The sequence below is a fragment of the Nomascus leucogenys genome, chromosome 10, assembly GCF_006542625.1.
Source record: "Nomascus leucogenys isolate Asia chromosome 10, Asia_NLE_v1, whole genome shotgun sequence".
NCBI lineage: Eukaryota > Metazoa > Chordata > Mammalia > Primates > Hylobatidae > Nomascus > Nomascus leucogenys.
In genome coordinates this window covers 1,032,401-1,102,625 of record NC_044390.1, presented here as the reverse complement: position 1 = coordinate 1,102,625, position 70,225 = coordinate 1,032,401, and the positions used below count along the sequence as shown (strand labels likewise).

At 44.2% G+C, this 70,225-nt stretch overlaps 4 protein-coding genes across 9 annotated transcripts; all 4 read left to right on the top strand.

Annotated features, from left to right (window-relative positions):
* Positions 1-8,560: 8,560 nt before the first annotated feature.
* Positions 8,561-16,196, top strand: ZIK1 (zinc finger protein interacting with K protein 1). 2 transcript variants are annotated; one of them, XM_030819501.1, is made up of 4 exons: positions 8,607-8,810; positions 9,376-9,414; positions 12,954-13,080; positions 14,379-16,196. In XM_030819501.1, the coding sequence occupies exons 1-4, from the start codon at positions 8,778-8,780 to the stop codon at positions 15,641-15,643; spliced, it is 1,464 nt and encodes a 487-aa protein (XP_030675361.1). In that variant the 5' UTR covers positions 8,607-8,777; the 3' UTR covers positions 15,644-16,196. The 2 variants fall into 2 exon arrangements, with proteins under 2 accessions (XP_030675360.1, XP_030675361.1); XM_030819500.1 differs by lacking the exon at positions 9,376-9,414 and having other exon boundaries at positions 8,561-8,810.
* An 8,755-nt stretch (positions 16,197-24,951) lies between these two features.
* ZNF530 (zinc finger protein 530) lies at positions 24,952-38,305 on the top strand. 3 transcript variants are annotated; one of them, XR_004031896.1, is made up of 4 exons: positions 24,952-25,201; positions 29,628-29,757; positions 31,040-33,185; positions 38,086-38,305. XR_004031896.1 is itself a non-coding variant. In XM_030819495.1 (4 exons), the coding sequence occupies exons 3-4, from the start codon at positions 29,697-29,699 to the stop codon at positions 32,677-32,679; spliced, it is 1,701 nt and encodes a 566-aa protein (XP_030675355.1). In that variant the 5' UTR covers positions 24,952-25,201; positions 25,794-25,845; positions 29,628-29,696; the 3' UTR covers positions 32,680-35,466. The 3 variants fall into 3 exon arrangements, 2 of the variants coding, with proteins under 2 accessions (XP_030675355.1, XP_003277313.2); XM_030819495.1 differs by lacking the exon at positions 38,086-38,305 and adding an exon at positions 25,794-25,845 and having other exon boundaries at positions 31,040-35,466; XM_003277265.4 differs by lacking the exon at positions 38,086-38,305 and having other exon boundaries at positions 31,040-33,623.
* Positions 38,306-39,796: 1,491 nt separating this feature from the next.
* ZNF134 (zinc finger protein 134) lies at positions 39,797-50,297 on the top strand. Its single transcript, XM_003277282.4, has 3 exons — positions 39,797-40,081; positions 45,006-45,102; positions 45,754-50,297. The coding sequence occupies exons 2-3, from the start codon at positions 45,063-45,065 to the stop codon at positions 46,995-46,997; spliced, it is 1,284 nt and encodes a 427-aa protein (XP_003277330.1). The 5' UTR covers positions 39,797-40,081; positions 45,006-45,062; the 3' UTR covers positions 46,998-50,297.
* Positions 50,298-58,813: 8,516 nt separating this feature from the next.
* Positions 58,814-68,420, top strand: ZNF211 (zinc finger protein 211). 3 transcript variants are annotated; one of them, XM_030819498.1, is made up of 4 exons: positions 58,848-59,078; positions 59,666-59,704; positions 60,272-60,398; positions 66,359-68,420. In XM_030819498.1, exons 3-4 carry the CDS (start codon positions 60,365-60,367, stop codon positions 67,834-67,836), a joined length of 1,512 nt encoding a protein of 503 aa, XP_030675358.1. In that variant the 5' UTR covers positions 58,848-59,078; positions 59,666-59,704; positions 60,272-60,364; the 3' UTR covers positions 67,837-68,420. The 3 variants fall into 3 exon arrangements, with proteins under 3 accessions (XP_030675356.1, XP_030675358.1, XP_030675359.1); XM_030819499.1 differs by lacking the exon at positions 59,666-59,704 and adding an exon at positions 65,568-65,723 and having other exon boundaries at positions 58,928-59,078; XM_030819496.1 differs by lacking the exon at positions 59,666-59,704 and having other exon boundaries at positions 58,814-59,078.
* The last annotated feature ends 1,805 nt before the right edge of the window (positions 68,421-70,225 follow it).

Genomic DNA, 70,225 nt, shown 5'->3' with positions numbered 1-70,225 from the left:
GGGCACTGTCAAAGGACCTCTCCAAGTTTTCCCATCCCCAGGAAAGGGTCTTGCAATATGTAGATGACATATTGCTCTGTGCCCCAACTGAGGAAGCTTCTCAGGAGGGCACTGAAGCTCTACTCTTTCTTTTTCTTTTTTCTTTTTTTTTTTTTTTTTTTTTTGAGATGGAGTCTCACTCTGTCACCCGGGCTGGAGTGTAGTGGCACTATCTCAGCTCACTGCAACCTCTGCCACCCAGGTTCAAGTGATTCTCCTGCCTCAGCCTCCTGAGTAGCTGGGATTACAGGTGCCCACCACCACACCTGGATAATTTTTGTAGTTTTTAATAGAGATGGGGTTTCACCATCTTGGCCAGGCTGGTCTTGAACTCCTGACCTTGTGATCCACCTGCCTCAGCCTCCCAAAATGCTGAGATTACAGGTGTGAGCCACCATGCCTGGACAGCTCTTCTTAATTTCTTAGCTGACAGAGGATATAAATTTCAAAATCTAAAGCCCAGCTTTGGCAAACCTCAGTGAAGTATCTGGGTTTAGTGTTGTCTGAAGTGACCAGAGCATTAGGGGAAGAAAGAATTAAGCTGTTTCTTCCTTCCCTCCCATCCCAAACCCTCAAGCAACTAAGAGGATTTGCTGGCATTACAGGATTTTGCCAACTATGGATACCTGGGTATGGTAAGATAGCTCATTCTTTATGTCACCTCATAAAAGAAACGCAAGCAGCTAAAACTCATTGCCTGACCTGGGAACCTGAAGATCAGAAGGCCTTTAGCCAGCTAAAACAAGTCTTACTTAAGACTCCAGCTCTCAGCCTTCCCATAGGAAGAGTCTTGAATCTTTATATATCAGAAAGGAAGATAATGGCCCTGGGAGTTTTAACTCAAGCCTGAGGACCAGCTCGACAGCCAGTGGGCTACCTGAATAAGAAACTTGATTTGCTGCCTAAAAGATGGCCAGCATGCTTCTGAGCCATTGCTGTCATGGCTCTACTGGTACCAGAGGCCACAAAATTAACCCTGGAAAATGACTTAACTGTTTATACTCCACATAATGTAGCAGGATTGCTGTCTTCTAAGGGGAGCCTTTGGCTAACAGACAGCTGGCTCCTTAAATATCAAGCTCTACTGTTAGAAGTTTCTACAATTCAATTGAAAACTTTTTCTCACCTAAACCCAGCCACTTTCCTCCCCAAGGAAACTGGGGAAGCTGAACATGACTATGAGAAAGTTGTGGTATGGACAGCCAGGGAGGATCTCAGGGAAACTCTCCTAGACAATCCAGACAGGACCCATTTCATGGATGGAAGTTCCTTTGTAGAGCAAGGAGTCTGTAAGGTGGGATATGCTGTAGTCACTTTGAATGATGTTATTGAATGTGCTCCTCTCTCTCCAGGCACAAGTGCCCAACTAGGTGAACTGATAGCTCTTACAAGAGCATGTGAATTAAGCAAGGGAAAGATGGCTGACATTTATCTTGACTTCAAGCATGCTTTCTTAGTCCTTTATGCTCACGCTGCCATCTGGAAGGAAAGACACTTTCTTACTACTAATGGATTCCCTATAAAATACCCCAGGAAATTGATAGGTTATAACCCTCAGTTTTCCTTTCATAAGAGGTAGCAGTGATGCATTGTAAGGGACATCAGAAGGGAACAGATAAAATAGCCAAAGAAAACAAGTTAGCTAATCAGGCAGCCAAGTCAGCAGCAGGAAAGCCTCAGGGTGTCAACACGTTTGAAGCCCCTCTAATCTGGGAGGGCTCCACAAGAAAAATTTAGCCTCAGTACTCCCCTGCAGAGATAGAATGGGCTATCTCTTGAGGATACACTTTCCAGCCCTCAGGATGGCTACAGTCAGAGGCAAGCTCCACTTGCCAGCCTCCAGCCAATGGAAAGCTCTTAAGATCCTCCACCATACTTTTCACTTGGGAAAGGACAACGCTCATCAGTGTGCCCAGAGATTGTCTTTGGGAGATAACTTATTAAAAACAGTGAAATAGGTTGTTAATACTTGTGAATCCTGTCTTAAAAGTAATTTTCTCAACAGACAGCTCCTTCCTCCTCAAACTCAAAGGATGGGAAGTTATCCAGGAAAGGACTGGCATATAGACTTCACCCACATGCCAAAGACAAAGGGCATCCAATACCTCCTGGTATGGATACTTTCACTAACTGGGTAGATGCATTTCCATGCTGTACAGAAAAGGCCTCTGAGGTAATAAAAGTGTTAGGCCAGGCGTGGTGGCTCACACCTGTAATCCCAGCACTTTGGGAGGCCCAAGGTGGGTGGATCACCTGAGGTCAGGAGTTTGAGACCAGTCTGGCCAACATGGTAAAACCCTGTCTTTACTAAAAATACAAAAAAATTAGCCAGGTGTGGTGGCGTGCGCCTGTAAACCCAGCTGTTTGGGAGGCTGAGCCAGGGGAATTGCTTAAACAAGGGAGATGGAGGTTGCAGTGAGCCAAGATCATGCCACTGCACTCCAGCCTGGGCAACAGCGAGACTTGAGACTCTCGAAAAAAAAAAGTGTTAGTTAATGAAATAACTCCCTGCTTTTCTCTACCTAAGTACCTCCAAATTGACAACAGACCCTCGTTTAAGGCAGCTGTCACATAGGGGGTCTCAAAGGCACTAGGCATACAGTGTCATCTCTATTAACACTGCTTTTTTCTTTCTTTTGCCTATTAAACCTCTGCTCTTAGTCTCACTCCTTGTGTTTCTGCATCCTTTATTTCCTTGGCATGAGACAACAAACCTCAGATATTTACCCCAGACAATGACACCACCTCACTTGCACCAGTGTGCCATCGATGCAGGACATAGAGTCAAAGATTATTTTGGAGCTTTAAGGTTAAATTTCTGCCCTGCTGGGTTTCAGACTTGTGTGGGGCCTATTGTCCCTTTCTTTCTGGCTGATTTCTCCTTTTCGGAATGGGAATATTTACCCACTGCCTGTGCAACTATTGTATCTTGGAAGTAAATGGTTTTTTAATTTTACAGGTTAATAGGTGGAAGGAATGTGGCTGGAGTCTCAGATAAGACCATGGACTTTTGAATGGTGCTGGAGTGAATTAAGACTTTTGAGGACTATTGGGATGATTGTATTTTGCAATGTGGGAAGGACATGAGATTTTGGGAGCCATGGGCAAAATGATATAGTTTGGATGTTTTGTCCCCTCCAAATATCATGCCAAAATGTGATCTTCAATGTTAAAGGTGGGCCTAGTTTGTGTTTGGGTCAGGGGAGTGGATCCCTCATGAATGGCCTGGTGCTATCCTTGCAGTAATGAGTAGGTCCTCATTCTATGAGTTCACATGAGATCTTGTTGTTTAAAGAGCCCGGCACCTCCCCCATCTCTCTCTCTTGCTCCTGCTCTTACCAGGTAGCAAGCCAGCCTGAGTGGAAACAGCTTGAGGCCCTCACCAGAAGCAGATGCTGGCACCATGCTTCTTGTAGAGCTTGCACAACCATGAGAGGTGGGGAGTGGAGGGGGGCTTCTAGGTCATAGGCAGATGCAAAGATTTTCTGATTCGCAGTTGATCGAAAGAGTTTATCTAAAGACCTGGAACCCATTGAAGGGAGTGTCTGGGTTAAGATAAGAGGTTGTAGAGACCAAGGTTCTTATTAAGCAGATGAAGCTTTCACGTAGCAGGCTTCAGAGGGAATAGATTGTAAATGTTTCTTATCAGACTTTGAAAGGTGCCAGACTCTTTGTTAATTCTTTCCTGGATCATGAAAATAAAAAAAGCCCTGGAGAGGAAAGAGGATTCTCTGCAGAATGCAGACTCCACAAGAGACACCTTTGCAGGGCCTCTTCAAAATATGTCAAATAAATAAAGTTTAGAGTAAAATACTTCAATTCCTTTCAGGGCCTGCTATCTGTCATGTGATGCTCTACTACAATCAGGCTGGAATTCACTGTCTTATTGCTACAAAAAGTCTTACAATCTCTGTTTTAATGTTAATGCTGGTCAGTTGTGCCTGAATTCCAAGGGGAGGAGGGCAAGTCTGACCCTCACTTCCCGTCATGTCCTGAACTAGTTTTTCAGATTAACTTTGGAATGCCCTTGGCCAAAAGAAAGGATGCATTCAGATGGTTGGGGTACTGGGAATTTTATTTTTGGTTTACACTTCTCATGCCTCTTGGAATCTCTGAACCATATACAACAGCCATTTGTTGAGTAAAAGCTTCCGATGCAGGAAACTGTATCTTTCAGCCTCATGCTATACACCATTAAAACAGTAATTACTGGCAATAAGACTGGGCTTTCTTAAACATACAGGATCTCACAGACCATAAGCCTATGATCCTTCATACCAGCTGCCCATAATACTTTTGGTTTTAGAAGCAGCACCCCATAACCTCAGCATTGCTACCAAGGCCTCTTTAAGACAGGGTAAAATGAGTAAGATCTAGCATTTGATAGCACAGCAGGGAGACTACAGTCAACAGTAATTTATTGTACATTAAAAATAACTAAAAGAGTATTATAACTAGAATGTTTGTAACACAAAGAAATGATAAATCCTTGTGTACCCTGATATGATTATTACACATTGTATGCCTGTATCACAATATCTCATGTATCCCATAAATATACATACATACTATGTACTCATAAGATTAAAAATTTTAAAAGACAGATAAATGGCAAGCAGGTAGATGAAAACGTGCTTAACATCATTGATCACTAGAAAAATACAAATCAAAACCACAATGAGATATCATCTCATTTTAACTAGAAATGACTTTTATGCAAAAGACAGGCAATAATGAATGCTGGCCAGGACAGAGAGGAAAGGGAACCTTCATACGCTGTTGGTGGGAGTGTAAATTGGTAAAGCCACTATGGAGAAGAGTTTGGAGGTTCCCCACAAAAGTAAAAATAGAATTACCATATGATACAGTTTATACCCCCCAGAAAAGAAATCAGTATATCTAATAGAGATCTGGACTCCCATGTTTATTGCATCATTATTCACAACAGCCAAGATTTGGAAGCTACCTAACTGTCCATAGATAAATGGATAAAGAAAATGTGGTGCATATACACAATGGAGTAGTATTTAGCCATAAAAAAGAATGAGATCCCATCATTTGCAAGAAGATGGGTGAAATTGGAGGAAATTATGTTAAGTGAAATAAGCCAGGCACAGAAAGACAAACTCACATGTTCTCACTTATTTGTGGGAGCTAAAAATGTAAACAATTGAACTCACGGAGATTGAGCTTAGAAAGATGGCTGCCAGAGGCTGAGAAGGGTAGCAGAAATGGAAGGGAAAGTGGGGATAGTTAATAGGTGCAAAAATATAGTCAGATAGAAGGAATAAGACATAGTATTTGATAGCACAACAAGGTGACTACAATCAACAATAATCTATTGTAGAATTAAACATAACTCACCAGGCATGGTGGCTCACGCCTGTAATCCCAGCATCAGGGCTTTTTTTGGGAGGACTTTGGGAGGCTGAGGCAGGCAGATCACAAGGTCAGGAGATCGAGACCATCCTGGCTAACACGGTGAAACCCCATCTCTACTAAAAATACAAAAAATTAGCCGGGCGTGCTGGCGGGAGCCTGTAGTTCCAGCTACTAAGGAGGATGAGGCAGGAGAATGGCGTTAACCTGGGAGGCGGAGCTTGCAGAGAACCAAGATCGCGCCACTGCACTCCAGCCTGGGCAACAGATTAAGACTCTGTCTCAAAAAAAAAAAAAAAAAAAGAATTAAACATAACTAAGAGTATAACTGGAATGCTTATAACATAAAGAAATGATAAATGCTTGAGGTGATGGATACGATTTATCCCAATGTGATTATTACACACTGTGTGCCTGTATCAACTATGCCATGTAACTCATAAATATATACACCTACTATGTACCCCTAAAGACTAAAGATAAGAAATCAGAAAAATAAAGACAGGATGGAGCTAAACCTGGGCCCTCTGGAATGTTCTACCTGCAGATGGAGCTGGCCTCCACTATCTTCAGTCCCTTGCTAGATGTCATGGTCCTTGAGGTCAACACTCCCCCACACCATTTGGTACCTGCAGAATCCCTTGGGATTAACTGGGTGAACAGTAATAGAAGTTAGTGGACTATACGAATGATGTTGCCAAGCTCTACTTGAATAGCTGTGACAAATAGACAAACACAGAAAGAAAACACAAAATGACCCATCCACATCCTAAGGGCTTCACACTTTCTTGCACTCTATCTTCAATGGTTTTTCAGCTTTCTCTTTAGGTACTTATTGACTGTTGGTCTCACACAGGTTTAGCCATAGATGGAATTTATTACTGCTTTGTGACAACTGGCAGCCTCCCTTATCTCTGGCTGGGCTTCTCCCTGAAGGACTGGGCCTCAGGAATAGGTGGGTCATTTTTCCCCTGGGCATGCCACACACAGAAGGTTTTCTGAGCTAGGCTATCCCTCCTCCCCAAGTTATTCAGGCAGTTCCGCTAGTTCTATGCCTAGATGAACACACATGCTTGAAGTTTGGGGAGCCATGTTTGATCTGATGTGGCAACTCTGAGAGGACAGTGAGGGTGAGGGCAGGTGTTAGGTGGCCATTGTGGGGGCTGCTGGCCTCTGGGACCATAGGGTAGTGAGGTGCAGAACTGTGGCACCTAGAAGGTGCCAGTGTTACTAAGGAAAAGGGTTGCTGTCCGATGCACACAGAAGCCAATACCATGGCACCAGGTTTTTGAGAGAAGCAAACCTTTATTGCAAGTCGACAAACAAGACAGGAGTCCAGCTTAAATCTGTTTCCCCAGTATGTGGTTTGGGGCAGCTTTTCAGCATTAGGAAGGACAGGTTGGTAAGCACTGGAAGGGTGGATTTTGATTGGAAGGACTTCAAACAAATCTACTGATGGCAAGGCGGGGATGGGGGTGTTATCACCCAACATTCAGAGACAACAGACCCCTTGCTTTTGGAAGTGTTTCAGCACTTGGGTTCCGGCCACAGCCCGATATTTTGGTTTCCTGTGGTGACAGGGTGGAGTCTGGTAGGTGAGACTTCAGCTCTGAGTGTTGGGTCAATGTTTTCTTTTCTTTTCTCATTTCTTATTTATTTATTTATTTATTTATTTATTTATTTATTTATTGAGACAGGGTGTGGCTCTGTTGCCCAGGCTGGAGTGCAGTGGCATAATCATAACTCACTGTAACCGCGATCTCCTGGGCTCAAGCAATCCTCCCACCTCAGCATCCTGAGTAGCTAGGATTACAGGTGCACCACCATACCCGAGTAATTTTTTAGTTTTTATAGAGACGGGGTCTGGCTATGTTGCCTAAGTGAGCCTTCCACCTCAGCCTCCCAATGTGCTTGCATTACAGGTGTGAGCCACCGTGCTGGGCCTGACATTTTCTTTTCTGCACATTCTCTAGCTGTGTAACTTGCAACTCTTTAGCTCTGTGCCTGCAAAATAACTGGACATTATGTTACCAACAGAGGATGAACAGATGAGACTGGTCCAGTGGTTAAACCTGCACCTTCGTGGAGGCCATTATGAGTATCCCTATAGGCCGAGTCTCAGGGTGCCCCCAGAAGCCCATACCAGCCGCTGTATGGCAGAGCATGGACTTCCCCTCGGGGACTAAATCCCATTCTTGGGCTCCAGAGGTCTCGATTCTACCACGGTACGCCACCGCGTGGGGTGCCCTGGGAACGCGCCTACCTCCCTACTGCCCTGAGGGCGGTTGGAGATGGTCCCAGCAGGTGTGGGAGACGAGGTAGAAGACTATCTTCAACGGGGTCCAAGGCTCATCTGGACCCAGTTCTCAGCCGAGGGGCGGTGGAGAGGGCGTCAGAAAACGCAGGAGCAGCTCCCAGACCCAGGAGGGGACTCAGGGAAGCAGAGGCGCTTTCCTTGGCGGCTCTGGGGCCTTCCCAGTTCGCCCGGCCCCCCTGGAGGAGACGCCCCCGGGGTGGAGCTGCCCAGGACCCCTTCCCATGGGACGTCTCGGCCCCGCCTCCCGTATCTGGGGATAGTCAAAGGGCTCAGGTCAGAGCAGGAGCAGCCGGGGGCGCGGCCCCCACGTGGCCTCCGGGAACACCTGCCCACAGCGCGACACCTACGTAGCTCCTGTCTTTCACAGAACAGCCTTGGCCCCGGCACGGCCTGGAACGCCTTGACCCCGCAGGGGAGGGGGACGAGGCTCCTTCGCTCCCGAAGGAGCGTCGAATACGTGTGGAATACGCGTCGGTGTGGATCTGGCCTCAGCTTCCTGAGCCTGAATCAATGCCTCTAATCACGTGGGCGCTCAGCCGCGACGGGACCACAGAAATCGACCAGCGGCCCGTTTAAGGAGCGACAAGGCCCAGCCCTCTCCTGCACTGTGGCGACGCCATTTCCCTGCGCCCCCAGCGCGGCCGCTTGGCTTTTGTTTGAGGTGACACTGGGCCACAGCATCCTTCCCTGAGCACTGGGTACCAGCGGGGACTACAGTACCCAGAAGGTTTTGCCTCCGGCCGCAGGGATGCTGAGCCAATTCGCGCTGAGAAAAGGGTCATTTCCGCTTTGGGACCAATGAGTCGGGGAGGGACTTCCGGTATCACTTCAGTGGCGGTCATTTTTGCAGCGCTTGGGTGCATCCAGACCGTCAGAGCTTTGGGAGCGCTTTGTTTGGCGAGAGTCGGAAGGCGCGAGGGGAGGGGTCCTCCCACTGAACAGTGGGGGGTCTAAGGGTCGGCGGCGGCGGGGTTGACGGCTTTGCCTAGGTCCCCTCGCCCGTAGCTGTCGGGTCCCGGCCCCGCTCTGCCCACAGACTCCGATGGCTGCGGCCGCGCTGAGGGCCCCGACTCAGGTGAGCGCTGCCTCTACTGGGCCTCACCCTCCTTCATCCCCAAATTAGTGCCTTCTTGGGTCGCTACGGTCGAGATCCTCATGTCCAGTACAGTGGGGGCTCGTTGGTGGGGTCCCTATTTCCAGAACTTGGGTGATGAGGCACGGAAAAGGGTGACAGGCAAAGGGACCAGCGTTTCTAAACTCTTGGAGATAGAGTGAAGAAGGTTCGTACCTGGAGTGCCAAGGTGAGGAGTTTTCCCTCAATTCTTAGGATGCTAGGAGCCGTGGAGGGTTGTGTACAGAAGTGGCATATGGTTTGAGTTAGGTCTTTCGAAGTTTTCCAAAAACCTCGTGGAGTTAGACTAGAATAGAATGGAATAACACAGAGGCACAGGGAGGTTGAGTTCTTGTGCAAGGTCCCACAGTTGCTAAGAGTTAGCACTGAGGACTGGAACGCTGAGGCTCAGAAATAATGCAGGCATCCTCAGTCCACCTGGCTCTGGCCTGGACAGGAATCCAGGGAAGCCTGAATAGGTAGCGCCCTGTATGGTCACCTGCCTTTCATGATCTTTGGCTTTCCACAGGTTACTGTGTCTCCAGAAACACATATGGACCTCACAAAGGTGAGTGGAGGGTGTCCCAGGCCCTCACTGGTCCTGGCCCCATCCTGGGGTTTTTTCATGGATCTTTTTTACCACCATCCAGTTCTTTGACCTAAGGACTCTTCACAAACCCCAAGCTTGGCATCCTGATTCTAGACTGGTGGTTATTTGTAGAAGTTCTTACTGCTGGCAGACAATGGAATGAGGTGTGAAAGGTTGCCCCGCCTACGTACAATAATGTATAAGGTTGGCAGTGAAGCTGAGCTGGTTCAGGGAAACCCAACTCTCCTTTCTTTCTCATGGGAACTCAGAGCAGCAGGGCAGGACTCAGGCCTGGAATGGCTCTGAGAAATTGGGTGTTTTTTCTGGAGGTGATGGAAACAATGGGAGGTTTAGAGAAGAGAAGGGAGGTTATCTGACACTGGTCTCATCAGGTTCACTGTTAATGCAGCATAGAGAATACTCTGTGGGTGTGATGGAGGTGATAGAAAGACCAGGGAGGAGGCTACTGCGGTGGCCAAGGTGAGTTTTGATACTGGCTTCACCAGTGTGGTGGCTGTGAAGGTAGAAGAACTGGCTGGATTCTGGGTCAGATTTTTAATTAGGCCTGCTTGCATTTTAAGATTTTGAGGGTAAGAGATAGTGATCAAGCATTACTCCAGGCATTCTGAGTTTAGCATCTGAAAGGATGGAAGTTCCATCAAATAGCATGTAATAGGATTGATTTTATTTTTATTTTATTTATTTATTTATCTATTTTTAGACAGAGTCTCACTCTGTCACTCAGGCTGGAGTGCAGTGGCTCGATCTCGGCTCATTGCAGCCTCCACCTCCCGGGTTCAAGCGATCCTCCTGCCTCAGCCACCTGAGTAGTTGGGACTACAGGCACATGCCACCATGCCCAGCTAATTTTTTTTTTTTCTGTATTTTTAGTAGAGACAGGGTTTCACCATGTTGGCCAGGCCGGTCTCAAACTCCTGACCTCAGGTGATCCACCTGTCTTGGCCTCCCAAAGTGCTGGGATTACAGGCGTGAGCCACCATGCCCCCAGCCAATTAATTTTCATTAAGGATAACAGGAGTTTTGTCTTTAGCTATTATCATAGTCTGAGATATTCCAAAGAATGATATATGGAGACATGAAGTGAGTAGCTGTCCATGTACATCTAGAATTCTGGAAGTGGTTTAAGATGGAGACATCTAAAAGGTGGTGACCAGTGTTTGGCCCAGAGTAGCTATGGGTCACGATTAGGAGTGGGTAATCCTGGTCGTGAAGATAATGCTATTTATAACGCAGGACAGGGCTGGGCGTAGTGGCTTACACCTGTAATCCCAGCACTTTGGGAGGCCGAGGCAGGTGGATCACTTGAAGTCAGGAGTTCTAGACCAGCTTGGCCAACATGGTGAAACTCCGTCTCCACTAAAAATACAAAAATTAGCCAGGTGTGGTGGCAGGCACCTGTAATCCCAGCTACTAGGGAGGCTGAGGCAGGAGAATTGCTTGAGCCCAGGAGGCGGAGGTTGCAGTGAGCCAAAATCACGCCACTGCACTCCAGCCTGGGTGACAGAGTGAGACTCCATCTCAAAACCAAAACAAAACAAAAAGACAGAAAAGAAAAGGTTGGGGCCATGACTGTGTCTTGTGCTTGGACGTGGTAGGGGTGGTGAGCATTACAAACAGTTGTGAGAGAAAAGTGGTCATGGGAAGATTGTAGGAAAGAGGATGATCTGGTATATTAGTCTGTTTTCACACTGCTGATAAAGACAGCAAGTCTCTAGGAAGTTCCAGACTTTCCCATATTTTCATGTCTTCTTCTGAGCTCTCCAAACTGTTCCAACCTCTGCCTGTTCCCCAGTTCCAAAATTGCTTCCACATTTTCAGTTATCTTTACAGCAGAGCCCCACTTTACTCACACTGATTTACTGTATTAGTCCATTTTCACGCTGCTGATAAAGATGTGCTTGAGACTAGGTAATTTGTAAGGAAAAAGAGGTTTAATGGACTCACAATTCCACGTGGCTGGGGAGGCCTCACAATTATGGTGGAGGGTGAAAGGCATGTCTTGCATGGCAGCAGACAAGAGAGACCTTGTTCAGGGGAACTCTCCCCTTATAAAACCATCAAATCTTGTGAGACTTATTTACTATCATGAGAACAGCATGGGAACAGCATGGGAAACAGCATGCCCCCATGATTCGATCACCTCCCACCAGGTCCCTCCCATGACATGGGAATTGTGGGAACTACAATTTAAGATGAGATTTGGGTGGGGACACAGCCAAATCATATCATCTGATAAGTGGTCAAGGCTTCCAAGGCATTAGGGACATAAGACAGACATGGAGATTAAGAAATAATTGGTAGAAGATGACACTGAGGCCAGGTACAGTGGACTGTGTCCCTGTAAAATTCATATGCTTAAACCCTAATTCCAGTGTGATGGTATTTGGAGGTTGGGCCTTTGGGAGATAATTAGGTCATGAGGGTGGAGCCCTAATGAATGGGATTAGTGAGTGCTCTTAAACAAAGAGGCCAGAGAGGTACTACCTAGTACTCTTTCCAACAAGTGAGGATACAAGAAGTCAGCAGTCTGCAACCTGGAAAGAGCCCCTACCGGAACCTGACCATGCTGGCACTCTGATCTCAGGCTTCCTGCCTGCAGATCTGTGAGAAATAAATTTCTGTTGTTGATAAGCCACCCAGTTTGTGGTATTATGCTAGCAGCCCAAACTGACTAAAACACTAGGACTAGTGCTTATTCACCATGGTAAAAACTCGCCAGGAATTTGTTGTGACCCTTGGTGAGTCTGGGGAGGGTGTCAGTCAAGCAGTTGAATAAGTTTAGGCATACAAATGTTCATTAGGTTGGAGGTAGAGAGCCACTGAGAGTCTGTGCCACTGAGGCCACTGATTTTGAATGAGGGTTAAGAGGTGAGAGGAAGATTGTTGATTGAAGAGGGGACATCAAGTGCAGCACAAGTGGAGGACGGCCATCAGTATCTGACATCAGGTGATTCTTGGTGGCTGAGGTTGAAGCAGGGAACAGAGTCAGGAAGATAGCCCTTCAGAGCAGGATGGGGGCTGTCTATGGCAGTAGGAACCATCAGAGGTCTGTGTAGCACTGATGCTGTCTCAGTTTGGCAGACAGAGGGGTGGAGGTGGCCGTGGGAGTGAGACTGAGTGAGTATGGTTCAAAGAATGATGTGCACATGGAGAGGGAGTGTGAACTGAAGGACCCAGGCCCTTGGCATTGAGGACTTAAGGGTCAAAGGTGAACCCACATTTGATTGTGTCTAGGAGGCACTATCTGAAAGACTCCTGGGGAACTGCCTGGCAAGAAGGGATACACCCCTACATACTGGGCCCAAAGTTTAGATGTGGTGCATCCTGCCCACCTCCTGGTTGGTGCTGTAGAAGGATACAGTGATCACTGGGACCATGAAGAGAGAGTGGGCATCTGTGTCACCAGGGCCTGTATTTCCTTAAGGTGGGGATGATTGCGTGGGTGGATGAACTTGTGGAGGCGTTGATTGTGGAGTGACCTGTCCCCATCATGACAGGGCTGTGTGAACTTTGAGGACATCGCCATTTACTTCTCACAGGACGAGTGGGGACTTCTTGATGAGGCTCAGAGACTCCTGTACCTTGAAGTGATGCTGGAGAACTTTGCCCTTGTAGCCTCACTGGGTAAGGCCCTAATACCAACTCCAGTGTCCTGGTCTGTCTATGGTCTTTTGCTGACTTCCCCACTTTCTTGGGATATGTGCTATGGGAGCGAGCACTGTGCACTGCCTGAGCAGCCCTAATACCTGCTGCCCAGTGGTCTGGGAAGCAGGTGTTCTTCAGTCAGCCAAATGGATCTCTGTTGCTTGCTCTCTTCTTGGCTGGGTGTCTGTGTTCAGATCCATGACACCTTGTGTCCCAAGTTCCCTGCACCCCCATCTGCTAGCTGACATTTTCTTGTGGCTACCTGTGTCATGATTGTAGTCATTGTCATGGTCTATACTTATGGGGACAATGGGCTCTTCTTACTCCTTGTAGTTTGTTTGTTTGTTTGTTTGTTTAATGATACTAACTTTCTTGCCCATGGGCTGTTGTGTGCTGAGTCGTTCTGCATCAGTGCTGATCACTCACATGTTCTGTCTTTCTGATAGGACTTGGCTTCATGAAGGTCCCACATAGCTAGACAACTGAGGGTGTGTGGAGAAACCTGGTTGCTTTATAGGGTGAACATGGTCTCAGAGAAGGCCTGGGCTTGTTGAGTGGCAACTGGTTGGGGGCATGATATCTGGGCTGTTTTCAGATCACATAAGGAGCCTGTCCTGTCTTCACCACTGTTTGGGTGCACATGCCACTTGGCCAAACCTCATTTCTATATTTTCTTCCCAGTACTTGACATTTGTCTGTCTTATTATTTTTATCTATGACTTCTAGCACCTGGCTGCCTCCACCTTTCTGATCTTCATGCATCATCTGCTTCTCTGCACTGCTCCCTCTGCAATGTTTTCCAACATTGACACACACATAATGTCTCATGAAGTATGTATAGATGATCACATGATATGTGATCATATCACTTGCTACTCAGTTTCAATTGTATTTTTCTGGGCTTGGGCACAGTCAACCTTCTGCATAGCATGCAGGTGTCACCAGCAGACAAGGTCCTCCTGAAGACTATGTGGTGAGTTTTAGGAATTGGAAGGCTACTCAAGGATAACTTTTGAGGCTGTTGGTAGAGGAATGGTTTGAAGACAATGCCATTCCCTGTCCTTCATCCCATCCTTGTGTCCTTTATTTGGTGAGGCCTCTCTCATTCTGTGATCTTTAGAGATCCAGTATTGCAAAGCAACCCCTTCCTCAACTTGCCCCCAGCTCCATTATCCTCAAAACAAACCTGGCAAATCATTCGTTTAGTATGTGTGTAATGGGGCTTCTTTCTCTCAGCATAGTCAATGTATATTTCATCAGCAGTTCTCTGCTTTCAGGTTGTGGCCATGGAACAGAGGATGAAGAGACACCTTCTGACCAGAATGTTTCTGTAGGAGTGTCACAGTCAAAGGCAGGTTCATCCACACAGAAGACTCAATCCTGTGAGATGTGTGTCCCAGTCCTGAAAGATATTCTGCATCTAGCTGATCTCCCTGGGCAGAAACCATACTTGGTTGGAGAATGTACAAACCATCACCAGCACCAGAAGCATCACAGTGCAAAGAAATCCTTGAAGAGGGACATGGACAGAGCCTCATATGTGAAGTGCTGCCTATTCCGTATGTCATTGAAGCCCTTTCGCAAATGGGAGGTTGGAAAGGACCTCCCAGCCACGTTGGGGCTTCTGAAGTCCCTGGTCTTTCCTGGAGGCAAGAAACCCAGCACAATTACTGAATGTGGGGAGGACATTCGCAGTCAAAAAAGTCATTACGAGTCAGATGAATGTGGGAAGGCGTCCAGACATAAACACACTCCTGTTCACCATCCAAGAGTCTACACTGGAAAAAAGCTTTATGAGTGTAGCAAATGTGGGAAAGCCTTCCGTGGCAAGTACTCACTTGTTCAGCACCAGAGAGTCCATACTGGAGAAAGGCCTTGGGAGTGCAATGAATGTGGAAAATTCTTTAGCCAAACCTCCCACCTGAATGACCATCGGAGAATCCACACCGGAGAAAGGCCTTATGAGTGCAGCGAATGTGGAAAATTATTTAGACAAAACTCCAGCCTTGTTGACCACCAGAAAATACACACTGGAGCAAGGCCTTATGAGTGTAGCCAGTGTGGGAAATCCTTTAGCCAAAAAGCCACCCTTGTTAAACACCAAAGAGTTCACACTGGAGAAAGGCCTTATAAGTGTGGTGAATGTGGGAATTCCTTTAGTCAAAGTGCCATTCTTAATCAACACCGAAGAATTCACACTGGTGCAAAGCCTTATGAGTGTGGCCAGTGTGGGAAATCCTTTAGTCAAAAAGCTACCCTCATTAAACACCAGAGAGTTCACACTGGAGAAAGGCCTTATAAGTGTGGTGACTGTGGGAAATCCTTTAGTCAAAGCTCCATCCTTATTCAACACCGGAGAATTCATACTGGAGCAAGGCCTTATGAGTGTGGCCAGTGTGGAAAGTCCTTTAGCCAAAAGTCTGGCCTCATTCAACACCAAGTGGTTCACACTGGAGAAAGGCCTTATGAGTGTGACAAATGTGGGAATTCCTTTAGCCAATGCTCCAGCCTCATACATCACCAAAAATGTCATAACACATAGAGGCCTCATGAATGCAGCAAATGTGGAAGCGCCTTCAACTCAAGATCTATCATCATTTAGCTCCTGAAAGTCCACACTTAAGTAGAGCCTTAGACCTACAGGGAATGTGCTGTCTGTAGTATTGTAGCAGTTGAGAACCTTTGTGAGGGAGCCATCTGCCTGAAGTTGAACCTCATTCTTCCTTGTTACTCTGGTAGAAACCATCTATCCTCTACCACCTTGAACAGTGGGCATTGGTCACCCCTATGTGCTAAGACAAGGCAGACATCTGTGTGTTCTCTTAAGTCTTTGGAGGAAATCTTGAGCAATCTAAGCCTTTAGAGAAAATTCATTCTTTTTTCTGACTGATCACAGCATACATGTGACCCAGTTTTGGTCAGGAGGGCCCAGCCTTGGTTCTGCTGGATACTAATGTGCAGGGATTCCCTTCATGTAAATTCTTGGTCTCATATGACACTTGGTCATTCTTCCAGCCTCCAAGTCACCACGTGGTGAATGGCTGCCTCACATTGCTCCAGTTTGTGCACTAATAAAAGCCTTATATTTGAATCTACCTGTAGTCTTGGGGTTTTGTTTACTGTGTGGGGTGGCTGGGAAACAGACTTCAACTCTATATGAAGGAATGGATGGCTTTTGTAGGCCTCTGCAGGAAAAGTAAGATGACAGAGTAATTCTAATTCTGGTTTTGGTCATACTTGCTTTGCTACCTAAAATCTCCTAGGAAACAATGCAAGGTTTTGGTTATTCTAATTTGTGGCCTGGATCCCTATTCTTTCTGTGAGACTAGAGGTCATCCTGAGGAGAGGCCAGCTGTTATGACACGTATGTTTGCTTCAGGGAATAGGACAATTTTATTCCATTGTTTCCAGAGGATGTCATATGATGCCCAGTGCTGCTGAGAAGCTTTTCATGGGGTTCTATAAGGAGACACACCCTGATTCAAACATTCCATAGGCTGATGTTACGCAGAAGACAATGGGAGTCAAATGTGAACTGTAATTGGTACCCAGGTATTTCTGTACTGTGTGTACTGTAGCAAACTAGTTGGAATGTGCCTCTTATAAAAGTACATTTACAAATCTTCCCATGACCGTGGCTTTGAGCAGTCATAGGACCTAGAAATCTGTGTATGTCCAATAGCTGAGGTTATTGTCAGCAAAAATAATTAAAGGTTTTTTTTTTTTTAATTCTTGTTGGCTTTCTAGGTTGTTAACTTCAAGTTCATTGCTGTAGAGGCAGAAAAAGGAGGATAAAGATCATAGAAGTCCTGTAGGCCAGGGATGTATTGATAGCTTTTGTGATTTCCACCAGTGTTGCTGTTGTCTCAAATTGCCACAGCCTTCATTGCTTGCCAACATTTCCTGCATGGAGGGACGCATGGTTGCCCTTCCCCAGGCCTGAAGAGAGAGTGCAGTCAACATGAGATTGCCAGGCATTCTGGTTTCTGAAAGGTGGGTGATCAGATACTTTATTTTGAAACATGTTTTACAAACTTTCTTGATGTATAAGTGACATGCCATAGTTTACATCCATTTATGGTGTATAATTTGAAGAGTTTGTCATATAAGCCTGTGAAACCATCATAATCATGATCATGAACATATTCATGATTCACCTCTTGCTGTTTTACAATCTCTGCATGCACTTTTCAGGCCTTCAGGAGTTCCGTCATTTACTTTCCCTACAGGAGAATAGTTTGTGTTTTCTAGGATTTTATGTGAATTGAATCGTAAAATACTTACTCCATTTTTCCTGATGATGCACAATTTTTTTTTTTTTTTTTTTTTTTTTTTTTTTTTTTTTGAGATGGAGTCTCACTCTGTCACCAGGCTGGAGTGCAGTGGCGTGATCTTGGCTCACTCCAACCTCCTCCTTTTGGGTTCCAGCGATTCTCCTGCCTCAGCCTCCTGAGAAGCTAGGACTACAGGCACGCGCTACCACGCCCAACTAATTTTTGTATTTTTAGTAGAGATGTGGTTTTACCATGTTTGCCAGGATGGTCTTGATCTCTTGACCTCATGATCCGCCCACCTTGGCCTCCCAAAGTGCTGGGATTACAGGCATAAGCCACCGCACCAGCCGGTGCACAATTATTTTTAAGATTTGTCAATATTGCTTATGTGAATAGTTCATTTGTATTGCTGAGAAATAGTCTGTGGATATGTCACAATTTGGATAAACAGTTGGATGCTTTCCAGTTTTGGGCTGTTACAAATAATGCTTCTATGAACATAGGCATATAACTCTTAATATGCAGAAATGCTTTATTTCTCCTGTGTTAGTAGTACAGTGTACGTGAATGCTTCACTTTTAAAGATACGGCCAGACTATAACCTAACTGTACCATTTGCGTTCTCATGAACAGTATGTGAACCTTCTTGTTTCTCTTGCCTTACTTGGTATGGTTAGTCTTTTTAATTTTAGCTGTTTTAATAGCTGTATAATAGCATCTGTCTGTGATTTTATTGAATTTTTTAACCCTCATTCAAAATCAGTGGCAAACATGGTAAAACCACGTCTCTACTAAAAATACAAATGATGTTATGGTATTGAACATTTGAACACCTTGTATCTAGTTGCCACCTGTATATCCTCTTTAGAAGAATGTTTATTAATATCTTTTGCTTATTTTTAAATGGATGTTGGTGATATTTTCTTTTTCATTAATAAATAGACATGTATAACAAAGACTTATGTTGGAAATTTACTCATTCTTCAGTAATGTGATGCACTCCTTTGCTAAATGATAAAATTGTTTTCAAATACCGGGAAAATATTTTCTCAATTTTTTGGTCTATTCACAGTATAACAACTACAGACACTATATACCTGAAACACTACCTTCATTGACAAATTCTCCATCACTTTCTTAGGTCTAACCATTCATGAAATAAATAAGCCCTGGTTTTTAATATTTGCCAATTTCCCTGGTAAAATACTCCCACCATGGCCGATTACAAGTTGTCAAAATAATGTCATTGAACATGAACTGAGAAGAAGTGGGTAGCATCTCACCATTGTATTCTACTTTCACCATGCCAATACAGTAGCCACAGATAACCTCAAGAACATGTATATAGGAACCATACAGCCTGTGGTGTGGCAAGACTGATGCCATCTTGAAGTGAAGCTGTCATGGTCACCTATGTTCTGAGGCAGTAGCATAGATATCATCAAAATGCTTCTCTCCCCCAGTGGTCACAAATCTTGGCAAGAAAGTCTGAAGACGTGAACAGCTGCACATGTTTTACCCTAAAAACTCCAGGCCGGGCGTGTTGGCTCATGCCTGTAATCCCAACACTTTGGGAGGCCAAGGTGGGCAGATCACGAGATCAGGAGATGGAGACCATCCTGGCTAACATGGCGAAACCCCATCTCTACTAAAAATAGAAAAATTAGCCAGTTGTGGTAGCCCATGGCTGCCTGTAATCCCAGCTACTTGGGAGGCTGAGGCAGGAGAATCACTTGAACCCAGGAGGTGGAGGTTGCAGTGAGCCGAGATCATGCCATTGCACTCCACCCTGGCAACAGAGCGAGACTCCGTCTCAAAAAAACAACAAAGAAAACCTCCAGCCTTGTTGACCACTACAAAAAGGGTCCTGTAAAGGATGTAAAGGAAACTGCCTTCTGGAGGGCAGATACAGGGATCCATTTTCTCACAGCTGCACAAGACATCAGTTCTGTTCATGAGTCCCTATGAAATGTTTCTGAAAACAATTTGGCCTTTCTCCTTCTTTGGCCTTTCAGCTTCATTGGCCTTTGGGATAGATTTTCATACACCTACTCACTATAGAACAATGTATATATAAGAGTAAAACAGTAAAATGATTAAGAAGTGACAACTTTTGAGTATTTATTACTTGTGTTTTTAAAAGTGGCTTAAGTGAAATCTAGTTGTCTTAAATTCTGCATATTTAAAGTATACAATTTCTATTTTAATATATAAACCCCTGAAACCACAAGTTTCCACCTGCCCTTTTTAGTCCATCCCTCTTAACAAGTAATGGGTACAAAAACACATTTTTCCTCTTCTAATGGATATTTTTAAGTACATACACAAATGGAAAGGACTGTGTTCAGAAGCACTATGAAACCTTCCTAAATCTTCCATTATTATCATTTAGTAGCCGTTCCTGTTTCAACTCTTTTCACACATAATTATTTTACTTACAATCCTCACATCTTGCCATTCAATGCTGCATCTCTTCAGAATGCGTTTCCAAGCATAAGAGCTCTTTCATAATTCCTATAACTTTATCAATCATTATTTAAGGCATCATAAAATATATCGTCAGTGCTCAGGCACCTCGAATTGTCTCCAAAATTGATTTTTAAGACAAATTTATTGCAATCAGATCCAAAATGAATCTATATGGCTATTAGTAGTTTCATCTGGTGAGTCTATAATAATACACAGCTACCAGTTTTTATTATTATTCTTGAAGTTGATGAGACATTTGTCCAGAATTTGCCACATTCTGGAATGCTGTGTGTTTTAGTTTTGTGTCAATCTGATGTCATTTAACATGCTGACACTTTCTCCATATTCCTGTGCACTAGATATTAAGGAAATGGGTAATTGAACTCTGGTCCTGCAGATAGGTGTGCAATAGTAACACACTTATGTGGTGTGACCGTGTTGTGTGTATGTGTATGTCTATTCAAAGGGTGACATTCACGGACATCTGGAAGCTCAGAGATTATTGAAAAAGGAGGCTGGGCGCGGTGGCTCACGCTTGTAATCCCAGCACTTTGGGAGGCCGAGGCGGGCAGATCACGAGGTCAGGAGATCGAGACCACGGTGAAACCCCGTCTCTACTAAAAAATACAAAAAATTAGCCGGGCGTGGTGGCGGACGCCTGTAGTCCCAGCTACTCGGAGAGGCTGAGGCAGGAGAATGGCGTGAACCCGGGAGGTGGAGCTTGCAGTGAGCCGAGATTGCGCCACTGCACTCCAGCCTGGGCGACAGAGCGAGACTCCGTCTCAAAAAAAAAAAAAAAAAAAAAAGAAAAAGGAAAAAAGGAAGAAGCACTTTGTTTTTGCTTCCTCTAAGATACCTGAGAAGGTTTCTCAACTGATTTGAAATGTGAAAAAATGCCAAAACAATTACCATAGATCCAGTAATACTGCTTCTTGGTTTTACTCAAATGAGTTAAACATTTAGGTCCACACAAAATCTTGTACATGAATATAGCATCTTTGTTCATAATTGGCAAAATTTGGTAGCAACCAAAATGTCCTTCAGTAAGTGAATAGATAAGTGTGGTACATCTAGAAAGTGGTATATTTATCCACATTAAAATAAATAATAAAAGATATGGAAGAACCTTAAATACATATTTCTTTTTTTTTTTTTTTTTTTTTTTTTTGAGACGGAGTCTCGCTCTGTCGCCCAGGCTGGAGTGCAGTGGCGCAATCTCGGCTCACTGCAAGCTCCGCCTCCCGGGTTCACGCCATTCTCCTGCCTCAGCCTCTCCGAGTAGCTGGGACTACAGGCGCCCGCCACCACGCCCGGCTAATTTTTTGTATTTTTAGTAGAGACGGGGTTTCACCGTGGTCTCGATCTCCTGACCTCGTAATCCGCCCGCCTCGGCCTCCCAAAGTGCTGGGATTACAAGCGTGAGCCACCGCGCCCGGCCTAAATACATATTTCTAAGTGAAAGGATCTGATATGGTTTGGCTGTGTCCCCATTCAAATCTCATCTTGAATTATAAGTCCTACATGTCATGGGAGGAACCCAGTGGGAGGTGACTGAATTATAGGGGTGGGTTTTTCCCACGCTGTTCTCATGACAGTAAATTAGTATCACGAGATCTGATGGCTTTAAAATCAGGAGTTTACCTGCACAAGCTTATTCTCTTTGCCTGCTGCCATCCACCTAGGATGTGACTTGCTCCTCCTTGCCTTCTGCGATAATTGTGAGGCTTCCCCCGCCACGTGGAGCTGTGAGTTCTCCATTAAACCTCTTTCCTTTGTAAATTGCCCAGTCTTGGGTATCTTTATCAGCAGCGCGAAAACGGACTATTACAGGATCCAAACTAAAAGGACTACATACTGTGATTTGAACTATATGACATTCCAGGAAAAGCAAAACTATAGAGACAGTAAAAAATGAGTGGTTGCCAGGGGTTTGGGAGAAGGGAGGAAGGGATGAACAGGTGGAGCACAGAGGACTTTCAGGGCAGTGAAACTACTCTGTGATACTACCATGGTGTGTATACAGGTCACTATACCTTTGTCAAAACCCATATAACGTCCAGCTAGAGTAAATCCTAATGTGAACTATGGATTTGGGATGATAATGATATGCCAACGTACCATCAATTGTAACAAATATACTATTATAGTGGGGAATGTTTATAGTGGAGTGGCTGTACATGCATGGGGCAAGGGATATGTGGAAGCTCCATAATTTTTTGCTCAATTTTCCTATGAACCAAAACTGCTCTAAAAAATAATCTATTAAAACTTTATCAGCCTGAGCAACATGGTGAGACCCCATCCCTACAAAAAATCAAAAAATTATCGGGGCATAGTGGTGCAGGTGCACGCCTGTGTTTCCAGCTACTCTGGAGGCTGAGGTGGGAGGATTGCTTGAGCCCAGGAATTCAAAGCTACAGTGAGCTCTGATTGTGCCACTGCACTCCAGCCTGGATGACAGTGAGACCCTGTCTCTAAAAAAATTAAAATTAACTAATTTGTAAATTACCTTAAAATATGTATTTTGCAATGTTTGTGCTGTGTATGTATTTGTATAACTCAAGGGAGATTAATTTTAACAAATTGAATTTGGCAAGCCAGTTATTTCCATGAGCAGCCTAGTTAATTTATCTACTTAAACAACAAAAACAAGTAGATATACAGATTTTCTGGCACTTTCCAAGCTTACTATTTCCCTATTTCAACTATTAGCCTAAGAAATTGCCATAAGAGCTGTGTGTACCTGTAGCCCCAGCTACTTGGGAGGCTGAGGCGGGAGGATCACTTGAGACCAGGAGTTTTAAACCAGCCTGGGCAACAGAGCAAGAACCCTGTCTGTAAAAAATATATATATATATATATTTTTTTTTAAAAATTAGCTGGGCACAGTAGTGAGTGCCTGCAATCCCATATACTCAGGAAGCTGACACAGAAATGTCGCTGAAGCCCAAGAGTTTGAGGCTGCAGTAATCTATGATCCTGCCACTGCACTCCAGCCTGGGCAACAGAGCAAGACTCTTCCTCAAAAAAAAAAAAATTACCATTAGACACTCAAATATGCAGGCAAAATGAGTCCTTTGTGGAGTCACTCAGAAGGGCTCCCCACTTACTTTCTATATGAAATCATGCTAGAGCCAGACCCTCTCCCTTTCCTTTTCATACAAGACTTAAATTCAGTAACTGAAGAGCTATCTGCTCTATGTGTCTTCAGGGTAAACTTTTCCAGAGTCAAGCCAAATGTACTTATAGACTGATATATGAGTGCACTAAAAAAAGCAAAGTAAGTCTATGTTCAGTTCAATTAATTATGTTCAATATTCTTTTTCTTTTTTTCTCTTCTGAGACGGAGTCTCACTCTGTCACCAGGCTGGAGTGCAGTGGTGTGATCTCGGCTCACTGCAACCTCCACCTCCTGGGTTCAAGCGATTCTCCTGCCTCTGCCTCCCAAGTAGCTGGGACTACAGGCGCATGCCACCACACCCAGCTAATTTTTGTATTTTTAGTACAGACAGGGCTTCACCATGTTGGCCAGGCTGGTCTTGATCTCTTGACCTCATGATCCGCCTGCCTCGGCCTCCTAAAGTGCTGGGATTACAGGCATGAGCCACCGCGCCTGGCCTAGCCACAAGATTATTAATAGTTGTGACGTATAACGTTTTGTGTCAACTTGCCTGCATTAAGGGCTACCCAAATAGTTGGGAAAACCTTAGTGCAGGATATGTCTGTGAGAATGTTTATGGAAGATATTAGCATTTGAGTCTGTAGGCAATGTAAAGGAGATCTGGCCTCATCAGTGTTAGGGGCCAACATCCAATGCTTTGAGAGCCAAGATAGAACAAAAAGGCAGAGAAAGAGCAAGTTACTCTCTTCTTGCCCTGGATCATCCACCTTCTTCTGTTTTCCAACATTAAAGTTCTTGGATCTTGGGCCTTTGGACTCTGGAACATACAAGAATGACCCTCACCCAGTTCTCAGGCCTTCAGCCTCCAACTGGGAATTTCACCATAGGCTCCCTTGGTTTTCAGACCTTCAGATGCAGACTGAATGATACCACCCACCTTCGTGTTTTACCAGGTTGCAAAAGGCATATCCTGGGACTTCTTAGCCTCCATAACTGGATGAGCCAATTCCCATAATAAATCCCCTCTTGTACATCTGTGTACCCTATTGGTTCTGTGTTTCTCTGGAGAATCCTGACTAATACAATGGCTTTCAGTAATTTTCATTTCACAACCGTTTTTCTGAGATGATCTCAACTCCCCATGCAGGCACTGTCCCTGCAGTAACAGTATCAATGATCAAAATTTCCCATCAAGGAGGTGAAAGCTAGGTGTCCCAAACCTTTATTCTGGTATTCTGGTGTCCCCTTTGCACAAGTGCTCTGACTCTGAACACTACAGACACTGTTCTACTTTAAAATGGCATATGCTAAGTGACTCTTCTGTTTAGAAAGTTGCTACAATCCTAAAAGAAGCATATCTAAGAATATGGAGGAAGAAATATTATATGAACACAACACTGTTCCTTACAGGGCTAGACACACTCACTAATTACACACACAGGCAGGAGAGGCATTTTCTGTGAGACAGAATTCCTCTTTTCGTCCCAGCTTCGGTGCCATCTAACGGATGTTTTATCATTCCTGTCATGGCTCTATGTAAACTCTATTTCCCTTATTCCTTACTGAGCATAATGAAACTCACAAAGCTGACTCTAATGTTCTACTCTACATAAATGTGTGGAGAAAGAAGGTAATGTTTACTAGGTTCTCGCCAAGGGTAGAGGCATTTTGTATCTGAATAACTCTGACTACCTAGGTGACTAGTTGTACACAATACCCTCCAAAAATCTCTGTATGGTACCTTAAAAAAGCAGCGAAGCTCCTCCCTGGTCCAAGGAGGCTGGAGACACCACCTCTCAGGCTTCGCCTCCACTTTTCTCCATAGCTCGGGGCCATTCCTCCCTGAGGTCCAGGAGAAGGGCGACCTCTGCCAGCCCAGGAAGCGGTGAGAACTACATTACCCAGAGGCCCGTGCGCCAGGCGCTTGGCGTGGAGCCAATGAGGCCCAGGGGAGGGACATTTCCGCTCTGCCCAACTTGTCGGGGCGGGACTTCCGGCGTCCTCCCTGTGGCGGGCACTTTGGCTTGTGTCAGTTCCATCCGCGGGTGCCGGATCTGGATCTAGGTGCTGACAGCGAGAAGGCGCGAGGAGAGTCGTTTTCTCAGCTGCACAGCTGGGGCCTGACGGTCGCCGGCGGTGGTGACAGCTTTGTTCGTGTCTCCGCCCGGATCGTCCACCGCTCCCGGCCCGCTCCGCCCAGAGTCCGATGGCGGCGGCACTGAGGGCCCTGACCCAGGTGAGCGCTGCGTCCTCCCGGCCTCCTCTGCCCTCCCCACCCGAAAATGAGGGGCGCGTGAAGGGTTTTCTGCAGCCAGGACCGCACTGTCCAGCACAGTGAGGCGCTGGTGCTGGGTCTCGTTTCTGGTAGTGTGGCATGGAGCGGGAGAGCGACACGGTCAGGGGGCTGCGCGGGCAACGGCTTGGAGCTGCGCCTGAGCTGGGAGGCGGGGAGACCCAGGCCGGCCTCACGCGTGCAGGGAGCAGAGGGTGGGGCAGCGCTGCGCTGCATTGGCCCCACTGAGTTTCACCAGCACACTGAGGGCCACAGCGCGTAGGACAGAAGAGGGGCACGGCCCCAGTCACGCTTCTGAAAGTTTCACAAAAGCTGTTCAGAGGAACGCGCTGGAAGGGCAGTGATGATAGCAGGCATGGAGGGACCTAGTCTTTTTACGAGGTCACAAAGCTGGTAAAAGTCAGCACCAAGGACTGACACCCAGATATAAAGCAGTCATCCCAGGACACCTGGCTCTGGTGTTGCACATTGGAACCAGAAGTCCATGGAACCACACTTTGGTCACCTGCCTCTCAGAACATGTTTCCTCCCACAGATTGCCACTAGTACTTATAAGTCCATAAGAAGCACTTGAAGACCCTACAAGGGTAAGTGGAGGAAATCCAGAAGCTCACCGATTCCAGCAATGGGATCTCTAGGATTGGGACTGTGGTGACCTGGGATTCTTTACTTATCACTTTTCCAGGCTTTGAGCCTAGGGACTCTGAACAAAAATATGTTCAGGGTGGGTATTATATGAGGTGGTGTCTGTTGCTGGCAAATAATAGGATGAATGTGGAAGTTTGTCCCAGAGATAAGTACAGGTGTTTGGAGCTGCTTGGAGGTGAGGCTGAGCTGGTTAAGAGAACCTCAAGTCTCATTTCCTTCTCATGGGAACAGAGAGCAGAGGTACAGGAGTTAGAAACTAAATGGCTGTCTCAGATGTCTTTGTTCTGGAAATGATGGCAGCAATGAAGATTTGGAGCAGAAGAGGGAGGTGATCTTCCCCAGGCCTCATGAGGCTCCTGTGGCTGAGCACAGACAACAGACTATGGGTTTAAGGGAGTTGGTAGCAATACCAAAGAGGAAAGAGGAGACTACTGCAATAGTCCAGGTGAGTGTAGATGATGTGGGCCAGAGTAGTGGCCACAGTGTGGCAGAAATGGTTGAATTTTGGATTGTAGGCCGGCTCTGATTTTCTGGTATTGGGACTGAGAGATAAGAAGGGATGACTCAAGGCTTTTTGAGTTTAGCAGCTGGAAGCATAGAAGCTCCATCTACTGGGAGAGCCAAGTAGATAGTAGGATTATTTTTCACTCAGGACATCAGGAATGTGTTTTGTCCATGTTAAAAATATGAGATGTTTTAGAGAATAAGTAAGTAGCTATATCAAGTGGCTAGGTGGACACACAGGTCTTGGACTCTGAGGAGGGGTGCAGGATAGAGACTTCTACAAAGAGTGGAGGATAGTATTGAACTAGGATGGAGCCCTATGTCTGTTAGGCCATTTGCATTACTATAAAGAAATACCTAAGGCTGGGTAGTTTATAAAGAAACAAGGTTTATTACAGCTTATAGTTCTGCAGGCTGTACAGGAAGCTTAGCGCTAGTCTCCACTTCTGGTGAGGGCGTCAGGAAGCTTCCAGTCATTGCAGAAGGCAAAAAGGGAGCCAGCAAGACAGGAGGGAGGCACCAGTCTCTTTTTAGCAACCAGGTCTCTTGTGAACTTATTACTGTGGGAAGGATACTATGCCATTCATGAGGGATCCACCTCCATGACCCAGATAACCTCCCACTAGGCCCCACTTCCAACACTGGGGATCACATTTCCAGGTGAGATTTGAAGGGGACAAATATCCAGGCTATATCAGTGTCTTACCTTGGGTTGATAATGAAATAGCCTATATTGGTGGCTTAAACAACAAAAATTTGTGTCTCACCGTTCTGCAGGCTAGGAAATTCTACATCAGGGTGCCTCTAGATTGACTTATTTGTGATGGGCTGCTTCTTGACTTGCAGTGGCTGCCCTCTTGCTTTGTCCTCACATGGCCTTTCCTGGGAGGGAGTATGTAAAGAAAGCAAGGAATCTCTTTCTTTCTATTCTTACAAAAGCATTAATTCCATCATGAGGGCCCCACTCTTTTGACCAGATCTAAATCTAATTACCACCCAAAGATTCCATCTCCGGATACTACCACATTGTATTAGGCTTCATTGTGTTAGTGCTTCAACATAAGCATTTTGTGGGTGGGCATGGGACAGAAACATTGAGCCCGGCCGGGCGCGGTGGCTCACGCTTGTAATCCCAGCACTTTGGGAGGCCAAGGCGGGCGGATCACGAGGTCAGGAGATCGAGACCACGGTGAAACCCCGTCTCTACTAAAAATACAAAAAATTAACCGGGCGCGGTGGCGGGCGCCTGTAGTCCCAGCTACTCGGAGAGGCTGAGGCAGGAGAATGGCGTGAACCTGGGAGGCGGAGCTTGCAGTGAGCCGAGATTGCGCCACTGCACTCCAGCCTGGGCGACAGAGCGAGACTCCGTCTCAAAAAAAAAAAAAAAACAAAAAAAAAAACATTGAGCCCATAACATCATAGATCCCATTTAGTAGTGGGATTCCTGGTCATGATGATAATATTAATAGCAGGCCAGGAAGGGGAAGGGTGGGAGCCACAAGAGGGTACCATACTTGGGTATCTGGATGGATGTTGTGGAAATCACAAATACAGGTTATAGAGGGAAGTGGCCCTAGGAATAATATAGAGAGGGTACCACCTTGGCAGGTGGCCAAGGGTTATGAAGGATGAGTGAATATAACATGGATGTGGAGCCTGCATTAGTCCATTTTCATGCTGCTGATAAAGACATACTTGAGACTGGGAAGAAGAGGATTAATGGACTTGCAGTTCCACATGGCTGGGGAGGCCTCACAATCATGGTGGAAGGCAAGGAGGAGCAAGTCACATCTTCCACATGGATGGCAGCAGGCAAAAAGAGAGTTTGTGCAGGGGAACTCCTCTTTTTAAAACCATCAGTTCTTCTTTTTTTGAGATGGAGTCTTGCTCTGTTCCCCAGGCTGGAGGGCAGTGGTGAGATCTCAGCTCCCTACAGCCTCCACCTCCCGGACTCAAGGGATTCTCCTGTCTTAGCCTCCCAAGTAGATGGGATTACAGGCGTCCGCCACCACACCCAGCTAATTTTCGTATTTTTAGTAGAGATGGGGTTTCACCACATTGGCCAGGCTGGTCTCAAACTCCTGATCAAGTGATCTGCCCGCCTTGGCCTTCCAAAGTGCTGGGATTAGAGGCCTGAGCCACTGCAACTGGCCTTAAAACCATCAGTTCTCGTGAGACTTATTCACTATTGCGAGAACAGCACAAGAAAGACCCGCCCCCATGATTCAGTTACCTCCTACTAGATCCCTCCCATGACACATGGGGATTGTGGGAGTTACAATTCAAGATGAGATTTGGGTGGAGACACAGCCAAACCATATTAGAGACCTAGTGGGATTTCAGACAAGATGAGGTTAAAGCCAGACCTAATGCTTTACTGCTGTATGGCCTCACCAGGATCTTATGACTGGCTCCTATGCCTAGGGAGTTTCATGCAGGCTGGTGGATCAGTTTAGGGGCAGAAGTAGTCATCTGGGAGCATCACTTAACCTTGGGTGGAGGGCCACTAGGCAAGGTTTTGAATGAAGGGTAGCAAGACAGGAAGGCAGTTACTGTTTAGTGCAGAACAAGTTGGAAAGAGCCATGTGTATCTGAGATATGTATGTGGTTCTGGGTGGCTGAGGTTGATGAAAGGAATAGACTCAGGTAGGGAGGGCTTCAGAGCAGGATATGGGGCTGCCTGTGGCAGTAGGACCATCATAGGTCTGGGCAGTCCTGGAACTTGTTTGAATTTGCAAGCACTTTCTAGATGTCTTGTGCTGAGTAACATAGGAAGGCAGGAGAGATGCCTGTGTTGTGGGATCGGGGTGGAGGTGGCTGAGGGAGTGAGTTGGGTGAGAGAGGTGTGGTGGAAAGAGTGATGCACATATGAAGGTGGAGTGTGAGCTTTTGTTTCATGAGTCTGGACATTGAGGACATGAGGGTGAAATGTGAACCCAGACCTTCAGTTGTGTTTGGGAGCCATGGTCTGAGGGATTCCAGGAGAATTTATAGACACAAGAATGTGTCTGTCGGTCCACCTGCCTGTTGTTGCTGTGGGAGAACACAGTGACCAATGAGACCATGAGGAGAGAGTGGGCATCAGTGGCATCAGGGCCTGTTGTATTCGCTGAGGTGGGGAGATGGGGAGGAGGGTGAGCCAGGGATGGATGTTTGGGGAATCAACTTGGGGTCCTAGGAAAGATGCTGATCATGGAATGAACTGTCCCCATCATAGCAGGGTTTTGTAGCCTTTGAGGATGTGGCCATTTACTTCTCCCAGGAGGAGTGGGAGCTCCTTGATGAGATGCAGAGGCTCCTGTACCGCGATGTGATGCTGGAGAACTTTGCAGTTATGGCATCCCTAGGTAAGGCCCTCCTATTCCTCCTAGTGTCCTTTGTGGGTCTCTCCTTTTCCCCTGTCCCTGAGGCAGCTCTGTCATTTCTTCAGTTAGACCCTGAGCTCTACAGACCTTCCCACTTTCTTGGCATATGTATTCTGAGGGACATCACCAAGCAAGGCACTCTCAGACTGTCCTAACACCTGTTGCCTCTAGGCATGCAGTGAAGGGTCTGGGAGACAGGATCTTTCTTTCAACCTAAAGGATTTGTCCTTGCCTTCTCCATGACAGGATGGCTTTGTCCACTTCTAGGATGCTGTTTGTTCCATGTTCTGCCTTTTGCTTCTAACTAAAATCTCAAGCTGCCTGTTTCGGGAATTGCAGGCATCATCGTGGTAACTACTTAATTGGTCCATATGCTTTTCATAAAGATCCACCTGAAAGATTTTCTTGTAACATTATTTTTCACTGCTGTAGTTTGTCATGTGCTGAGTTGCTCTGTGCCAGTGCTGGCTGTGCACCTCTCTGGTCTTCCCTTTAGGGCTTGCATCTTATAGGTCCGGTATAGTTGCACAACTGGGATTGGGGGATATCTCTGGTTGCTTTACAGGGTGCAAAGAGCAAGATAGTCTCAGAGGAGGCTGGCCCTAATGAGTGACAACTAAGGGAGGGCAAGACACTAGGGCTGTCTCTAATCACACCATAAACCTGTCCTGAGTTCTCAGTGATTGGGTGCCGATTCCATAGGACATATATCATTTCTATCTTTTTTTTCTTTTCTACATATGTTCTGATTTTTATTTCATCCATGACTTCCAGCCCTTAGCTGCTCCCAATTTCTTGCCTCCATGTGTCACCTGTTCCTTTCCAGTGCAACTTCTAGAGTGTTCTTTAACACTGACTGACCCACATGTAATATGTTGTCAGATGTGCACATGTTTTTAAATAGTCCTTCCACACCTAGTATTCAGTTCCCATGGGTTTCTACTGGGCCTGGACACCAATAATCTTCTGTGCAGTGTACCGAAGCCCTCTCTTCTCATCAGGGGAGGAGGTCCTGATAAAAGCTTTTGGCAGAATAGTGAGTCAGAGACCCTACCTCTTCTTTCTGAGTTGTGCCCCATCTTTGTGTCTTCCGTCTCATAAGGCCTCCCTTGTTCTGTGACTTGTAGAGGCTTTTTTCCCCAAATTGCCACCAGCTCTCATACCCTAAAAACATTTTCTTGGACTCATTCTTTGACACACATTTTTGATATAACTTCTCACACCATAGTAAACCTGCATTTTCTCGGCATTTCTCTTCTTTCAGGTTGCTGGTGTGGAGCAGAAGATGAGGGGGCACCTTCTGCAGAGAGCGTTTCTGTGGAAGAACTGTCACAGGGCAGGACTCCAAAGGCAGATATATCCACTGATAAGAGTCACTCCTGTGAGATTTGTACCCCAGTCCTGAGAGACATTTTACAAATGATTGAGCTCCAAGCCTCACCCTGTGGACAGAAGTTGTACTTGGGTGGGGCATCAAGAGATTTCTGGATGAGTTCAAACCTTCACCAGCTCCAGAAGCTTGATAATGGAGAGAAGCTCTTTAAAGTGGATGGGGACCAGGCCTTATTTATGATGAACTGCAGGTTCCATGTGTCAGGAAAACCCTTCACGTTTGGGGAAGTTGGGAGGGACGTTTCAGCCACCTCAGGACTTCTCCAGCATCAGGTGACTCCCAGCATTGAGAGACCACACAGCAGGATTCGACACTTGAGAGTTCCCACTGGACGAAAGCCTCTCAAATACACTGAATCCAGGAAATCTTTTAGAGAGAAATCTGTATTCATTCAACACCGAAGAGTTGACTCTGGAGAAAGGCCTTACGAGTGCAGTGAATGTGGGAAATCCTTTAGTCAAAGTTCTGGCTTTCTTCGACACAGGAAAGCACACAATAGAACAAGGACTCATGAATGTAGTGAATGTGGGAAATCATTTAGTCGCAAAACTCACCTAACTCAACACCAAAGAGTTCACACTGGAGAAAGGCCTTATGACTGCAGTGAATGTGGCAAGTCCTTTCGCCAGATATCTGTCCTCATTCAGCATCTACGAGTTCACACTGGAGAAAGGCCTTATGAGTGCAGTGAATGTGGGAAATCTTTTAGCCACAGCACTAACCTCTATCGTCACAGGAGTGCCCACACTAGCACAAGGCCTTATGAATGCAGTGAATGTGGAAAATCCTTTAGCCATAGCACTAACCTCTTTCGACACTGGAGAGTTCACACTGGAGCAAGGCCTTATGAGTGTAGTGAATGTGGGAAAGCATTTAGTTGCAATATCTACCTCATTCACCATCAAAGATTTCACACTGGAGAAAGGCCTTATGTGTGCAGTGAATGTGGGAAATCATTTGGCCAGAAATCTGTCCTCATTCAACACCAAAGAGTTCACACTGGAGAAAGGCCTTATAAGTGCAGTGAATGTGGGAAAGCTTTTAGCCAAAGCTCTGGTCTCTTTCGACACAGAAGAGCTCACACTAAAACAAAGCCTTATGAGTGCAGTGAATGTGAAAAATCATTTAGTTGCAAAACTGACCTCATTCGACACCAGACAGTTCACACTGGAGAAAGGCCTTATGAGTGCAGCGTATGTGGGAAATCTTTTATCCGAAAAACCCACCTCATTCGACACCAGACCGTTCACACTAATGAAAGGCCTTATGAGTGCGATGAATGTGGGAAATCCTATAGCCAAAGCTCTGCCCTCCTTCAGCATAGGAGAGTTCACACTGGAGAAAGGCCTTATGAGTGCAGCGAATGTGGGAAATCTTTTACCCGCAAAAATCACCTCATTCAACACAAGACAGTTCATACTGGAGAAAGGCCTTATGAATGCAGTGAATGTGGGAAATCCTTTAGCCAAAGCTCTGGCCTCTTAAGACACAGAAGAGTTCATGTGCAGTGAATGTGGGAAATTATTTTGTCACTTTTTTTTTTTTTTGAGATGGAATTTTGCTCTTGTCACCCAGGCTGGAGTGCAATGGTGCAATCTCAGCTCACTGCAACCTCTGCCTCCTGGGATCAAGTGATTCTCCTGCCACAGCTTCCTGAGTACCTGAGATTACAGGCACCCACCACCATGCCCAGCTAATTTTCGTATTTTTAATAGAAACAAGGTTTCACCATGTTGGTCGGGCTGGTGTTGAACTCCTTACCTCAGGTAATCTACCTGCTTTGGCCTACCAAAGTGCTGGGATTATAGGTGTGAGCCACCATGTCTGGCTTGTTTTGTCACATTTGACAAAAGATTTCCCAAAGAAGAAAGGCTTTATATATGCTCTGAATGTGTTTTTGTTTGTTTGTTTGTTTGTTTTAACTTGGTATGACAGCACTGGAGGCTAGCCTTTGAGAAGAGTCTTTTCTGATGTGACTCATGTATCCAAACATCCATGGATTTCCCATAAATGTGAGGTATGTGGGAAGCATGTGTAGCTATGTTGTACTCTAAACCTGCCCAGGGACCTTACCAGATTCATGTCACTGCCAGTTTCTGCCCCTGAAGCCTTTTCATCTCTACCCCCTGGAAGACCCACAGAGTGTGCGTCAGTCACCACCCCAACATGCTCAGGGAGGCAGACTTCTTCCATTAGTTGGAGGAAAGCATGAGTAGTCTAAGCTCTTAGGGGGGTTTCTCATTTCCTCCTGTGGCTACATAGTGCATGTAACTACCCCAGTGTTGGCCCCAGGACCTGATCTGAGTTCTGCTGGCAGCTTCCAGAGGATTGCCTTTTTTGAGGACATTGTTGATCTCAGGCGATGATTGTGATGAAGCACTTTTTAGCTTCCACCACGTACCAGGAACTGCCTGTTAACTGGCTTGTACAATGATAAAGGCCTTTTGTTTAAGTACCTTTAATCTTTTAAGTTGTATTAACTGTGGAGTAGTTTGGAAACATAATAGGACTCTGTCAGCTTAAAAGGGTATATAACATTTGTAGGGATTCAAATTTTGTTTGCCTCAGAGGGGACAGTATGCTGACAGAATATAGCTTTTGCTGCACTTTTGGCCTATTTTGCATTGTTACCAAGGCCTAGGAGACACTGCAGGGCTTTCTGGCTCTGATTTTTGCCTGCATGTGGGCTCAGAGGTCATTCTGCAGAGGGGGCAGTTGTGAAAACTTCCATCGTTTCTGGAGACAACACGAAGATTTTCTTGTTGAGTGAGGATATCACATAATGCCCTGCGATGTTTAGAATCCCTTAGTGAGGTCCTATGAAGGAGCTGTGTCCCTTGAAACAGAATTCAGTGAGCTAGTGTCCCTAGCTATAAAACCATAGGGCTGGAGCAAAACATAATTGGTAAAGAAACGCTGGGTTGAATAATAGGGAATGGAGGAGACTGCAGCAAATTAGATGGACTGTTCCTCATATAAAGTTTCATCCAGCCGGGCGCAGTGGCTCACACCTTTAATCCTAGCACTTTGGGAGGCCGAGGTGGGTGGATCACAAGGTCAGGAGTTCAAGACCAGCCTGGCCAAGATGGTGAAACCCTGGAAGGCTGAGGCAGAGAATTGCTTGAACTTGGGAGGCAGAGGTTGCAGTGAGCTGAGATCACACCACTGCACTCCAGCCTGGGTGACAGAGCGAGAGTCCGTCTCAAAAAAAAAAAAAAAAAAAAAAAAAAAAAAAGATCCATTCAGGCCAGTCACAGTGGCTCATGCATGTAATCCCTACACTTTCCGAGGCCATGGCATGCAGATCACTTGAGGTCAGGAGTCAGAGACCAGACTGGCCAACATGATGAAACCCCATCTCTACTGAAAATACAAAAATTAACCAGGTGCGATGGTGCACATCTATAATCGCAGCTGCTCCGAAGGCTGACCCACCGAGAATAGCTTGAACCTGGAGGTGGAGGTTGCAGTGAGCTGAGACCACACCACTGCACTCCAGCCGGGGTAATGGAGTGAGACTCTGTTTCCAAAAAAAAAAAGAAAAGGCCGGGCACAGTGGCTCACGCCTGTAATCCCAGCACTTTAGGAGGCCGAGGCAGATGGATAACCTGAGGTCAGGAGTTCAAGACCAGCCTGGTCAACATGGCGAAACCCTGTCTGTACTAAAAGTACAAAAATTAGCTGGGTGTGGTGGCGGGCACCAATAATCCCAGCTACTCAGGAGACTGAGGCAGGAGAATCTCTTGAACCTGGGAGGGGAGCCGAGATCACGCCATTGCACTTCAGCCTGGGCAACAACAGTGAAACTCTGTCTCAAAAAAAAAAAAAAAAAAATTATCCACAAATCTTCCAGTGACTATGACTGCAAGATCACTGTGTGCAGAAATCTCTAGAAATGTGTGTCTTGTAGCTCAAGTTATTATTAGAGACAACAAGGGTTTTGTGGATTCCTGTAGCCTCTCTGGCCTGTTTACTTCGAGGCCATTGCTGCACAGACAAAAAAAAAAAAAAAAAAGGATGAAGTCAAGAGAGATTCAGTTGTCCTTGGTGTGGCTTTAGTGGTCCAGTAGCAATCCTCTTAACGCTGATGGAAATGGCCTTCATTGCTCACCTGTATTTCCTGCCACTGAAGCAGGTCTGCCTCTATGTGGCCTGGGGAGCTAGACGGTAGAGTCAATAGAGACTTAGTAAACCAGACTTTTTGAAGTGTCAATGACCGAGATTGTTAACTGCATCCATTAAAAAAAAATTATCAAGTTATAATTGATATGGAATAAATAATATATATTTAAAGTGTACAACTTGATAAGTTCTGACATAAATGTAAACCCATGGAAGCATTGTTGTAATCATAAGAATGAGCATATCTCATCTGCATATTTTACTTTTGCTCTTTTATAATACATTCCAGAATATGCAGGCAACTTTTAACATTCCTTTACAATTGATTGACTTGAATTTTCTGGAATTTTATTTTAGACATCATAAATGTGTATTTTTTTGTGGTTTTATTTATAAAACTTTTTGTGGTTTTATTTGTAAAACTTCACTTTAGGTAAGGGCCTGAGGTTAACTTTGGAGGTGACAGATATGTCCAACACCATTGATAGGGTGATGATTTCAAAAGTGTACATATGTGTGTGTGTGTGTGTGTGTGTATATAATATATATTATATTTTAGATATATAATATATATTATGTATTATATATATAATATATATTATGTATTATATATAATATATATTATATATTATATATAATATATATTATATATTATATATAATATATATTACATTTTATATATCTAATATATATTTTATATATATTATATATTATATATATTTTATATATTATATTTTATATATATTATATATCATATATATGATATATATAATATATATAATATATAATATAGAATATATTATATAATATATATTATATTTTATATATTATATAATATATATTATATTTTATATATTATATATTATATTTTATATATATATATATATATATAACTTGACAGCCTGCAGTGTTTTGAAACAGCATGGATTGGGTGTCTTGTTTCCAGCATATGTCCCATGTTCCCCAACACTGTTCCTCAGGACCTGCTGAGTGGCCATATTCCCTGAAGGCCAGAAAAGTAACAAGGTGACAGTTTTGGACAAAATTCTGAGCTTAAAACCTTGCCCAAATCAGTAGCCCCCAAATTCATTGTGCACATCTTATAATTTCCAAGAACACACATGTTAAGTGAATATTTTTGTTTATAATTGTGAAATGGTCTGTTCAGGGCTCTCATTCCTCGACCTTTTTTTTCAACCACCCTCTTATTAAGGAAGCATATGTATCAGTCATGGTTTCTGTTTTTTGTATTATATGTCTTGACATCTTAAAATTCTTGCTGGTGACAGAGAGACTTACCCTACCAAGGTAGCTAATTTCTAAAAATAGTAAACAACTACCTTGAGAGCAAGGCAAGCCAACCACCCTCTTTATCTAACTCTTACTCACCAAGCCAATACTTTCCACGCACTAAATCATCCCAGCGTTACTGCCAGTGAGTTTGCAGCAGTCCGCAGCAATTTTGGTCCTTGCCTCCTCAGAAGAAAGTTCAACCAAGGAGGCAGAGGTTGGTTTAAGGCAGAGGAAGAGACCAAGGCAAGCTTTTTTTTAGCAGGAGTGAGAGTTTATTAAAATGTTTTAGAGTAGGAGTGAAAGGAATCAAAGTACACTTGGAAGAAGGCCAGGTGGATTACTTGAGAGGTCAAGTGCCCCACTTGATCCTTGGCTTGGGACTTTATACATTTGCTCATTTCCCAGGCTCTCTATTCTCCTTCCTTGGGTAGGTTGTTGCTGGACTACACAAGCACAGTGGTCTGCCAGTACTTGGGAGCGGCTGCATGCAGTTTGTTTACTGAAGTCATACATATACTCATTTAGGATGATTTTCCCTTATGACTCACGCACCCCCAGAGGAAGGTCAAATACCAGTCAAATTTTGCCATCTTGCCCCATTTTGTGCATGCTTCAAACCTTATCAGGGGTTGTGGTTCACTGGCTCCAGGTGTTTTCTATCTGTTGGAAAACTTTTCCCTCCTGGTACCAGTCATGGCCACTTATCTCAGAGGGATAGTTTTATGCTTTCCTGTCCTTCACCCAATGAGAGCTGGCCACCTCAGGGGTCCCTCTTTGGGTTCTGTTTATTATCTCAGAGGAAAAGATTTATGATTGCCTATCCTTGACTCCAAAATTGCCTGACATTCCTGGGGTCCCTCTCTCCTGCCCTACTCATATCTACCTACTCTAACACCAGGGTCAGGGTATGAGGCAACTAGAGACCACCCCTGTAAATCGAAGCCAACCAGAATTATTCAGACTAGCCAGTACTCAGCTGTTTGCTCTGATCTGGCCTAGGCTTTCCCCTAGCTCTTGCTTCTTCCTTTAGACTGAAACCTGTTTCTCCTGTGGCACTGCATGGCATACTGTACTTCTCATTTCTAGGGAAATTCCGAGTAACATTAAACTTTTATTTCAGCGGCATTGAGCTCTCCATGTCCTTTTCCAATAAAGACCCATCCACAAATTGGCCTCTCTTGGCTATGTAACATTACATATCATTCCAGCACTTCTCAATGTCTTCACCTTCTCTTTTCTCCATTATGCCTGCCACATTCTAACATTCCATATAATTTAGCATTTTTTTTCATATTTCCTCCTCTTTCTTGAGTACAGCGTAAGCTACTGGGGTCTGTCTCTTGTTTTGTAAATGTCCCATGCAGTTAAGATAGTGTCTGAAATACAGTAGGTGTTCCTTGAACATTTGTTAGAACTGTGAATAAGCATAATACTACAGCATCCCTGTTCACCTTAACATTCTGATAGCACTTTCTAAATGTTTTCTTTACTTTTCCCTCCAGGTATTAATGAGTATTTTCAAGAATGAAAAGAGGGCTAGCATAGTGGCTCACATCTGTAATCCCAACTTTTTGGGAGGTTGAGGTGGGAGGATCCCTTGAGCCCAAGAGTTTGAGGCTGCAGCAAGCTATGATCATGCCACTACACTCCAGCCTGTGCAACACAGCGAGATCCTGTCTCCAAAATTAAATAAATAAATAAAATTACGTTTTGGAGACTAAACCCTGCTTGTAGTCATAGTTCTAACACAGCTCTATGCTCAGCTTCATTTGCTCACTTCTCAGAATTCAATGTCTCCTCAAATTTTGCTGTCATCTTAACCGTTTTCATTTATCACAGATATGTTTCTTCAGGTCCATTTCTTCATGTATCTGTGAATAACTACAGAATTATTAACTTTGAGTAATTTGGCCAGGCGCGGAGGCTCGCCTGTAATCCTAGCACTTTGGGATGCCAAGGCGGGCGGATCACTAGGTCAGGAGATTGAGACCATCCTGGCTAACACGGTGAAACCCCATCTCTACTAAAAATACAAAAAGTTAGTCGGGCATGGTGGCAGGCGCCTGTAATCCCAGCTACTCCGGAGGCTGAGACAGGAGAATGGCGTGAACCCGGGAGGTGGAGCCTGCAGTGAGCTATGATTGCACCACTGTACTCCAGCCTGGGCGACTGAGCGAGACTCCATCTCAAAAAACAAACAAAAAAAACCTTTTGAGTAATTTAAACAATTCACAAATGTTTTTGTCTTTCTTTGCCCATACATTCCCCCTTCTTTCTTTTTTTAAACCATAAATAAATCTCAATTCTCAATTCAGACACTGTCGGTGTAATTGCAGGTGAAATGAGAATCACCTCCCAACCAAGAAATGTGATCCCAATTTTCCAAATCTTTATTTCTGGGTTCGGACACCACCTTTTCAGCCCCTGTCTTGGCATATAAAAGCATTTATAATGGTTCTTCTTTTCAGATAAGAAACATTCCCAAAAGGAAATAGATATATCTTAACTTTTGGGCTAGGAACTCTCATTTGGATAAAATATTTCTCCTTTGGTTGAACATTAGTGACCATACAGGCAGGAAAGGTGCCTTCCTTTACCACCTTCTCTCACCTGTCTTCCTCCTCATGGTTCTCTCAGGTATTTTTTTTTCTGAGGAAACCAGAGGAAGAGCTCTATATTAGTCCACTTGCCTCAGGGAGCTCCAGCAGCCCTCCATAGCCACTGTCTGGAGACCATTCTTCCACTCCATGGCCCTGCCTGGGGACAATTCTCTGTTTACCCTGACCCAACTGAGGCTCACAAAACAGACTCAAAGCTTCCCTCTACAGTACACATATTTTTTAAATGAAGGAAATTTGAGTGAACTATGAGTGGACTCGGAGTGACATTGGATGTTGCGTGTCAATTTGGTGTTGTGGCTTCAGGGAACATCTGTAAGAATATATCCCAATATTTTGGGGATCCCTGCAGACTTCACTACACAGGACCTGGTTGAGGGTCCTTTAAAAGGAGCGAAGCCACGCCCTGACCTCAGAGTCTCAGGGTATAATTTCTCAGCGCCCCTCGCAGTACCATTTGGCCTTTGCCCAGCGTGCAGGTGAGTTAGCCGTCGCCACGGCCAAGTGCACATGAGAACTACATTGCCCAGAAACCTGTGCGCCGCGCGGCGGCGGCACCCTTAGGGGCGTTTCCCTGCGGGCGGAAGCTCTCTGGGCGGGACTTCCGGCATCTTCCTCGCAGTGGACATCTTGTCGGCTCTTAGGTGGAACCATCGGAGCAAAAGCTCAGGGTTGCTGGGCGGTTCCGAGGTGACGGAAGCGGGAGGGTGCGTGAGGAGTCGCTGTTCGCTCTGCAGAGTGGCTCGCCAGCGGAGACCCCGCCTCCGCCCCAGGGTACGGACGACCGCGGTGCCAGGGTCCCGCGACCTGAGACCCCCGCGCAGTTCCGTGCGGTCTACGAACTGTGATGGCGGCGGCCGCGGTGATGGGCCCGGCGCAGGTGGGTGCTGCCTTCCCCAGACTTTCGCCCGCCCCGAATCCTGAAGTTCCGAATGAGGAGCGCCTGTCTGAGTCCCTGCAGCGCAGGCCCCAGTGTTCAAGGCAGCGGGGCGCTGGTGGGTGGGGGCGAGTGTGACTGGCAGAGGGGCAGCCTGAGCATAGGCTTGGAGCTGGACTGAGCCCGTAGCAGTAAGGAGCGTGTGTGAACCGTAGTCACGCCTGCAATGTCGCGGGGAGAAGTTGCACCTTCATTGCGAGGACGATAGGAGCCATGGCGGGTTTTGAATGGTGGAGGGAAGGGACCTGATAAAGGATTTTTAAAGTATTCCAATGTTTGCTGAGGAGGAAACCGACTACAGTGAGGTAGAAGCGATGAGGATGGAGGCAGGGAGACTTTTGAGGAGGTCCCTGCAACAAACTCCAGAAGTGTTGCGGCGGTGGCTGGGCCAGAGCAGTGGCAGGAGGGGTTGGGTGGGGAAGTCATGAGATTCTGGATAGATTTTTAAAGATGGAACCAACGGGGTTTCCTGCTGCATCAGATGTGGTCCTGAGTGAATGTAGGGAGGAAAGGGCTATCCAGGGGTTTTTGGCCTGTTTTCCTTCCTGAACATGTGAAAGAACGGAAATTGGTAAGTCACAGCAGGGAGCACCTTTCAGGGGGATCAGGAATTGGGTTTTGGACTTGGTGAATCTAAGGTGTTCTGCATTGGAGGTTCACATGGGTAGCTGAACATGCAGGTCTGGAGTTCTGGAGAGGGGGTTGTGCTAGAGACTTCAATGGGTGAGGCATAAGGTCAAAGCCTGTAGTAGATCAGATTTAGGGGGTGGAATTTTAAGGAAGTTATTTTATGTGGCCTCTGAAGTGAGAGGTGGGGTTAGGGTGGAAGGCCAGGGATGAAGGGGTGGACACTTAAGATTCCTTCCAGAAAGGAGGGGTCCTGGCATGTGAAAGCATTCTAGATGGTGTTGTTGAAAGTAAATGCTCGGTGCTGCAAAGTGAAACCAGCACTCAGGCAAAAGTTTTCTCAGCAGGGCAATTTACTTCTGTGCAAGTGTGCTGCCTGTGTTAATCACGATCCCAAGAGCACACTGAACAAAGGAGGGAAGGGGTTTTTATCTGTAGCCCATAGTCCCTACCTTCCTCTGTGTCACTCCCCCATGGGCTGGGGTCGGACCACTTAATCTAAGTTGACCCAATTGGGTATTTGTGAGTATTTTCCCAAAGAAGGAAGAGGGAAGGGGAAGGTGTAAAGTTACAGTGGTGGGACATGTGGATTGTGTAGGATGTGTGGTTTTGGCAGGGGAAATGGGTGCAAAGTGAGTAAGGGAACAGATGTGAATTATTGATTAGTGCTTACAGGAAGGTCGTTTACAGTAACTAGGGGCAAGGAGGCATGAAGAACAAGAAAGTTAGGTTTGAGAACAAAGAACAAGGAAGTTAACAGGCTAAACCTTTGAAGAGGAATTTTATTATATCTTATAGTGTCAGCAAGAGGAGAGGGCTGTAGAGCATAAGTAGCCTGGCCTGCACTTTAGACCAAGGTGAGGGATGCAGTAGATTTGCCACGCTACAGGCTCAGCATGCCTTCATGGGCGCTGCCTGTGGAGCAGTCCCATCCCCAACCAGTGCATTGGTGCCTCAGTTACCCAAACCCTCAGGTAAGCAGAATTGATGAACATCTCTAATGAAGGATCACTGCAGCTCCCCTTCAGAGGACTATATATCAGGTAGGCTGGTTTAGTGCAAGGGCTAGTGTACACCTTGTAAGTACACAGAAGTAAGGAACTAAAAAATGTATGGACAAAGTAAGGGAAATTTATACTAGCACTTAATAATTGGTCAAAATATTAATTTTCCTTGAAGTATTTTATTACAATGGAAAAATCTTACCAACTTTTCTTAAAAGCTTTAAAGCAGGCAAAACAAACCTAATTTTTCAAAAACTCATCAGTTCATTTGCATGGATAGTAGTAGCTGTTTCAAAGGCACTTGAGATGTACAGACAAGCCTGATACAAACAGTAGCCCTATGAGGTGGGTGCCGTTATTATCCCCACTTTTAGGATGAGGACACTCAGACACTGGTCTTTATTTATGTTCACACAGCTGGTGGGAGCCAGCACTGAGATCTGAGTATCTGAAGTTAGAGAGCTAACCCAAAATCATTCCTGCCGAAGGGCAGGGTAGGCAGGGCTTAGGGAAACATTTCAGTCCATGAGATCCCACTGTGGGAACCTGCCACTCCCAGCTTCCCTCTTCTTGTGAGGTTGCCATGGTGGCAGAAACTTATGATTCCTACCTAGATGAGAGTAGATTGTCTCAGGCCCTCACTTAGCCCAACACACCCCCATTATCTCAGCAACTCAGTGTGGAGAATGATGATGTTCTGGGACTCTTCAGTGTCTCTTCTGCCTACTGTTTTTGGAGGTCCTGCAGTCACCCAAAGCTTTGTGTTGTAAATTCTGTTTTGGAATTATGTGGAAGGGTTTCCATTTCTGGCAAGCAATGGGATGAAGTGTGGAACATTATCTCAGGCACAGGAACCAGCATGTGCAAATACTTAACTTGAGGCTAAACTAGGAGTGTTCGGGGAACCTCAGGCTTCCATTATGTCTGGTGGGATCAGACAGCAGGGACAGGATTCAGCCCAGAAATGGCAGCCTGAGGATCTGTGTTTCTATGCTGAGAGAATTGGGAGCCACTACAGGTTTGGAGCTAGGAGGGAGTGATCTGACTTTGGTCTTAACCAACTTTCTCTGTACAGTGAAGAAAAGACTGTGGGAGTGAGAATGAAGGAAGGAATACCACTGAAGAGCTTAATGCAACAGTTCAGGTTGGACCAGAGTGGTGGCTGTAGAGGTGGGAGATGTGGATGGATTCTGAATCATTTTTCTTGAAGTGGGAGCAACCAGATTTTCTGATGTGGAGGATGAGAAAGAAAAGGGGGGGGGGTGAAGGATGACCCTGGATTTTTTAGTCTGAGAAGATATAAAGATGCCATCAACTGAAGTGACAAAGTTGGTGGTAGGAGTACCTTTCAGAAGTAATATCAGGAGTGCAGTTTGGCTATGTGGAATCTACCATGTTCCAAAGACACTTGAGTGGAGGTGTCAAGTAGACAGCTGGACACAGAGATCCGAAGTTCAGAGAAGGGATTCAGGTTGGAGCTATCCATAGGGTGGCAACCAGCATGTGGATCAGGATGGAGCTTTGCTTCCAATTTAGAGAGAGAATCTTTAGGTCATGGTGACAGTGCCATCAGCACACTGTAAGGGCAGGCACAGCAGGGTAGCGGTAGGGGCCATCTTAGAGGCTAGAAGAGGGAAGGAAATGTCCTTGGGAGGAAGGGGAATAATAGGGTCAAGCAGGTGGCAAAGTGTTCCAGGGAGAGAGTGGATGTGAGGTGAAGTACTGTAGTAATAGAAGTGAGGTGGCAGTGAGGTCAGAATCAGTGCTTATTCGGCTTTTTATGTGCTCCTCAGGCTTCCATGGTGACCTTTGGTGGGACCTGTGGAGTTTCAGTCAAGCTAGTGAATTAGTCCAGGGACAGATTGGGTCAGTAGGCAGAATCCCTGTGCTTGGGGTAGGTGCCCAGTGAGTGTGGGTTTTGAATGAGTTAATTGTTGAGAAGAAGCCTGTGACTGACCTCAGTAGTACAACAGCAAAGCAGAAAGGGGCTGAGTTTATCTGAGATCTGCACGTGGTTCTGGATTGCTGAATTGACCCGTGAAATAGAGCCAGGAGGGGAGAATTTAATAGGTGGATTCAGGGCAACCCATGGAAGTGTGGCCATTGATCAGGACCAGATGTGATCCTGGATGCCTTATCCAAGCATTCTCTGGATGCTGTGTGCAGATTTGCATGTGGCGAAGCCATGGAGGTACCTATGTTATAGGTGTCCATAGATGTAAAGGAGGTATGGCCAAAAGGGTGATGTGCACGTGGAGATGGAGTGTGAATTCATGAGCCCAGAGCTTTGGTACCGAGGGTTTCTGAAAGAATGCTGAGCTCAGGTTTGTGTATGAGGAATAATCTGTTGATCCCCGGGGAGCTGGCTGATAGGAGAAGGGTTGGGTCCTACATACCAGGCCCATGGTGTTTTATCTGTCCACTTGCCTGTTCTGAGCTGGACAAAATGATTAATGGAATATGAGTTGAGAACAGGCACCAATCACACCAGGGCCTATTATCTCATTTGAGTTAGATGTGACAAGGAGTCCTGGAGAGAGAGGCTGTCCTTAAGCTCAGTTGTCCACCTCACACAGGGCTGTGTGACCTTCAGGGATTTATTTGTTTACTTCTCTTAGGAGGAATGGGAGCTGCTGGATGAGGCTCAGAGACTCTTCTATTATGAAATAATGGCTTCTGTGCTTTGCATTTATAGTCTCCCTGGGTAGGGCCCCAGTATCCCATTTTTCTGGGCTGGGTCCTAATCTTCCTTTTTGCCCTAGAAGTTGCTCTTTCCTTTCCATAGCTAGAGCATGGGCACTGCTGTCTTCTCTGATTCCCTCACATAGGTCTCCTGGGTGCCAAGGCTCAGCTAGATGCATTGCCTCCTCTCTTCCCTGTGTTCCTCAGCTCCTGCTATCCTGAAGCCTTGCCAGGAAGGGTTTGGAGGTCAGAGGTCCTAAGGTGACCCAGTGAATCCTGCTTGGCCTCTCCCTGGCCAGGTGACTGTCCCACTCGTGACATCTCTGGACTCCAGGCTCCACCCACTTCTTCTAATTGTAATTTCCTTGAGTCTGCCTGTGTCCTCAATTTCAGTCATCATGGTCACCACTTGTGGGCCCAATGCACTGTTCCTGCAGGACAATTTTCTGAGGTTCATTTTGTAGCATTTATTTTCTTGCAATTTTGCATGGGTGGGCTACTCTGGCTAGTGCTCTCAGCCTGTTTCACCTTTCCCCTATGCTTGTATTTTCCAGATCCTCTGTGGTTGCTGAATTGTAACAAGAGAGAGAACTCTGGCTGCCTGAGAGGGCATGACTCTAGTCACAGCAGGAGGGGCTTGGACAGGCCCTGGTGAGTGGGAGCTGAGGGATGCTATAACCTCAGGGCTGGGTTCCTGTAGTTCCAGAAACCTGTGTTGTACCCATCACAAGTGCCAAGGCCAGAGGCCCTAACTTATTTCTACCTTTTTATCCCCATTCTGTACACTCTTGTCATTTCTAATCTGACTCTGACCCAGGGCTGTCTTCTCCCATCCTTTACCAGAGGGGCTCTAGTAGAGCAACAGCTGTCTCTGCAGTGCTTTCCAATATTGGACTACACTTACACTATTGTGTCATAAGATGTGTGCATATCCTCAAATAGTCCCTGAACACATTACTTATTTTTAATCACATTTTCCTGGGCCTGGACACACATTTCTGCATAGCACTCACCTGACACCCACAGTCAGCCAAGGTCTTGCTAAAAGTCATTGCAGAGGATTAAGTTGGAGACCTTATATTACACCCCATCCTCATGTCTTTGTTTCTTGTGAGGCCATCTCCATTCTGTGACTCTTAGATTCCAGTACTGTACAGCAGCCCTTTTTTCAACCTGATCCTAGCTCTGTTCCACCAGGAAAGTTAGGTACTCAGTCCTGGGTACAGCAGACACATATTTGTGATGGAGTTGCCCCACCCACCAAAGTCAGCATGTACATCAGTAGTATTTTTCTGCCTTCAGGTTGTTGGCATGGAGTGAAGGATGAAGAGTCATCTTCTAAACAGAGCATTTCTATAGCAGTGTCACATGTTAATACTTCCAAGGCAGGTTCGCCCGCACAGACAGCTCTCCCTTGTGACATATGTGGCCCCATCTTGAAAGATATTTTGCACCTGGATGAACACCAGGGTACACACCATGGACTGAAACCTCACACATGTGGGGCATGTGGGAGACAATTCTGGTTCAGTGCAAACCTTCATCAGTACCAGAAGTATTACAGTATAGAGCAACCCTTAAGAAGGGATAAAAGTGAGGCCTCAATTGTGAAGAACTGCACAGTTAGCAAAGAACCTCACCTGTCAGAGAAGCCCTTTACATGTAAGGAGGAGCAGAAAAACTTCCAGGCTACTTTGGGTGGCTGCCAACAAAAGGCCATCCGCAGTAAGAGGAAGACACACAGGAGCACTGAGAGTGGGGATGCATTTCATGGTGAACAAATGCATTACAAGTGCAGTGAATGTGGGAAAGCTTTCAGCCGCAAAGACACACTTGTCCAGCACCAGAGAATTCATAGTGGAGAGAAGCCTTACGAGTGCAGCGAATGTGGGAAAGCCTTCAGCCGCAAAGCTACACTTGTCCAGCATCAGAGAATCCATACTGGAGAAAGACCTTATGAATGCAGCGAATGTGGAAAAACCTTCAGTCGAAAAGACAACCTTACTCAGCACAAGAGAATCCACACTGGAGAAATGCCTTATAAGTGCAATGAATGTGGGAAATATTTTAGCCATCACTCCAATCTAATTGTACACCAGAGAGTTCACAATGGAGCAAGGCCTTATAAGTGCAGTGATTGTGGGAAAGTCTTCAGACACAAATCTACACTTGTTCAGCATGAGAGTATTCACACTGGAGAAAATCCTTATGATTGCAGTGATTGTGGGAAATCCTTTGGCCACAAATACACCCTCATTAAACATCAGCGAATTCACACTGAGTCAAAGCCTTTTGAGTGCATTGAATGTGGGAAATTCTTTAGTCGAAGTTCTGATTTTATTGCACACCAGAGGGTTCACACTGGTGAAAGGCCTTTTGTGTGCAGTAAATGTGGGAAAGACTTTATCAGAACATCCCACCTTGTTCGACACCAAAGAGTTCACACTGGAGAAAGGCCATATGAGTGCAGTGAATGTGGGAAGGCCTACAGCTTAAGCTCCCACCTCAATCGGCACCAGAAAGTTCACACTGCAGGCAGGCTTTAGGAGTGCTTTGAATACAACAGGACTCATCAATCAGATGTTGAATTTCATATATCTGAACATTGACACAAAGGAGATAACTTAGGGTGCCAGGTACGTAGGAACCTTCTAGGGATATGTTGCACTTTCTAACTTACTCAGGTCTTTTGCCAGAGTTATGTCACTGTCAATCCCTGTGGCCGAAACCATCTTAATTCTACCAGCTAAGATACCCCAGCATTGGGGAAGGCAGGGTTTTGTATTCTCCAGTCCCTGGAGAAAATCATGAAATGCCTGAGTTCATTGGGGGTCTTCATTCCCTTCTGTATGACAGGTATAGGTATGGACATGACCCATTTTTAGCCAAGAGGGTCTGAGCTGTATCTGCTCGTGGCTTATACAAAAGGTTTACTTTCTTCATGGATATTCTTCGTCTCACATACTTGTAATCGAGTTTTTCCAACCTCCAAGTCACCTGGCCTGGGAAAGTACTTGCCTCATGTTGCTCTGGTTTGTGATAATAAAGGCTTTACAGTTTAAGCCACCTTTAATCTTGGAGGTTCTTCTTACTATCTAGAGTGGATTGAAAACAGGCTCTGCCAAACTGAAGACAGCCTTTGTGCTGTGCCTCCAACTTTGCCTCAAATGGGACAGTGGGTTGAGGGAGAACAGTTCTTAGTCCAGTTTTGATGTTAACTTCCATAGCTGACAAAGCTTGTTAAGTAAGAATTCAGATCTTGTGTAGACCTGATTTGTCTGGATTTTAGAGTTATTTGAGAGCCCATATTTCACCTTGAGGAGGGTGCTGCTGCTGTGACAGCCTGCAGTGTTTTGAAACAGCATGGATTGGGTGTCTTGTTTGCAGCATATGTCCCATATTCCCCAACACTGCTGAGGGAAAGCTGTTCCTCAGGACGTGCTGAGTGGCCGTATTCCCTGAAGGCCTGAATCTGTTTCACAGGCCACTGTTGGTAAGATCTAAAGCATCCAGTAGGGAAACAAAATGGATAAATATTGGGTGTAAGTAACTGGGATTGGGGAGATTGTGGCAAACTAGAGGGGAAGTGCCCATTGTAAAAACACATCCACAGACAGTCCAGGCACTAAGGCTGAATGGGATCAGGGTATCCAGAAATCTCAGGATCTCCAGGGCCATGTTACTGTTAGGTCAGGGTCACTGGTGCAGCAACGAATGTAGTTTTCCTAGATTCCTCTACCTCCCTGGGCTCTTTACCTAATGTCTTTGCTGCACAGGCAGTAACCCTGGGAATAAAGACGTGTGGTGGTCCAAGGAAGTAGCTTTTGTGACCAGCTGGAGTTTCTCGTGACTCTGTTGGCAATGGTCCTCATTGTTTGCCAATTTTTCTTACTACTGAGGAAGAGATTGTCTTCCCAAGGTATTTGGAGTGATAAGAGTCACCATAGTGAGGTAGAGTCACTCTTAGTGATGTCCAGTTGTCCAGTTTCCAATAGCAGTGGGAGACCCAGATTTTTAAATGAGATAACTTTTTATAGATTCACTGAGGTGTAATCAACATGCAATATATTGCACATATTTAAAGTGTACGAGTACGTCTTGATACACACACCACACACACACACACACACACACACACACACGAAACTATCACCCTATCAGTGGTATTGGACATATCTGTCACCCCCAAAGTTAACCTCAGGCCCTTAACCTCTCTCTCAGTGCTCACCTTCCCCCAAAATCCCTAGGCAACCATTGAGTAGTTTTCACTATAGGTAAATTTGTCTTTTCTAGAATTTTATGTAAGTCCGTCTATAAAGTGTTAATTTTGTCTGCTGTCTTTCATGCAACATAATTTGAAATTTGTCCATGGTATGTATGAACAGCCCATTTTAAAATTACTGAGTCATATTCTGTATGGATATACCACAGTTTATCCATTTATCTTAATTGATGTCTGTACTCCACCCTCATTTTTAAATATTAAAAAACTGCTGCAAATATTGATGCATGAGTATTTATATGGACACTTAGCTGAGAACATTTTTAAGCAGAGGTTTTGAAGGTGTGGCTATGTATCTTACTAATTATAGTAAAATATATTGGAAAAGAGATACACACAGGGAAGAACTGCGAAACAGAAAAGACCCAAGATTTGATGATTTGGGAAATTCTCAGCCCATCTTAATTGGAAAAAAAAAACAAAAAACCATTGAAATTAAGAGATTCATTGTCAGGAAAGCACGTTTTAGAGAGATAGCCAACGATGTTTGCCATTACCGAGATCAAAACATACATTAGAACACTGTCACACAAAAAGCTCTTTGAAGAGATTAAATGTGACTTGTAGATCCCTTCAATACAAACAGTTTGTAAGAAGTTCAAACTATCACTCATCTCAGCAAAAGCCAAAAATATAGATAGGGGATTCCCTAGGAGGAATAATCTGCATAAGCCTCTTTTCTAATGTGAATTTCAGTGACGTACAGGAGACTCACAAAATTCTTGAAAATTTTATACCAGTGGAAATGCTCACCTTGGGTCTAAAGGGACCTTGAAAGTATGAAGTTAAAGGGTGTAGGCATGTAAAAGTGTGAAGTTAAAGGGTGTAGTATTCTATACATGGGACTGGCTGCGGAAACAGGTGCAAGCCCTTGCTACCTTTCATGAGAAAGGAAGGATGACTCAGAGCAGAGGAGAGTCCAGTGGGCAGAGTCCTGAACCATGTGATATTTCCATGTCTTGACTCCCAGTGGCATTTGCCAAACTAGATTTCAGATTTTCTTGGGATTGGTGGTTCCATTTTTTTGTTTTCCCCCTTCCATTTCCTCCCCTTTTAAAACAATGTGTATATGTATAACTATTATCCTAGGTCTTTCCCACCGTTTTGTTTGGGAGCAGATAACTAGTTTTCTAGTTTTACGGATCCAAATGAGACAGGAATAGCACTGGATGGTCACAGGAGGATGGAAAATCTCAACACCCTGGTTTTGGTGCAGCTGAAAAAACAAAGAAAAACCCAAACAACAGCTAAAATGGTAACTAGGCAAAGAAACCATGGGATAACAGAAAACCCAAAACAAAAGAGAAAACTGCCAGAACCCCAGTCAGGGTGACATGTCCATGACTCTTCCAGGCAAACCCAAATAAGGGAGGAGGGATGGTAATCAGGGGTCCCTGAAATCCCCTCCTTTCCCAGAATACCTAATGATTACCCAGATTAAACAAACACCCATACAATTAGAAACCCAAACTTTGTTTTGCATGACTTGCTCTCAGAGGCACTCCCACACTTTTCTCTTGTGTGTACTTTTGCTTCACAATAAAAGCTGCTTGCCTTTGCTTCATTGTGACTCGTCACTGAATTCTTTCGATGGTGTTAAGAACCTGGATGCTGGCTGGGGCTGGTCTCACCAACAATGTCCAGAGACCCCCCGAACCCCCCAGCAACACAGAAGAATTGTGTCCCAAGATGGGATTATACCTAGAGCCTCATCCATACCGGACTTAGACAATTTAGATGAGATTGGAGACTTTAGCTCAGTGTGGAGGTGCACACCTGTAGTCCCAGCTGCTCAGGAGGCTAAGGCAGGAGAATCGCTTGAACCCAGGAGACAGAGGTGGCAGTGAGCCAAGATTGCACCGCTGCACTCTAGCCTGGGCAATAAAGCGAGACTGTCTCAAAAAAAAAAATAGTAAAAGGCATCAAATTTTGGAGGGGAAATACCTATTGGTGAACTGCAAACTCGACAACAGTTCTGGTGTGTGGGATAACATGTTAATAGTCTTGATCATTTTGAATTTCATAATCATAAATGGATTTTGTTTTCAAGACGGAGTTTCTCTCTTGTTGCCCAGGCTGGAGTGCCATGGCACTATCTCAGCTCACTGCAACCTCTGCCTCCCGGGTTCAAGCAATTCTTCTGCCTCAGCCTCCCAAGTAGCTGGGATTACAGGCATGCACCACCACGCCCGGCTAATTTTGTATTTTTGGTAGAGACGTGGTTTCTCCATGTTGGTCAGGCTGGTCTTGAACTTCTGACCTCAGGTGATCCAGCTGCGTCGACCTCCCAAAGTGTCGGGATTACAGGCATGAGCCACCGTGCCCAGCCTTTTGGGATTGGTTTAAAGAGCTGTGGAAGACAATTAATTGAGCAGTTACCACAAACAGGTTAGCAATGGAGTTCGTAGTATATTTGAAAATGAATAAAATTGTTCCTGGGAAAATTAACAATAGTGATCTCAGTCTAAATTATAGAGTAAGCGATTCAGAGAGGATAATATGCCACATGTGCATAGATTTGTTTAAAACAATAGTAAATTATGTAGCACTGTAAAAATTGAAAAAAATACTATTAAAACAACAAACAATTAGGTTGATGAAGCACAATAAGAGACTAATGAAAAGGAAAGAAATGAAATTACTTAATATCAAAATGTATAAAATTAAGCCATATACAAGCATGCCAAATTAACTTGTGAGATTAACAAAGATTTTATTAATTGGGGAAAAAGACTAGTAGTCTGCAAATCCTAAGATTATGCTTAACGCTAAGCCTCTTACAAACTTCAAGTTTTCAAAAAGGCTCAAGGTTTTCTGGTACAGAGGTACTAGTGGAGCACAGTTCAGATTTAACTAAACATTACGTTATTTTGGCCAGGCGCCTAATCTTAGCACTCGGTAATTTAGGCCAGCTCACGCCTGTAATCTCAGCACTTTGGGAGGCTGAGGCGGGCGGATCACGAGGTCAGGAGATGGAGACCATCCTGGCTACCACAGTGAAATCCTGTCTCTACTGAAAATACAAAAAATTAGCCGGGTGTGGTGGCAGGCACCTGTAGTCCCAGCTACTCTGGAGGCTGAGGCAGGAGAATGGCGTGAACCCGGGAGGCGGAGCTTGCAGTGAGCCGAGATCACACCACTGCACTCCAGCCTGGGCGACAGAGCAAGACTCCACCTCAAAAAAAAAAAAAAAAAAAAAATTACAGTCTTTAGGAAACTAGATATTCATCAGAGAGTGTATGTGACCAGAATAAATTTTGCCAGAATAAGCCATTTTATGACGTCTAGATGACACGCTAAATACATACTGATTCAGAATTACCTGAGCTACTTCAACATAGGACATAGCAAAATACTGGTAATTACATTACTATATACTTATACAAGATGCTTTCGGCCGGGTGCAGTGGCTCACACCTATAATCCCGGCCCTTCGGAAGGCCGAGGCAGGCGGATCATCTGAGGACGTGAGTTCCAGACCAGCCTGGCCAACATGGTGAAACCCCATCTCTACTAAAAGTACCAACATGGGCAGGAGAATTGCTTGAATCCGGGAGGCAGAGGTTGCAGTGAGCAGAGACTGCGCCATTACTCCAGCCTGGGCGACAAGAGCAAAACTCCGTCAAAAAAAAAAATAAAAAAAACCATGCTTTCAAATCTGCCTAACAATTATAGCTTCAGAGTCCTTATATTCAGGATTATCTATTTGTAACTTACAGCTTTTTACAAATATTTTTCTTACACTAAATTAGAAAGAATGTTTGGTCTTGCAGGTGTCTGAGAATCTTTAGTAAAATACCCCTACAGATTCTATTTTGAAATCATGGTTTTAAAAAAAGCAAAAATGTTTGTTTCCAATTAATTGCTACAGAGATGCCAAATGTCCACTCAGTAGTTGTGAGTAAAACAAATTGTCTTATTGCTCTTCACAGGCAAATAAACTCTTTGAGTGATTGTGTGAAGTTCAGAGTATTTGGTCAGGGATGAAATGGAGGCTAAACCAGACAGATTATAAGAGAAAATGCAGAATAGAGATTCTAGGGGCACTAAAGCAAATGCATGAGGTGGTCTATGCTTCTGAGTCCCTCATAGTATGTTCCTTCTGAGTATTTGTATTCTAAACCTCAAAATTACAATTTTTTATATAACATTTCTTACTGGATTCTCCAAGATATAGTCTACTTTTTGAAGAATATGACATTTATGTAGAAATAGTGGTTACTTACCAAACTGGTATTTGCTACTAGGAAAGTAGCATCAGTTTTGGGCATGGGCATCTGAACTCTGAGAATAAGGTTTGGGATTCCATGACCTCATCTCCTTGCTGGGAAATGATAGTCATTTTATTCTTCCACCTGTAATTGCAGTGACAGTGTCTCCAAGAGGATTGGAGATAAATTCTGAAAAATATTTTTGAAGTTAGAAAATTGTAGAAAGTTATTAACATTAATTACTGGAGTTATCCATTTAGAATGACATGATACCTAAAAGAGAAAATTATCTGTGAAATGGGAACAAATAAAGGTAAATAGAGGAAACAGTTCTAAGACATGAGACATGTAAGTTGAACCCTTGGCTATGCTGGAATCTTGGCTCCCATGACATTCTTTTTTTTTTTTTTTTTTTTGAGATGTCTTGCTCTGTTGCCCAGGCTGGAGTGCAATGGCGCAATCTCGGCTCACTGCAACCTCCGCCTCCCAGGTTCAAACAATTCTTCTGCCTCAGCCTCCCAAGTAGCTGGGATTACAGGCGCCCACCCCCACCCCCGGGGAATTTTTGTATTTTTAGTAGCGACAGGGTTTTGCCATGTTGGCCAGGCTGGTTTTGAACTCCTGACCTCAGGTGATCCGCCCGCCTTGGCCTCCCAAAGTGCTGGGATTACAGGCGTGAGCCACCGCACCGAAATTCTTATTTCTTTTTTTTTTTTTTTTTTTGGGATGGAGTCTTGCTCTGTCGCCCAGGCTGGAGTGCAGTGGCGCGATCTTGGCTCACTGCAAGCTCCGCCTCCCGGGTTCACGCCATTCTCCTGCCTCAGCCTCTCCGAGTAGCTGGGAGTACAGGCGCCCGCCACCACGCCCGGCTAATTTTTTGTATTTTTTTTAGTAGAGACGGGGTTTCACCGTGGTCTCGATCTCCTGACCTCGTGATCCACCCGCCTCGGCCTCCCAAAGTGCTGGGATTACAAGCGTGAGCCACCGCGCCCGGCCCCGAAATTCTTATTTCTACAAAGTGTGACGTTTTTTCATTCATATGAATGGTGAGGAATAACAAACTTGGAAGAAAAGAAATAGTAAAAAGAGAGTGAGTACAAAGGTGAAAGAGTTGAGGGGAAGCATTACTCAACATCTTATCTGGTTCAGAGACTCATCTAGATTTGTATTTACAGCAGTGAACAACCTACAAAGAAATGTATTCTCAAGTAGCCTTTATTCAAATTAAGAAATGTGGTCTTGAAATAATAAAAGAAAATATTGGAAAATATACACTAAGTTATAAAGAGACAGATTCTATGGAAAATATCAGAATACCAGTACCAACTAATAACAAACATGTGAAGTAGGTAGAATTTCTATAGCAAATTTCTATAGTCAGGGTTGTCCTTATAGTGGAGATAATATTTGAGCATATATTTAAAGCAGAGCAGAGAGACAGTGATTTGTAAACACAGGGAAAATGTGCAATGGAAAAGAAATAGCCAGTACAGTGTCCAAAAAGCAGGAGCTTGCCTGGAAGTGAAACAAATCATGTGGTCAAAGCACAATTCAAGAGTGACTGGTGATGGTTTTTATACCATCAAAAATCTCCCCAATATGCACAATTACTCATGTATCCATTCACATGCCATTATCTCAGACCTCCTTGTCAACTCTCTTCTCAAACATATTCTTCCTTGCCCTTGATCACATTGCCAGGTCATGGACTGCTATCCTGTGAAATACTTGTTCTTTGGACACTTATTCCTCCTCATAAAAAGGTTTACAAGGTATGCCACTTGTGACTTCAGCTATGGGGAAAATTTTGATCCCCAACTATCTTTCAAGAGGATGCAGAATATGGCTCTGAGGCAGCCACAATTTTTTTTTTTTGAAATTTATCTTTTTTTCCCACCCTGCCTTATGGTGCTGACACAATCTTTTTTATTACTAGGTTTTTAAGAGCACTTTTAGGTTTGCAGTAAAATTAAGGGGAAGGTAAAGAGATATTCCATATACTCCCTGCACCTACATATGCATAGCGCTCCCCCGCCCCAACCGGAGTGGCACATTTGTAACAATTATAAACCTACACTGACACATGATTATCATCCAAAGTCTCTACTTTACATTAGGGTTCACTCTTAGTGTTGTACATTCTATGTGTTTGGACAAAGGTACAATGACACGTGTCCACTATTAGAGTGTCATATAAAATAGTTATATTTTTATGGTTTTTTTTTTTTTTTTTTTGAGACGGAGTCTCGCTCTGTCACCCAGGCTGGAGTGCGGTGGCGTGATCTCGGCTCACTGCAAGCTCCTCCTCTCGGGTTACGCCACTCTCCTGCCTCAGCCTCCTGAATAGCTGGGACTACAGGTGCCCGCCACTATGCCCGGCTAATTTTTATTTTTGTATTTTTAGTAGAGATGGGGTTTCACCGTGTTAGCCAGGATGGTCTCGATCTCCTGACCTCATGATCCACCCACCTCGGCCTCCCAAAGTGCTGGGATTACAGGCGTGAGCCACCGCGCCCGGTGATATACTACAGTTTCTAATCCATTCACTTACTGGAGGACATTTTTGTTGCTTCCAAGGTATGCCAGTTTTGGATAAAACTGCTATACACATACATGTACAGGTTTTTGTGTGGACATAAATTTTCCACTCATATGGATAAATTCTGAAAAATATGGTTACCGCATTGTATGGTAAAAGTGTGTTTAGTTTTGTAAGAAACCAACAAACTCCATTTCAAAGTGGCTGTACAACTTTGCATTCCCATCAGCAATGAGAGCTCCTGTTGCTGTACGTTTTCTCAACCATTTGCAGTTGTCAGCGTTACAGAGGTTGTTCATTCTAATAGATGTGTAGTGGTATCTCAGTGCTGTTTTAATTTTCACTTCCCTGATGACATATGATGGGGATTATCTTTTCATACACTTATTTGCCATCTGTGTATCTTCTCTAGTGAGGTATCTAAACCTAAAGTCCTTGCCCATTTCATTTTTTAATCAAGATGTTTCTTTTTTTTCTTTTTTTTTTTTTTTTGAGACGGAGTCTCGCACTGTCACTAGGCTGGAGTGTTGTGGCATGATCTCGGCTCACTGCACCTCCACCTCCTGGGTTCAAGTGATTCTCCTGCCTCAGCCTCCCAAGTAGCTGGGACTACAGGCATGCGCCACCACGCCCAGGTAATTTTTGTATTTTTTAGTAGAGACAGGGTTTCACCATGTTGGCCAGGATGGTCTTGATCTCTTGAGCTTGTGATCCGCCTGCCTCAGCCTCCCAAAGTGCTGGGATTACAGGTGTGAGCCACCAAGCCCAGCCCTGAAAAATTTACACAATTATACAAAACTTACTTAACCTATGCTTCATTACCTCATGAGGAGTATTGGGAAGTTTTGAGTACGTGCAATGGATGGAAACACATTGAATTTGGACATAAAGAGTTGTGTCCTTTTTTTTTTTTTTTTTTTTTGGAGACAGAGTCTTACTCTATCACCCAGGCTGGAGTGCAGTGGTGCGATCTTGACTCACTGCAACCTTCACTTCCCAGGTTCAAGTGATTCTGATTCTCCTGCCTCAGCCTCCTGAGTAACTGGGATTACAGGTGCCACCACCACGCCCGGCTAGTTTTGCAATTTTTAATGGAGACGGGGTTTCACCATGTTGGCCAGGCTGGTCTTGAACTCCTGACCTCAGGTGATTCGCCCACCTCGGCCTCCCAAAGTGCTGGGATTACAGGTGTCAGCCACTGTGCCTGGCCAGTTATGTGATTTTTCACTAGTTTTTCAGTTGATTACCTGAAAGTATGAATTTTTAAAGCATAATAGGATTCAGCAGTCTCAGGTAGGAAAAAGGTAACCTGGAAAGATCCCTGCATGTGAATGCACACACAGCTTTCAGGGATCTGAGGAAATCCATCATGTGTGGGATGTAGAGGAGATATATGGTAGGAGGTGAAGCAATATGTAATGGTTGGTTCTGTAATATAGGCCCAGCCAAGAACTCTAACCTTTTTCCTAAAAACAATGACAAGCCCAGTGTGAGATCTAACCAGATGTACAATAGTAGTCATTCCACTTATAAATTTTTGTGGTAAATGTGTAAACAAATACATTATGTATTTGATAAAATCATTTCACAACTTTTAATTTTATTTTATTTTACTGGTATTAATTTGTCCTAAAGGATCATTTTTATTGTGAAATGTAAAATTTGATCTATCTAATATATATAAAATGTATATGTGTACATTTAACAATGTGCATATATGTACCTTAAAATAATATAAACTTTCTGGGTGACGGAGTGAGGCCCTGTTTAAAATAATGATAATAATTTGATATTTTATGCATTAAAAACTTTTGGCTGGGCATGGTGACTCATGCTTGTAATCTCAGCAGTTTGGGAGGCTGAGGCAAGAAGACTGCATGGCCCTAGGAATTTGAGACTAGCCTAGGCCCTATAGGGAGACCCCATTCCTACAATAATTTTTTTTTTTTTTAATTAGCCAGGTGTGGTGGTGTGCTTGTAGTCCCAGCTACTCAAGAGGCTGAGGTGGGAGGATCACTTGAGCCCAGGAGGTGGAGGCTGCAATGAGTTATGATTGTTCCACTGTACTCCAGCCTGGACAACAGAGTGAGACCCTGTCTCAAAAAAAAAAAATTAAATGTTTTGATTATACCAGGAAAATGAACATTCATGTATTAAAGCTTCATGTTTTATGAACAAAACTGACTTTGCAGGCAGGAGAGCGTTTTCTGGGGGCACCAGAAGCAGGGAACTTTCCTTGTCCGTTGGCTTCAGGGCTGCCCACTATCCCTCCACTATCTTCCCATCATAGCCCTGTCTGGTGTCTTTTGTCCCTGACAAAACCTACAAAAAGTGACTTTAACACTTCAGGCTGCATGCATTTGAAGAGCAATAAGATAACGTTTTTTCGCTTCCCGTTGCCAGTGGAGATCTGCTGGGTGGGCTGCATGGAATCTGAAATGATGTCTAAATACTGAAGTGAATCTCTACACTAGAGACTGATATACAGCTGACCCTTAAACGACGCAGGGGCCAGGGACACCGACCCCCCGCGGAATTGAAAATGCTCGTATTACTTTTGACTCCCCTAGACCTTAACTACTAATAGCCAACTGTTGCCCGGAAGCCTTATGAAGTTGCCCAGAAGCGTTATGAATTACATAAACTCCCAGTCGATTAACACATTTCGTATGATATATGCATGATATATGCATAACGCATATATATGATATATGATATATGCATTTTGTATGATATATGCGTTATATATATTTTAGTATAAGAACTATACTTATACTAAAACAGACTAGAGAAAGGGTATCATGAAAATTATAAGAGGCTCGTTGACATTTCACCCAATTAAAAAAGGAAAATAAAAGAATACGGAAGGGAAAATACATTTACTAATCATTAAGTGGAAGTGGATCATCATAAAGGTCTTCATCCTTGTGTTCTTCATGCTGGGCAAGAGAATGAGGAGGGGCTGGTCTTGCTGTCTCTGGGGCAAGAGGTCGGGGAGCTGGAAGAGGCAGGAAAAGGAGCACACTCGAAGTAACGTTTATTGGAAAAAAAAAAAAAAAAACACCTACGTGTAAATGGACCCGCACAGCTCAAACCTGTGTTGTTCAAGTGTCAACCTACTTAAGACCTCAAACACCGAAGCCCCTCAGTCGCCCTGGAGGGCGGCAGACGCACCTTCCTAGCGCTCCCAGCTGTCTGCACACAAGGCGCCCTCGGTAGCAGCCTTGGGGAGACTACATTACCCAGAAAACCTTGCGTCGAGCGGCAGTACTTTGATCCAATGAAAATCCAAGACAGGGGCATTTCCGTGTGGGTGTACCCCACCCCCTTAGGGCGTGACTTCTGGCGTCTTCGCAGCGGTCATTTTGGCTGCCCTCCGGTCCGTTCTATCCGTCAGCCGCTTTGGTGCGCTGCATCGGTATCGAAGTGACGGACCGTGAAGGCGCGAGAGTCAGGTCTGAGGGTAGGGGGCAGAGTCGCCCGCAAGGCCGGCCTAGGGATAGCGGTGCTGGGGTTCCCCCCCGGTCGCCCGCAGCTCCCAGTCCAGCTCCGCCCACAGACTCGGATGGCGACCGCACTGAGGGACCCGGCTCCGGTGAGCGCTGCGATCTCCGGGCCTCCCCCGGCCGAGATTCTTAAGTCCCAAGTGAGGGGCACCAGCTCACGTCTCTGTAGCACAGGGTCGGGGACACTGAGGCTCGTGGGTGGGGCCCCTATTTCTGACATCCGATGTGGTGAGCAGGGGGACAAGGGATAGGACCGGCGCATGCAGAGCTTGGACGGGCATCCGAGAAGGGGGCATTCAGCAACCTGGGCTCCACATTGTTACTGCAGGGAACAAAGTTTGAGAGAGATCTACCTTTATTCTTAGGGCCGTGGGAGCCATAGAGAGCTTGCGCAAACGAGAGACACCATCTGAGTTAGAATTTGAAAAATCCTCTGCAGGCTGTTCAGTGGAAGAAAAGACTTTAGAGATGGATGAGGACGTTGAGGCAGAGGGAGGTTGAAAATTTTTCCAAGGCCACACAACTGGTGAGAGGCAGCACTAAGGACCGAGGCGCACAGGTTAGACAGTCGACCCAAAGTTACGTGGCTCTGGGCCGGGGCAAGGGTACAGGGAAGGCCTGTGCCCATGGAGCACTGCCATGATCACATTCCTCTGAGGCCTGCGTCTTTCCACAGGTTCCCATAGCTACAGAGGTGCTTTTCAAACTTACATAGGTAAGTGGAGGTATCTCAGCCCCTCACTGGTCTGGAATGTCGCTCCTCCCTCCCCAGACAGATATTTTCTTTAGATTTGTGGTGTCATGGGACTCACCTACCATTCTCTCAGCCTTTGGTTTGGGAACCCTGGAGAATCCCTGAGCTCAGGGTCCTGAGTCCAGGCCAATGTTTCCATTTGGAGCAGCCAATGGAAAGAGGGGTGAAAGTTTATGATAGGAACAGGTAGGTACCAGCTTTTGGAACTCCTTGGAGGTGAGGCTGAGCTGATTCAGGGAACTGCAGGTTTCCTTTATTTCTGTGGAGTTTGGCATCTATTGTGAGGAAGCTGGAGTTTGGGATCAGAGGAGGGAGATTTATCTAACCCAAGTGTTGACAGGATACAGAGTGGAAAACAGAATGAACACAGTGACCAATGGGAATGTGAAGAGACAGCAGGGATCAATGACACCAAGGTCTGGTGTCTCTTCTGACTTGGGGATCTTGGGAGGAGAATGTATGGGGACATGGATTTTGAGTCTTCCAAAGTGAGACTGTTCATGGTTTCATCAATCCCTATTATGCTAGGGAAGTGTGACCTTTGAAGATGTGGCCGTGTACTTCTCCTGGGAGGAATGGGATCTCCTTGATGAGTCTCAGAAACACCTGTACTTCGATGTGATGCTGGAGAACTTTGCACTTACGTCCTCCCTGGGTAAGGCCCTCATACCCACCCTTGTGCCCTGGACTAGGTTCTCTGTTTCTCCTTTTCCTCAGGAGCAGCTCTGTCCTCATATCTGGACCATAGGCACTGCCTCCTTCCCCAGTTCCCTGGGTAGATGTTGTGGACTGAGTGCAAGCCTACTTCCCTTATCGTCCCAGCCCAAAAGCATCTTGGGTAAGGATTTGGGATCAGTAGTCTTACAGTAAGCCTAATAGGTCCCACCTGACTTGCCTTCTCCCTGTCTGGTGACTTTCTAGATCAATGGCACCCAGTTTTCCCTCCCTTCATGTACCTAACATTTATTTGTGCTTGACTGTGACATGAAATGTAGTCACTGATATTGTCACTATTTACACACATTATTCTTCAACCACCAACCTTTCCATTAACAGCAGAACACTCTAACAAATTGTGCCACAGAGACACTACACAGACTGTTCTTATAGAAACCTCCTTCAAGGTGTTTTTCTTTGTTTTTAATTGTAAAATATATATAACAAAATTTACCATTTTAATCATTTTCACGTATATAGTTCAGCAGCATTTAGTACATTCACATTGTTGTGCAACCATCACCACCATCCTTCTATAATACTTTTTCATCTTATAAAACTGAAACTTTGTACTCATTAAACAATAACTCTTCCCATCCCCTGGCAACCACCATTTTACTTTTGGTCTGTATGAATTTGTCTACTGTAAGTGCCTCATATGAGTGAGATCACACAACATTTGTTCTTTTCTATCTGGCTTACTTCACTTAGCATAATATCTTCAAGGTTCATCCATGTTGTAATATATATCAGAATTGCTTCTTTTTAAGGCTGAATAATATTCTTTTGCATGTATTACAGTTTGTTTATCCATTCCTTCATCAGTGGACACAGGTTGTTTTCACCTTCTGGCTGTTGTGAATAATATTACCGTGAACATGGGTGTACAGATATGTATTTGTGTCCTTGCTTTCAATTCTTTTGGGTATTGGCCCAAAAGTAGAATTTTTGGATCGTAAGGTAATTATTTTTAGTTTTTAAGGAACCACTAAAATTGTTTTTATAGCAGCTGCACCATTTTACATTCCCACAAGCAGCTGACAAAGGTTCCAGTTTCTTCACACCCTCACCATCACTTGTTATTTTCTGATATTTTGATAAGTCATCCAAATTGGTGTGAGGTGATATCTCATTGTGTTTGTGATTTGCAGATTACTGATATTGAACATCTATTCATGTGCTGATTGGCTATTTGTATATCTTCAAATGATGTTGCTTATTCAAGTCCTTTGCCTATTTTTAAATTAGGTTTTATTAATTATAATTAGAAGTATTAAATATAATTTTTTATTGAGCTTTAAGAGTTATCTGTGTATTCTAGCTATTCCCTTATCAGATACGTGATTTGCAAATATTTTCTCTTATTCTGTGGGTTACGTTTTTAGTGTGTTAATAGGATCCTTTGATGTACAAGTTTCTCATTTTGATGAATTTAGTTTTACTTTTTTACTTTTATTGTCTATGCTTTTTATTTCATATCCAAGGAATCATTAACAAGTCCAATGTCATGAAGCTTTTTCCTTGTTTTAAGACTTTTATAGTTTTAGTGCTTACATTCAGATCTTTGATCTGTTTTGAATTAATTTTTATATGTGGTGTCAGGTAAGGGACCAACTTCATTCTTTCACGTGTAGATATCCAGTTTTCCTAGCATCATGTGTTGAAAAATCTGTCTTCTTTCTCCTGGTCAAAAATTATTTGGCCAGATATTTGAGGGTTTATTTCTGGGGTCTCTTCTAGTCCATTGATCTATATGTCTTTCTTTATGGGAGTACCACACTGTTTTAATTTCTATAGCCTGGCAGTGAGTTTTGAAATTATGAACTGTGAGTCTTCCAACTTTCATCCTTTTCCAGATTGTTTTAGCTATTCTGTGTCTCTCGATATTTCAAATGAATTTTAGGATGGATTTTTTTATTTCTGCAAAATGACGTCATTTGGATTTTGATAGGTATTGCACTTTCTATAGATTACTTTGGCTAGTATAGACATCTTAACAATATTGAGCCCTCTAGTCCATGAGCAGGCATGTGATCTATTTTCTTTTATTAATGTTTTATTTAATTCATTTTAGCAATATTTTGTAGTTTCTAGTGTACAAAGCTTTTACTTGTTTGGTTAAGTTAATCTTTAATGTTTTATTCTTTTTGATATAAGTGGAATTGTTTACTTTTCAAACTGTTCACCATTAGTGTATAGAAACGTAACTGATTTTTGCATGTTGTATTTATATTCTTCTATTTGCTGAATTTCCTTATTAGTTGTAACAGTTTTTCAGTGGAATCTTTATGGTATTCCATGTATATCATCTGTGAGCAGGAATAATTTTACTCCTTCTTTCCCATTTTGGTCCCTTTTCTTTCTTTTTCTTGCCTAATTGCTACGTTGAACAGAAGTGCTAAAAGTAGGCATCCTTATCTTGTCCTTAATCTTAGAGGAAAATCTTTCAGTCTTTCATTGTTGAGTATAATTTTAGCTGTGGGCCTTTTTTTTTTTTTTTTGGCATATGGATTTTATTATGTTTAGGTACTTTCCCTGTATTCCTGGTTTGCTGAGTGTTTTCCCCACGAAAAAGTGTTGCATATTGTCTAATGCTTTTAGTGCATCAGCTGAGATGATCATTTTAATTTTTTTAGAGAAGGAGTCTTGCTATGTTACACAGGCTGGTCTTAAGCTCCTGGCCTCAAGCGATCCTCCTGCCTCAGCCTCCCAAGTAGCTGGGATTACAGGTGCAAGCCACCACTTTGATCTGTTTTTGTTTGTTGAACCATCCTTGCATTCCAGGAATAAATTCTATCTGGTTGTAGTGCATAATCCTTTTAATATGCTGTTGAATTCAGTTTGCTAATGTTTGGTTGATGGTTTTTGCATTAATAATCATCAAGAATATTGGTCTGTAGTTTTATTTTCTTACACAATCTTTGTGTCATTTGGAATCAGGGTAATGCTGGCCATACAGAATGAGTTTAGATGTGTGTATGCTACAGTTTTTTGAGAGAATTTGAAAAGGATAAGTATTAGTTCTTAGTTAAATGATTGGTAGAATTCATCTGTGAAGTCATCAAGTCAAGGGCTTTTCTTTAAGGTTTGTCTTTTTTTTTTTTTTTTTTTTTTTTGAGACAGAGTATTGCTCTGACACCCAGGCTAGAGTGCAGTGGTGTGATCTTGGCTCACTGCAACCTCCACTTCCTGGATTCAAGCAATTCTCCTGCCTTGGCCTCCCGAGTAGCTGGGGTTACAGGCACGTGCCACCACGCCTGGCTAATTTTTGTATTTTTAATAGAGACAGAGTTTTACCATGTTGGCCAGGCTGGTCTTGAACTCCTGACCTCAGGTGATCCACCCACCTCAGCTTCCCAAAGTGCTGGAATTACAGGCATGAGCCACTGCACCTGGCCAGGTTTGTCAATTTTGATAACCTTTTCAAAGAAACACCTTTTGGTTTTGTTGATTTTTTTAATATTGTTTTTCTCTTCTCTATTTCATTTATCTAGGCTTTAGTCTTTATTATTTTTTTCCTGCCAGCTTTGGTTTTAGTTTGTTCCTCTTTTTATAATCCCTAAATTGTAAAAATAGATTGCTGAGTTGAGATCTTTCTTCTTTTTAATGTTTATAGCTATAAATTTCCCCTTTAGTACTGCTTTTACTGCATCTCCAATTTATTTCCATTCTGACTTCTTCATGGCCCCATTGGTTGTTCAATATTGTATTAATTTCTACAGATTTGTAAATTTTTTAGTTTCCTTCTATTAAGAGTTCCCACCCTCATCCCACTGTGGTTGGAGAAGATACTTTGTATGATGTGTGTCTAAATCAAATGAGGCTTAATTTATGGTCTGTCCTGGAGAATGTTCTAGGTACATATGAGGGGAATGTATATTCTGTTGTTGTTGGGTAGAATGCTCTTTATATATTTGTTAGAGCTAGTTGGTTGTTTAGGTCCTCTGTTTTCTCACTTCTCTCTGATTGTTCTATCCACTGCTGAGAGTCAGGTGTTGATGTCTCTAACTGTTATTGTAGAACTATCTATTTCTCCCTTCAGTTCTGTCCATTTTTGCTTTACGTGTTTTAATGGTCTATTATTAGGTGCATAAGTGTTTATAAATGTTATATCTTCTTGCTCTACTGAACATTTTATTAGTATATAATATCCTTTTATATCTCTTGTTACCCTTTTTGATTTAAAATCTCTATTGTATGATATTAGTGTAGCCATTCTTACTCTTTTTTGCTTGCTATTTGCATGGAATATCTTTTTGTAGGCTGTCACTTTCACCTCATTTATATCTTTGGATCTAAAGCAAATCTCTTGTAGACATCGTGAAGTTGGATCATGGGTTGTTTTTATTTTAACCCATTCTGCCAATCTTTGTCTTTTGGCAGAGTTTAAGCTAAAAGTTGGGAGTGTTTAAGGCATTTACGTTTAAGGTAATCACTGATAAGGAAGGGCTGACTTCTATCATTTTGCTCCTTGTTTTCCCCATGTCTTATAGCCTTATAGCTTTTTTGACCCTAATTTCCTGCATTACTGCTTCTTTTGTGTTTGGCTCACTTTTTTTTTGTTTTTTGTTTTTTGTTTTTGGTGAAACTTCTTAATTCCTTGTCATTTCCTTTGTATACTTTTTTTTTTTTTTAACGGAGTCTCGCTCTGTCACCCAAGCTGGAGTGCAGTGGGGCGATCTCGGCTCACTGCAACCTCTGCCTCCCATGTTCAAGCGATTCTCCTGCCTCAGCCTCCTGAGGAATCCCTCCTGGGATTACAAACGCACACCACCACACCCAGCTAATTTTTGTATTTTTAGTAGAGACAGGGTTTCACCATGTTGGCCATGCTGGTCCCAAACTCCTGACCTCAGTTGATCCACCCACCTCAGCCTCCCAAAGTGCTGAGATTACAGGTGTGAGCCACCACGCTCAGTTCTTTGTATACTTTATGTAGCTCTTTTTTTTAAAATAGTTACCATGGGGATTACATTTAACATCCTAAAGTTACAACACTCTAACTTGAATTTATACAAACTTAATTTCTTTAACTTTCCTTTTTCTTTTTTGTGCCATGTTGTTCTGGGCCAGTGTTAGTTGCTCACGTGTCCTGTCTTTCCCTTAGGACTTACATCATCCTGGTGTCATGTAGTTGCTCAACTAGGGCTAGGGGAAGTGCCCTCTGTTCTTCACAGGATGTTCATGACTCCAGCCTCAGCAAGATGGGATCAGAGAGGGCCTGGCCTACATGAATGGCACTTGGGAAAAGGCATGTCATTAGGTCTGTGTTTAAATTGCACCAGGAACCTGTCCTGTTTGACTTGTCTTGATGCCATTGTCAGAGACGCTTCACTTCGACCTTCCCCTCTTCATTCTTAACAGTTTACAAACTTGTTATTTCTACTACTTGTCATTTTTATTTTGACTTCTAGCTAACGCTAATCCTCAGCTCTCTGGGCTCCTTATCCTACCTGTTCTTTTCACTGTTCCCTCTGTAGCATTCTTTAATATTATTTTGTCCTGAAGTATGCATATCTCCCTTAATAGTCCCCGAACACCAGTTACTGTTCCAGTGAGATTTTCCTGGGCCTGGGCATACACTTCACAGCATCACTTGTCACCAGCAGATATGATCCCGCTAAAAGCTATTATCAGAGGAATTAATTGTAGAACATGCCTCTTAGTCCTGGGCCATACCTTAACCTTGTGCACTGTACCTGGGAGGGCCTACCCTATTCCGTAACCTTAGGGACCAGTAATGCACAACAGCTGCTTCCTCAACCTGACCCCCAACTCACTTTTCCTAAAAACAGGCCCATATACTGGTTCTTTGCTGTAACTGATGTGCATTTGCAATTGCATTGCCTCCTCCTAATAAAGGTAACATGTACTTCACCATGACCTCTTTATTTTTAGGTTGTTGGCGTGGAGTGGAACATGAGGAAACACCTTCTGAACAGAGAATTTCTGTAGAAAGAGTGCCACAGTTCAGGACTTCCAAAGAAGGTTCATCTTCCCAGAATGCTGACTCCTGTGAAATATGTGGCCTGGTCTTGAGAGGTATTTTGCACTTAGCTGAACACCAAGGAACAAACTGTGGGCAGAAACTACACACATGTGGAAAACAGTTCTACATCAGTGCAAATCTTCAACAGCACCAGAGGCAGCACATTAAAGAGGCACCTTTCAGAAGTTATGTGGACATGGCCTCATTTACACAGAGCTGCATAGTCCATGTGTCGGAGAAGCCCTTTACCTGCAGGGAGATCAGGAAAGACTTCCTGGCCAACATGAGGTTTCTCCATCAAGAGGCCACTCAAACAGGGGAGAAGCCAAATAACAGTAACAAGTGTGCGGTAGTCTTTTACAGTGGAAAAAGTCATCACAACTGGGGAAAATGCAGTAAAGCCTTTAGCCACACAGACACACTTGTTCAGGACCAGAGAATCCTCACTAGAGAAGGGCTTTTTGAGTGCAGTAAATGTGGGAAAGCATGTACACGAAGATGTAACCTCATTCAGCACCAGAAAGTCCACAGTGAAGAAAGGCCTTATGAATGCAATGAATGTGGAAAATTCTTTACTTACTACTCCAGTTTCATTATACATCAGAGAGTTCATACTGGAGAAAGGCCTTATGAGTGCCCTGAATGTGGGAAATCCTTTAGTCAGATATACAGCCTCAATAGCCATAGGAAAGTTCACACTGGAGAAAGGCCTTATGAATGTGGGGAATGTGGGAAATCTTTTAGCCAAAGGTCCAACCTCATGCAGCATCGCAGAGTTCACACTGGAGAAAGGCCTTATGAATGCAGCGAATGTGGGAAATCTTTTAGCCAAAACTTCAGCCTGATTTACCACCAGAGAGTTCACACTGGAGAAAGACCTCATGAGTGCAGTGAATGTGGAAAATCCTTTAGCCGAAGCTCCAGCCTCATTCACCACCGGAGACTTCACACTGGAGAAAGACCCTATGAATGCAGTAAATGTGGGAAATCATTTAAGCAAAGCTCCAGCTTCAGTTCACATCGAAAAGTCCACACAGGGGAAAGGCCTTATGTGTGTGGGGAATGTGGGAAATCCTTTAGCCATAGCTCCAACCTTAAGAACCACCAGAGAGTTCACACTGGAGAAAGGCCTGTTGAGTGCAGTGAATGTAGCAAATCCTTTAGCTGTAAATCTAACCTCATTAAACACCTGAGAGTTCACACTGGAGAAAGGCCTTATGAGTGCAGTGAATGTGGGAAATCCTTTAGCCAAAGTTCTAGCCTCATTCAACACCGGAGAGTTCACACTGGAAAAAGGCCTTACCAGTGCAGTCAATGTGGGAAATCCTTTGGCTGCAAATCTGTCCTCATTCAACACCAGAGAGTTCACATTGGAGAAAAGCCTTAGCTGTACTGAGAATATGCAATTTCCTTTTAGTGTAATTATACTGAAGGAGTACACCTGTGAGAGAGACAAGTACCTGATTTGGAAGCCCCAACATCTAAGGATATACAGTGGGTGGATTCCCCTTAAGTTCCAGGTATGTGTTACACTTTCTAACGTGCCATTTAGAAAGTGTTAGACTTTCTCACCTGCCGTTTATGGCTCTTGACATTTATGTCACTGACAGTTTCTGAGGCAGAAGCCGTATCACGTCTACCACCTGTGAGGTCCACACTGTGCATCGTTTACCTCCTGAACCTGCTCATGGAAGCAGACCTCTGTTTCTCCCCATTTGCTAGAAGAAATCATGAATAGTCTGAGTCTCCCTCTCTGACAAGTTAGGGCATGGACTTGACCCAGCTTTTTGCCAGAGGACCCAATATGAGTGTTGTTGGCAGCTTGCCAAGAAGGACTATCTTTTTCAAGACATGTTGGTTTCATGTGACACCTCTATGGATTTTTTCCAGCCTCTAAGTCACCAACGTGGGAACTGCTTGCCTCACGTTGCTTTGTTTTTTACAATAATAAAGGCATTATTATTTAAGCTACCTTTGTCTTGGCGTTTGATTCACTCTTTGACGTGGTTCAAAAACAGAATTGGGCCCTGCCAGCTTTACAGAGTAAGCACCTTTGGAGGGAAAGGGAGGTATCATATTATTTGTATGCCTCAGAGACAACAGTATAATGGAAAAATACAACTGTCTTTCCAGTTTTGGCCTAATCTGAATTTGAATTATTGCCCAAGGCCTTCTAGGAAATACTGCAGGATTTTATAGTCTTAATATGTGGACTGGATGCCAGGATTTTTTGTGGGCTCAAAGGACACCCCGAGGAAGTGGGAAATTGTGACAAACTCCATTGCTTCTGGGAACAAGATGAATTTTGTTGTTATCCACAGGGGTTATTACATACTGCCCAACACTGTTGAGGCAGTCTACCCCAGGTCCTGCCAAGGAACCAAGTGCCCCAATACAATTTAGTAGGCTACCGTCACTGTTAAAATGATGGGGGAACCATAATTGGTGTGGAAACACTGGGTTACTAGGGAGTAAAGGAGACTGCAGCAAACTGGATGGAATGTGCTCCTTGTAATATGTTCTAGTAATTGTGCAGGATCAGTGTGTACAGACATTCTTAGAATTTCCAGGCATGTGTATTTTTTGTAGCTGAGGTGACTGTCAAAAAATAACGAAACAACCTAAAGGTTTTGTGTATTCCAATAGCGTTTCTGGGATGTGCACCTCAAGGACATTGCTGCATAGGCCAGGAAAACAAGCATAGAAAAAAGGAGCGGGGGATGTCCTTCCAGGAATGTGACTTTGTAACCTACCATCATCCTGTGTTTAAATGCATTCAAATCAGTTTCATTGATTACCAATATTTACTGCCCACTGAGGCAAGGTGCCCCTCCAAGGTCATCAGGAAAGAGAGTTAATGTAGGGTTACCAAACCTAGTCAAACACACATTATACCATCATTATAATTATTACAATGAACATATCAGTCACCTCTGATTTACCTTAGGCCTTTTTCTAAGCTCTCCCTCCCCTCTCTGGCCCTGAAAGCAACCATTGATTTATATCTTCATTTATAATAGGTTTGTATTTTCTATAGTATATGATTTTATTAATGTCTTTTTTTCCAGTTTCATTCATGATGCATAATTATTTTGAGATTCATCAATGGAGCTTATATGTGTTGTTCATTCTTTTTATTGCTGAGTGGTATATTTTTTATGAATATACTATTTGTTATCCATTCATTTGTTTATGAGCATTTAGGTTATATCTAGTTTTGGCTATTGCAAATAAAGCTGCTACAAATGTATAATTCTTCATATGTGCATTTTTTTCACTTCTCTCGTGCATGTCTGAGACACAGGATAAGTGAATGTTTAACTTATCAAGAAATGGCCAAAAATGGGCTGGGTGCGGTGGCTCATGCCTGTACTCCCAGCACTTTGGGAGGCCGAGGCAGGCAGATCACGAGATCAACAGATCGAAACCATCCTGGCCAACATGGTGAAACCCCATCTGTACTAAAAATACAAAAATTAGCTGGGTGTGGTGGCGTGCGCCTGTAGTCCCAGCTACTCGGGAGGCTGAGGCAGGGAATCACTTGAACCCAGAAGGCGGAGGTTGCAGTAAGGTAAGATCATGCCACTGCACTCCAGCCTGACAACAAAGTGAGACTCTATCTCAAAAAAAAAAAAAAAAAGAAAGAAATGGCCAAATTGATCTAAAATGGCTGTTTGCTCTTGCTTACCTACTGGGAATGTATGAGAATTCCAGGTTTTCCACATCCTTGCCAATACTTGGCATGGTCTATCTTTTAGAATGTACCCTTTTAATAA

Bases quoted from the DNA above. Each gene is read 5' to 3' on its own strand.
- ZIK1 (XM_030819501.1), top strand. From the start codon at position 8,778: ATGGCTGCGGCCGCGCTGAGGGCCCCGACTCAG. The intron at 9,415-12,953 runs GTGAGTGGAGGG...CCATCATGACAG, and splicing joins CACATATGGACCTCACAAAG to GGCTGTGTGAACTTTGAGGA. The intron at 13,081-14,378 runs GTAAGGCCCTAA...CTCTGCTTTCAG, and splicing joins TGCCCTTGTAGCCTCACTGG to GTTGTGGCCATGGAACAGAG.
- ZNF530 (XM_003277265.4), top strand. From the start codon at position 25,172: ATGGCGGCGGCACTGAGGGCCCTGACCCAG. The intron at 25,202-29,627 runs GTGAGCGCTGCG...TCCCCATCATAG, and splicing joins CACTGAGGGCCCTGACCCAG to CAGGGTTTTGTAGCCTTTGA. The intron at 29,758-31,039 runs GTAAGGCCCTCC...CTCTTCTTTCAG, and splicing joins TGCAGTTATGGCATCCCTAG to GTTGCTGGTGTGGAGCAGAA.
- ZNF134 (XM_003277282.4), top strand. From the start codon at position 45,063: ATGACTCTAGTCACAGCAGGAGGGGCTTGGACAGGCCCTG. The intron at 45,103-45,753 runs GTGAGTGGGAGC...TTCTGCCTTCAG, and splicing joins AGGGGCTTGGACAGGCCCTG to GTTGTTGGCATGGAGTGAAG.
- ZNF211 (XM_030819499.1), top strand. From the start codon at position 59,049: ATGGCGACCGCACTGAGGGACCCGGCTCCG. The intron at 59,079-60,271 runs GTGAGCGCTGCG...CTATTATGCTAG, and splicing joins CACTGAGGGACCCGGCTCCG to GGAAGTGTGACCTTTGAAGA. The intron at 60,399-65,567 runs GTAAGGCCCTCA...TCTTTCCCTTAG, and splicing joins TGCACTTACGTCCTCCCTGG to GACTTACATCATCCTGGTGT.